The sequence below is a fragment of the Pelecanus crispus genome, chromosome 4 (assembly GCF_030463565.1).
Source record: "Pelecanus crispus isolate bPelCri1 chromosome 4, bPelCri1.pri, whole genome shotgun sequence".
NCBI lineage: Eukaryota > Metazoa > Chordata > Aves > Pelecaniformes > Pelecanidae > Pelecanus > Pelecanus crispus.
This window is the reverse complement of record NC_134646.1, coordinates 36,851,652-36,916,304: the sequence shown is the minus strand read 5'-3', so window position 1 is coordinate 36,916,304 and position 64,653 is coordinate 36,851,652. Positions and strand designations below refer to the sequence as shown.

The following is a 64,653-nucleotide window of genomic DNA, read 5'->3' as shown; positions in this document are numbered from 1 at the left end:
GCAGCAACATTAATGTACTGTGCCAGAGCTATCTGAGTTAAAACGAAAGAAAGAGGAAAACCCTGGTATTCTACTCATAACTGCAGATGCAGTTTAAATGTTACAAATGTAACAGGAGCCGTCATAACAACTGCAGGCATGACATAGCAATTTCAGTAAATACAGCACAGTAAATGGCTTATTAAATCAAGCTGCCCTCAAAACAGGAGCTGTGGCGACAAATTCAAATGATACAATGACATAATTTAACTGCACCGCATCACACCGTTCCCATACTTCTCTTCCCAACCCTGAGATTTTAGAGCTTCTTAGAGGAGCTAAAAAAGCCTTCCTGAAGCACGAAACCTTCTGTGAGGCATAAGCAGAGTGCACAAAAGGGTAGTGAGTGCGTACACGCTGTGCTAGATGGTATACTTCTCTCAGTAAATAGAACTTAACCTCTTGAACTTAAACCCTTGGACTCTGCGGGATGCAGTAAGTTTGTTTGCAAATGTTCTTCTCTGAAGGAGTGAACAGACCACTTCGGCATTGTGCCCGGGCCAAAGAGCAATTAGAGTGGCGCTGGCGGCAGAAACACTGTTCAGGCTTACTGTCTATCCAGTCCTGTTCCCATTCCAAAGCACGGCCCCTGCCAATGTCCGAGGTCCACCCCAATCACACGACATTTTCTCCCATTCTAGGAAATTTACCCATCTTACTAAAAAGATCCAGTTGCATCCAAAAGGCAAATGCACTAAGCGGGAACAGCACCATGACACCACTGAATTCATCAGACTTTTTACAAAGTGACCAACCCCAGTGAAAGAGGAAATCAGGAGTTTATGAACTGGGTGCCCTGAAGGATGTATCTGGGTGTGCTGGTGGGAGGGACAGCCCATGCCCGCTACTGGGAATTCCCTCATTTCCATGGAATACAGCTGAGAATGGAAGCTCTCATTTCTGTTCTTCCAAACCAAGGTCAGAAGTTAGCAGGACAAAAAACGCAGTGCATCCTTCACATCCGAAATTGCAACACCAACAACTTGATCTCATTTGAAATCCTGTATTTTTCTTTAGGGCACACATGGAAAAGATCAAATTTAAGAAAAATGCCTAGAATACAATAATAAAAAGGCAGTAAGTAGGGCCAACAACACAGCACATGAATTGCACCTGACTACATGTCTGAAGATCAGAACGTGCAAAGGGTGATGCTGTTTTGAATGAAAGTTGCGTTTGCCCAATTAATACAAACCACGTGTGTGCGTGTGCACTGAGACTAACCCACAGGGCATCCAAAAATGGTCAAAGGTAAAAGAGAATGACTACAACTGTTTCGAGACAAAGCATTCACTTTATAGGTAGGTTGCAAAAAAAAAAAAAAAAAATAAAAAATAGCAGGTTGAAATTGCCGGAAAGATTCCTTGCTGTAGCAGAACAGCTTAAAAACACACTCAAAGGCTACATCATTGGAAGTGTGGCATTCACAGTTTGAAACATCTAGCAGGAGACTGGAAATTAACTTTGGTATCGCTGAGCCACCACCTGCAGGCTTTGGAATAGATCTGCCAACCCCAAGACACTTCATTCGTGACCGATGCCGAGACAACACGCCGAAGAGGGACTGCTCCAGTCACACAGGCACGTGAGGGCGGGGAAATCCAGACCACAGAGCACTTCCTTGCTCTTGGAAAGAGCAGCCTAACGCCGTGTCCTCCGGGGGCCTACCGGCTGGCCCACAGCTTGGACCGCAGGCATATGGGGGTTTTTGGAAAAGATGAATCATTGGTGAGAGGCGGGATAACACATTATCTAACTGGAGGGAAGCAGCTTATTAAACAAGCATTTGGCTGAAGAACTTATGCACACAGAGGTGATTAATCTCAGAAGATCAACATTTTCAAGCTAAATCACAGGTTCTGCATTTTAAAGACAGGAAGGTGCAATTCTTGCCAATTTTTTTTTTTTTTTTTGGCTAGGTGCTGGACATTATGCTTCTATCACGACTAAGACATAGCTGCAAGTCTGATGCCACTCAGGAACCCAGTAATATAAAGTTACACATATGATCACCATTTTTACAGACCCTGAGCCTGGGTCACTGCACTCATCCACCTCTTCCTTTTGGGGAGCTGACAGACAGATTTCCCATTTGCAAGGGGACCCTGCACACACAGTTGTGACCTTTCAGCAAGAAGTCTTCCCCACGACTCCAGATTTCAAAGGCTGAATTTATCCTACTGGATGTAGAGCATAAGCTACATCTACTACAGCTTATGAGGTAAATCCTCCCCTTCCTTAAATTTAGAGATGCTTTTTTGAGCAGTCCGCATTTGAAAATCCCCATATAGCTTAATAGACCTGCTGAGATGAGACTGCCGTGACTTTGTACATTTGTTGAAAACATCAGTTAAAGTTAACAATCTCAAAAGAAATCCCTTCTACCCAGCAAATAAAGATTCTTATTTTAGAATGAAAACAAGGGAAGGGAGCATTCACACAGTAACCTTACTGCCTTGAGCACTGGCCTGCAGAATTATTTAAAAAAAAAAAAAATTCATTCCTTTTTAAAAAAGTCCTTCAGAAAAAGGATTGGATTGCTTCTGCAATTTAGCATTTGTTTCTGAACCGCTAAAAGGTAGCTGATCACACTCATTTGGTACTTTTTCTTTTGCTCACAAAAAGTTCCTAGCAGGAGAGGTGACGAGCAGAGCAAGCACTGACCCTGCATCCACAATGCTAAACCACCTTCCACACACAACACTACTGAGCCCCTTCAGGCCAGGCCTGCAAGTACAGCATGAAAGTGCGAGTGGGAACGGGGCGGGGGGGGTGGGGAAAGAACCCACCATGTCCTAGGACAAGTTGTTAAAAAAAAAAAAAAAAAAAAAAATCTTAATTTGCTCATCTCCATTACAACAACAATGCAGGGGAAAAAAGAAAGCGAGCTCTCTCAAACCTGGATAACTAAGACTTAAGAAAAAACCCACAGCCTTGGCTTCATCTTCCAAGGAAGCTTGTGACGTGAAACAGGGCCATGTGGAGGTCAGTAGGCGATTTACAGGATGACCATGCAATAGTGCCTAAAAAAATAAACAAGTTAGAAGTGAAAGCAACCAGAGAATCAGCTAGGAAGCAACACGACCCCCAGCCATCGTGGAAGTGGAGACTGTACAGCAAACAAGTGAAGATGGACCCAGAGAAGTTCTTGAGGTGATTTTGTTAGAGGTACACTTTGGGATTTTTTTTCCCTTGGAATAGCCTACAGCAGTCTTACACAATGAATGCTTCTTACAGCTTGTAGATTAAAGGTACAATTTTTCCAAAGCATCTAAAGGATTTAGGAGCTTAAATTGCACTGCAAATTCCACAGGAATTTGACCTGTAATTAATTAGACTCTTCTGGAGTGTCTTTGGTTTTTGTTTTTAAAGTGGTGTTCTCCCTTGCAATCTCAGAGAAAGTGTGTTTCAAAAATCAGGATGCAATTAACGGGAACATCCCACATTACAGAATTACAATGAGCGGGAGAACTAATGTATGCAAACATTCTTTCTGATTTCTGTTTCTTCAGATTTCCTGGAGTCACTGTTAGTTTCTTTCCTGGACAAAGGGGTTTAAGGCTTTCTTGAACTAAGCCCCTCTTTATGTAGCCAACTACAGCACACTGGAAGCACAATTATGCTACTAAGATAAGACGAAACGCAGTGGTGATGCACCAATTCATCATGTTTGGGTTCTTCTAATGAAGCCCATTACTCACAGAAAAGAATTTTCTCAAGCAGTTAGTCACCAGCAGACAGCTTTCCCTGTTACTCCTTCCTTTTCTACAGCTGGTGAATAGTCTGGTCCTCCCCTCACCATCCCAAAAGTGCAATATTAGGAAAAGTCAACACCTAAATTAAAAGTAAACAAACAGTATTTAACTTTCCCTTAACCAAAAAAATTAACAATAAAACAGAACAGCTTTCAGGAGCAAGCCAACCTTTTTCATTACAAAACAAAAGACAGACAAAAACAGCCTGCTGTCCTTTTAATACTACTGAAAGATATTGAATACCTTTCTTCAGCTTATTAAAATGAGCATAAAAACAAACTACATGCTAATTACAGCTTGCATAGAAACATTTTGTTTTATACTTTGTGCAAATCTTACTAAATAAGGCTTGCTTGAGAGTTTAGGTAGCAATGCAGTAGTTATCAAAGAATGCTGAGAAACTGCAAGGAAAATTCCAGGCAGTCTGCAATCCACGTCCACTTACACAGTTCATTTGACTTCAAAGACCAACAGCTGATAGCTGCAGATCTGTCTGCAACATAAGGCAATATGGTATGTGTAGGCTCCAGCACCTGCTTTCAGCTAGTCATGGGTTTAATAGACATAAGATCACTTGAATTCAAAAAACCTGAGCCACTAGTTAAAAAGAGGGCTTCAGATGTGGATCCGTAAGAACGCCATTCCAGGGAAAAGGAAGGGAAGGGGGGAATCATAGAAGAGGACAAAGACATGAAGAAGCACAACCCTTCACATAAAGGGGTTTTGTGCAGATTTTGCGTATACTTTTATACCCTGAAATGTCCCCATGGGGCAATGTTTTTCCAAACAAACTGTCTTCTAACAAGTTATCCAGAAGAGTATTTCTGGAACAGAAAAAGCTAAAGCGTTTGCCCCTCTTCGCCAACCTACAAGTGTCTATTGCAGAAATTCAACAGGAATCAGTGACACTAAAGATGGGTGGCTGTGCAAAGAGAAGGAGATGAAGTAGGAAGCTGTAGTAAGAGCAGTATCAGAAACCTCTCAAATAAGTTACATAGCACAGAGGGAAATAATAAGGCCTAATATAAGGTAACGTGGAATAACATTTTGCCTCCTTCTTCCCCCTCCAAATCAAGTGTTTTCAGGAAATATTGAAGTACAACCTTCTTTTGTAAGCAGCTTTGCATTAAAAATCTGTTTAAACTCCAAAAGCTTTTTTAAAACACATTTAAAAAACCCACTAATAATAATCCTCAAAATCCCCCAGTATTTTGTAACATAAAATGGAGTGTTCCTGGGCAAGAGCTGCCAGCTCCTTCAGGAACTCCGGGAAAAGGGCAGCTGCGAGTACAGCATTCCTCACGTGCGTAGGAAGGCCAGGATGAGCCAGGCCTTTCTTTCCTTTCTGTCCCAGGAAAGGCTGGAGTACAGCTGGGTAAACTTCAGAGAGGTTCCTTCCTTTCCCTGCGTTGCTGCTGTGCTGGACATTACCTAAAGCCAGGAAGAGAGAAGAGAGGAAAGAAAAAGGAGGGGGAGAGAAGAAAAAAAAAAAAAAAAAAAAAAAGACTCAGTATATTAAGCACACACAGTATTTGTACAGTGTCCAAACCCAGTATACAAGGGCTGCGTTCAGAGCTGTAGTTTGCAGTACCCAGACCGTGCAGGGAGATACTCCACTAATCCAACATTTTAAAGTTCTGTGTGGCCTGATTCTATTGCATTTTTTATTAGCTATCTTTCCCCAGGTTATATATTATTCAGTTCCAGCTCTGATGAGAGAAATACGTGGGCAGAAGAGGAGTCAAGGGAAAGAGTAATATGGATTTACCTTATGAAATAGCAGATGATATCTACCCATCTAGACCCAGCACGGTTGTCTCAATTTAAATGGTACTGTGCTCTAGCCTTCCCCCAGATCAAAATATCATTTGGACTTTACTGCTCTCCCTCTTCCTCTATCGTCTCCCCATGAATCATCATGTAAACAGGTTTGAGGCTGAGCTATCACATTGCCATGGGAGTTTGAAGCAAGCTAGAAACTAAGGGAAAAATCATTTGAAAATCTGATTTTTTTTATAGCTGTAGGCCCCACTAACTACACTCACCTTCAACTCCCTGTAAAGCAACTAAACATTAGAAAAAGAGCAAGCAAAAACACCATGTGCTCTGCTATGTGATCTCTGCTGCCAGAGTTCAGAGGATCAGGGCTCAAGCATCAGAATACATGGAATTACAGTGACAGCAGCACTTAAAATTTCAATCAATTGCTCCTTGTTTCAACCTGAAGCAGAACTGCACTTTAATTAAATGATAATTAATTTAGTGATAGTAAAAAGGTGACAAAATTTAACACTGATGGAAATAAATACTTCACAAATTAAAATTAACCTGCAGAACTCACTGCCACAAGATGTCATTGAGGCCAGACGTGGAGACAGATAAAATCCTGTCTAACTGACAAGTGGATGTTCTCATGAGCTATATAAGTAAATCATTAAAAAAAAAGAAGACTGTCATATTAACTCACATACTGCAGATAAGCCAAACACTACATTGCTGCATTAAGAAGAGGTTTCCCTTGAAGTGCATGCAGTTTATGTTAAAACAACTCAGTCTCAGGTTACACCACCCTTTTTCTGAAGCCTCTCCAAGTAGCTAATGCGAGCACCCATAGATGAATGCCTCACCTGATGCAGCAGAGCAATCCCTCTGTTCAACAGCTCTGCACTTTTGTTCCTTTCCTGTAGCTCTCCCTAAAGCACTGTGGAATTACTATGCACTTCCAAATACTCAAAAGACATTTTCATCTTAATCATCTAACAGAGTTGTACTTTTCTTGAGTTTCAAAAAACTTTTCCAATCCCAGGCTTACCAAACATTTATATTGTTATTCTACAAATTTTTATCTACTAGAGAGAGTACAGGAATTTCAGTTCTGTGGAAAATTCTGACTGTGGGAAGAAAAACAACTTAAATTATGAATTACAACGAAAAGATAAAGTTTTGAGCTTCCCTTGAAGAGGTTTTTTTTTAGATTTTTCTAAAATCAAAATGTTTCATAATTAATATTTTAAGGCTCCAGAAGGCTAGTATACTGTCAAAGCTTTTCTTTTTTTTTTTTTTTTAAACTCTTCCCTTCAAAAAGTACTGAAATTGATACATTTCCCTAAAAACATTTGGATTTAGATTTAACTGCTTATTGGGGTGGGGGGAAAGCACAGAAAATTGGTCTAGGGACAAGAGATGTGATTTTTTTTCTTCGACCAGGATTGTCCACTTCTTTCTGGGGTCAGGATGCAAACTGAATCATACAGTTGAGAAATTGAGAAAATGAGCACTCCGGAGATATTGTTACCAATACACTGAAAGAAGGGCAGCATTTCATATGGGATCTACATCATGACAGCTCTACATAGCTAACCAGAACCCAAGCTAATTACTGCAAGCAGAAAATAACAAATCGTCCATTTCTGCTCAAACACCTTCAGAGACCATCACTGTCAAGAGAAAGGAAGTGCTCTGGAATATTTCAGTTTTACATTTGTGTTCCCCATTAAGTCTGGCTTCCATTTTTCAGATGTGAGTTCTGTAGGAGGCCAATTATGCTCAAACCTGTAAAGAAAACTTAGGGGTTATTCACCACATTTGGGGAAAAAAACGATCAGAGAACAGCTAATTTGCTTGACCCTCAAAGGTGGCATTCAAGTTAACGCAAAGAAGTCTTTCAGGAGTTCCTAATTTTTTTTTTTTTCATTTACCATTACTGCGGCAGTTCCTACCTTGCACTTCTTAATCAATATAATGAACTACTGTGGGTTGATGGACTACTGAGCCAACTTGCCCCTAGGATTACAGTTTGATTACTTGCACCACCAGTCTTGTTGGGAACGAAGGCTGCAGTTATCTAGGCATTTATTTAAGCTCCATCTATTTGTCAAGAAGTGCCTTCTTTACAGGAGTTGCCACAATGCAGAAGAAAATGTACCAACAGGGTGACTAAGCAGCCTTGTTTCAAACTCCTAAATAATGACCAGCATGAGTCAACCTGGCAAATTCTGAAGCCCACAGAAGAAAACTGACGTAAAATAGGAAGTATAAATAAATGCCATTGGGAATGCATTATATAAAAGTTCTTATTGCCAGCACCTGAAAAAAAGGACACTAAATGTTGCCTCCTAATCTCACCTCCCACACACTAGCTACAATACCATCTAATTGTAAAGCTTTCTAATCTATGGCACCAGAATGTAGAGCCTAAAACCCTACCGACATTTGCAATACACAGCTCCTGTACAGCAGGCACCTTCCACAGACTAATTCTTCGAGAAGCAGCCTTAGTGAGATCATAACTTTACGAACTAGATGTACTGCAAACTTTAGAAATACATACCATGCTGACTAGAAACTAGGTAAATTATTATTCAGAGCCTTGAAAAACAAAACTACAATTAAAATGGCAAATAAGAAGTCCCGCTTTCCACACCTCTGGAAATCCAAGAAACGTTATCAACTTCTTCACAGAGGTATGGGCAGAGTGGGTGATTACTGACTCGCAATGATGAGTCAGCACATACCTGTAAATGCAGCCTCTCTTGAACCCTGTTGCTGAGTCAGCTCTTAGTCTCTGCAGTCACTGCTCTCACCAAATTTGACACCTTCCCATCACGTGGGAAGTTGGCTTTGAAGGGAAACCTGCACCCAACATTGCCTGCTCAGCAGCAAGCTGAGAACAAGCACATCCCCAAGGCACAGCCCCAACTCTACCATTGCCTGGCTGTGTCTGGAAAGTTCTCAGAATGTAACCTTCTTCATTTTGCTTAGTTTTACTGGTAACTGTCAAGACAGGTGTAGCATGCACTGTGCTTGAGACGCAGCAGATGTCACAGAAGTCCCCTGGAAAGCTGGCTTGTTGGAATGATACCTGTTTAACTCCCCGCTGCTCTCAAAGTGTCCTGGCTTTTACACCCACCCACCCCTTTTTTGTTGGTTTGGTTTGGTTTTCATTCAAGAAAGCGCATTCAAAGTTTTCTGGCTAGTATCTATCTCCTTCAGTAGTAGCCCAAACCATGATATGAAGCCTTATTCAATTGTTACAGAAACCAATTCATTCTGGACTTCTGTCCTCCCTAACATTTATCAGAAAAGAACCAATGACTAGCTGAAGGTCAGGCTAAAAATAAAATGAAATCATGCACATATGCCATCTCACCTCATGCTTTGAAAGCAAGTTTGTTTACAGCCAAACTGACAGCGAGCCAAGAGCTGATTTTGTTACTCCTTTAAACAGACATTTTCTGTAGCAAATAAAAGCTTCTAGAGAGCAAAGAATATCCAAATAGATCCATATACTGTGGCCCACTGAGCATCATCAGTTTAAAGTCAGAAGAGTACATCTGGTTAATGATATTCACAAGGCACCACACCTACTTTTAATAGTGCCGTAGAAAACAAGAGCGGTAACTGGTGAGTCATTCCACCCATCCCTCCGAGCGTGGTTAACGTTTACCTTTGGTTAGCAATTCTTCCGCGGCATCAGACATGTCCACACGAAAAAGCAAGTACTGTTGGGCCTCCAGGAGAAGACCTGGGAAGTCTTTTTCAACGGAAGCAAAATGTTCAATTTTATTTTTCACAGATGCCAGCACCTGCCAAAACAACAGTAACAATAACTTCTTCCTCCCTTGCTCCCACTACAGCCACAGACCGAATACTAAAGCCTTCTCTAGCTGCATTAAAATAGAGTTATGACAAAAGTTATGGTCATACAGAATTTCCAGTTCTTTGCACAAATGTAATTAAAACATCGAAATGAGATGAGAGGCTCTCAGACAGGTGGAAAAACAACAGGTGGAACTGAAAAGAGCTAACGTAAGGTTTAACGAGACACCAAAAATACTGTTCCAATAGGTATGACTAACACTTGTGGTCAAATACCTGATAAAGTGACCGCACACTAGGCTGAAACACCATGTTGGTGTTGAGCAGAAAGGAGCGAAGAAGAGGCTGTGGGTAACTTGCCAGCTGAGTAATAATCCCAATAAGCAGCAAATTTACATGCAAGGAATTCTCCAGCATGTTCTCCAGCTTCGACAACACTACGCTGATGAACGGGCCTGCAAGAAAAGAAGAAGGAACCAATGCTTTTGTTTTCACAGAAGAAAAGCCTTAAGATCCAGGAAACAGGCATTTAAAAGGAATTTTGATCATCATAACCAGCCAAATTAGACCTCCCACATGGTAATTAAAGCCAGCAGGGAGAAAAACCAAACTGTATCTGAACAGACAAATTAACTTAACAGAGGTGTTAAAAGCTTTCGTGAGTGGAAGCTTTCACTACTAGCCAATGAGTTTACATTAATGGCATATTTAACATGCATAATTATTCTTCTTTACATGTGCCAATAAGGATTTAGCCTAGTATGTTATGGTCTACTTTTCTATTCCCCTTGAAGTTAAGTGGAATGGTACCACTAGCTTCAATGCAAACAGAATCTGCCCTTTTTACTCTTGTTGTGCTCTACTTCTACATAAGGACTGGACAAAGTAAATTATAGCTAGCTTTCTTGTCCTATCAAAAAACTGCGGTGTTCTAAAGAAAATATGAAAATGCTACCCTAAAAGTAAAAATCAAGACCTGTGGTAGTTCACATCACAAGAAAAGGCATTTTCAATACTGCAAACAGTCACACAAAGCAGGGAAGACATTAAAATAGATTTATAAGCAAAATTATTGGTAGATGTAGGCTTTGTCATATAAATGTCACCAATAAATAATAGCTTTAGTTTGTATGTTCATGCTGCAGGATAACCACTGAAATACAGAAGCATTTACCATGAAAGTACATAAACCTTAGTGCTCAACTAAAGAAATCTTCACAAGGCTGAGCATGGCTTAAACCAAATTCTACATATCGTTAGACAATACAGCCGGTGAGATGCTTGAAGCAGCCTGTAAGAGTGACCTAATCACAAGTAAAGTCTTAGAAACATCCCTCATCCCCCACCCAGTGCCACCACACTATTCTGGCTGTGTAAAAGCCAGGGAAACCACACAGAAGAATCCCTGGGTGACACAGTTACAGCATTGCTAACTTTGAATATCCACCCTAGTCCCTGGCACAAGACACACGTCACGAGCATTTCTAGAATCAAGAAGGGGGCCATAATCCGACCCCATTCCAGCTCCCCTCAGCTAGCAAACGGCTGCCATTCGAGCTACCTGGGCATAGTTTAGACCAGTTCAATACACCTGCTGTAAACTATGGCAGAGGCTAAAGCAATTCTGGGCCAGCACAACAGTAAGGATCAACTCGTAAGTGCCTACGTTGCCACTTCACCTAATGGAGCATCGCTAGAGGTTGAAGCCTATCATATTTTACAGCAACCGTGAGTACAAAGCAAGGACTTCCTTGAGACTCATCTATCATGGCTAAAGCCAGCACAGCTCCACTCACAAGAGGAAAGGCAGGAGGGCTGGTGTTAACAAGGCTTCATGTGGCTCCTACCTCTCACCCGCCATGTCAGCCATCAGAGTGAAGGTTGGTACCACATCCTGCTGGAATCCCCCCTGCCTGGGTACCCAGTGGAGCAGCCCCAAAACCTTTTATTGAGATAGAGTTTTTCCTGTCCTGACACATCCTACTGCTTCCCCTCTCATGTTCATGGAGAAATTTTCATAGAGCTCCCGAGGACCACAGTGCAGTGGGAGCTTTACTGTATCAAGAGGGGCTGCAGGAGAAGGAGTTGAGATATATCACCGTTTCCTCTGTCTAGGTCAGGCTTCAGAGCTGAGTAGATAAAGCTGAAGCTAGTACTTACTAGCTGTATGCCACTGCAAGAGAGGTTACCAAGATATATTTAAACATTTCTCAGTGGTAGAGTGACTTTTTCCCCCAATAAATTATTGGAATGAGAATCAGAGGAACTAAGCACAGTTTGCAAACCTTGTAAGACACAGGGTAAACAGATGAGAAGTCAACAAGTTATTCCTTTCCAGACTGTGCATGTCTATGTGGCCATGAAGTCAAGCACTGATTTGGGGGGGGTGGGGGGGGGCAGAATATAAATTCCTGTTCCTGAACACCACATTCTTTCTTGCTCAGGGGAAAATAGGGATGATAGTGTTGAATGCTTTTAAATTGGACATAGACACCGATAGCACATTTTCTTCATAGATCTGTAGGCCTGAAGAGAGCATCTTTGCACTGCTGACACTTACTGGGTGTGGGAACCTCTGTCTGGTTACTTGATTCTGCAGAGAGAAGCTCCATCCCTTGACAGCACCCCAAAACAGTGAAAGCAACAAAAAATCCTTATCACACATATCTACAAACATAATATAACATTCCAAATTAAATGCATTATCATATTTGAAAGACACTGCAATCTCAACATTTCTGAGATACTGTTATGAGTACCTCCTTACTTGCAATCACTAAGATCTCCATTAAAGCAAGGTAAACAGCCTAAAAGTAAAACATGATGTGGATGGTGAGCAAAGAGTAAGGCTTCCCCCCACCACCTTTGTTTTGCTGGGATGTGGGGGTTTTGTGGGTTTTTTTGAAAGGAACAAATGGAGGGAGGGACTAGATGAAGAATGAGAGACAGGGACAACATTTTTGAGCTACACGTGACAGCAGATAATGGGAAACAGAAACATTTGAATGTGATTAGCTTCTGGTACAAGGAAATTGCCACCACAGCAAAAATAGAAAATTGATTGAAAAACAGACTGAATTTTTCAATTAAGAAACAGTGCCAGGCATGCTGGCCACAGCTGACCAGAAAGGGCTGCATTTCAATGGACACGAACATTTTCTCCCTCCTTTCAAATGAACAAGAAGCCATCTTCTAGAGTTTTTGTTTCAGATGAGGAAACCTAGATACATTATTATTTTTTATTATTTGCATTACTGTAGTATCTAGGAGACCTAATTAAAGATCAGGAGCCGGCAGTGCAAGGAGATGTACAAATACAGATCAAAAGCCCACTCTAACCTCCGGTAGCACTGTCATTCCTGAGTGGCTTGGACAGTCTGCGGAGACCAAGCTTAAATTGCTGCCTGGCACAAGACAGAAAAGCATGCCAAGAGCGAGGGCGGACCGACATCGGAGGAACAGGATGCCGGGGCAGAGCATGGAAACGGGCACGTACAGACATGGCACCAGTGCTGCCACCTCGTGCTAAAATGTGAAATAGCAGAGAGGAAAAAGAATGGCAACGTGATACCACATCCATAGCATCAGAGATGAAAGCCACCAGAAAAGCAATTTACCTGGACTCTACATATAAGAACAGTTGCTCCAATCCCCTTTCAACTGCAAAAACTTTCTCTAGAATGATGGAGCTCTCACATGCAAACAACATAACCCCTGCTCAAGATTTTAAACAATTAGAAAAATGGCAGCCAAAAAAACCCCTGAGCAACCACCATTTGCCATCACCACGCTGACTGCTCTGCTCTACTTTCAGGTTGGATCTCTCACTCTCCTTGGACCAGTCTCAGCTATCTGGGCTATACCCTCTTTAGTGCCAGGACTGTTCCTTGCTCTATGCTTGTGCTGTGTGCCACACAGTGTGATCTCATTTGGCCACCTTTAACCACCATGCCTTCCTGTATTTGTTATGTATGTAATGAACAGAACATTCCACCTGTAAATGGAGCACTCTGGCTCCTCGCAATGCGCTTGGGAGAGACATCCTCCTTTGGTCCAAAGGGAGATGACATGCTCTCCACAGAAGGGGTGTCTACTGAGAAATTCTCAAAGTCCTCCTCTTCTTCTGCAGGGGAGACCGGGTCAGGAGTATCCAACTTCTGCTCTTCCAAGCTTGCACTGCTTGGATCCAGTTCCTTAATAATTTTGTCATACTGTGCAATGAAATCCTCACCATATGTGCTCAGCAGTCTTACACTTAAGTTACAATCTGCCTCCTGAGGAGAAATCCTCAACTCTAAGTCTGGCTGTGGATCAATCTCAATCATTTTCTGGTTTATTTGTTCTTTCATTACACCATGAGTCAAGCTTGAATTTCTCTTACTGTGCTCATCCAAGTCCATTTCCAGCTGGCTTTTTGCAAGAGGCCCATTGACTACAGTCTGGCTTTGGACCTCACATTCTCTGGCTACATTTAGAGTTTTCTCCCTGAAGCTGTCATCATCTTGAGTATCCTTCTGGGCACATAACCTGTAAACCATAACATCATCCTGAAAGTCTGATTCCTCTATGTAAGATCCTTTGATGAGCATGATAGCATTTTTTTTCATTTCTTGAATGTGTTTTGGTGGCTCTGCAGGTGGCTGCATATCTGTGCTTCCCAGATCATCATACGGTTGCGGTGAGCTCACATCAGAACCAGGAGAAATCCCTGTGTCATAGCTATCATCCCATTCTAGCTCCAGCTGCATCTTCTCACCGAATGGAGTTATTTGAGAGGAGCTACACATGCTAGGTGTCCTTTGCTGGAGCTGAAACATGGGGTGTTCGACATCTGTACTGTTCTCCTCAGCAAGCGTTTGGATGAAGGTGTCTGGATCAGGGTTTACTCCATCGTACAAGGCAGACCAAACCTTACAATCTCTCAGACACTGCAGGATAGCTTCTTGAGCTTCCCCCAAGTACTGCAAGTAGCTGATGTCCACAGCTCTTCCATATTCCACAATGCAAGTAGATTCAGAAGAGCGTCTACCAGAATCTGAAAGTAAAGACGACTACTCATACCGTGACATAATAAAACAACCCACAAGTTCCCTAGCAAGGCAGCCACTAAGACATGGCAGGTAGAATCTTTAGTCCCAACCATCCAATAAGGCAGGAAGATCAAAGCATAAAGATTAAGACATTTGCTCATAAGCATACATGACTTGTACCTATTGGTAAGACAGAGCTGTAACTCAAGATTTCTGAGAGAACAGCCCTCGTTCAAACTTTAAAATAACAGCGACCACTCTGAAGCAGCAAGACTTGCAGTCATGTATCTGCACATTACTTTCATGAATGCATATTCAAGTTGGATAGGTGTTAAAATAAGGTTTCAATAGATCTGGACACTGGAAGGAATTAAATAAGCTTTCCAGTCCAGGCTTGCCCAGTTTATTTTTGCCCACCACATTTCCTCCTCCTCCCATGAGCTGCTACCAAATCAAACTCAGTTCATGATCTGGTCTTCCCCTGAGCACCAATTACCTTTAGTTTGTGCTGCTTTTGTCCATAGAATATAATCTTTTCCTTGGCTTTCAAGTGTCAAGGTGATCCCAGTGGAGCAGCAGACTGGCGTCAGGGCAAGCAGTTTTGCAGCAGACACAGAGTAACAGTCTCTCTCTTTCACAGCCCACCGCTGGCTCAACATCATGTGGTTACATGGAATCAGATACCTGAAACAGCAGTGCCTAGCATTACTTCATTGACCTTTCATGTTAGAGAAAGCAACAACATACAAAATTCCCTTCCCACCTTCCCGCCCTCTCCAAATTGGAACAAACAGTAATAATAATCTTGACAGTGATCCATATTCTAAACCTCTCAAGAGCATGAAACCCTGACTCTTTATATTGTGAAGCTACAGTTTGATAAGGAACTGTCAAGACGAGTAGAGATAGATCAGTTGCATCAGAACGGGGAAGTGAACAATCCTTTGCAGGTCAGAGCAAACTTGCTGTAAGAAGGGATGGAGGAAGTGTGGGATGGGCAGGTGTCAGAGACCAGTAGGGTGGTTTGGTCCCACTATGAATGAGTTCTGTCTCAGAATCCTTAATTTATTTGTTTTCCGGGGAAATCCAGTTTACATGTACCTGGGTAAGCAGCTAGCAAAAAGGAGAGAAGGGTGATCAAGGTGTTTTACTGCACTGGATCAAGACAGAGCTCTCAGGCAGAGAAGGGAATAAGCTATGGGGAGTACAAGGAATAGAGGAAGCGCAGTCGTCTTTAGAGCACTTTCGTTCCACTTTTTAAGAGCACTTTATTAAAAGCCTTAGTGTTAACTGGACTGATGTTTTGCCATTTAAAATGCAAACAAATTCTAAAGGATTCCCTAAATAAACAAAAAGAAGATTAAATACAGCACTCTACTGCTGTTAGAGTGGCAACATACTTGAGTGCACAGAGGTCCTAACAGCATTCCCAGGCGCAACACCCAGAGCTATAAGGAATTTCACCTTAATGCCCGTGGGTGGAGGGACAGACAGTATCTGAAATGTTCATGTGATCTATGGTGCTAAAAGCCCAATTTAGGTACACCAATATTTCCAAATAAACAATCAATTCTCTTCTAATACACACACTAAAATTTTAAGTGAGCATTCTGAAACAACATCTAGAACCATCAGTTAAAAGCAAAAATAATCAATGCATTTAGTACATTATATAACAATCTACCTACAACAGTTCAGGAACCTGCAGTATTCTTGGTGAGGAATTGAAGAGGTGGAAAACAACAAGAAAGAACTTGCAAACAAGTATATAGCTCTGTATCACAGTGTATAATACACTAGAGAAAACATGCAGGAGAGAAGAATTATACATTTAGAAGCAGGGAATAAGCAGTTTGGAGGTGATAAATGTATTCTTAGCTTCTCTTCTCTCACTTTTATAGAAATAAATCACAAGAAAAATCTCTCGCTCCTGAAGATCACAGGACGTAAATCACACTTCTTCAGGTCTGGTAGACTTTTGTCAGGATCATAAATATTCTTATCTCTGTAGTTGCTTGGATTTCTGCTCTCTTGGAGAACTCTCATCCAGCTCTGCATCCACAGGCAGAGACTGTATGTCCCAGAATTAGGATGAAGAGTGGAAAAAGGAGTTTGGTCTTTACCTTAAAACTAGCTGTAGCATCACATCTTCACAATGCAAGCCAATGAGGGTTCTGAACAATGCCAAGGAGACCACACAGAGCTGGAAAATAATAAATGTTGTCAGTTTTTCATCTAGAAATTGTACCTTTCCAATCTTCCCTGTATACTACATTACAACATCATGGTTTATAAGACACCGTTAGTATATTTCATTTTGTCAGCAGCCCTATGGGATTTTTTTTAAAGTTGTCTAGAGCCATACACATAATATGTTACATTTTAACAAAATACAATCCAGAATTTTCTTTCAAATAAGCTATTAAAAAAAGCAGTAATTTACCAGTCTTTAATATTATTCAAATTTATTTGCATGAAGTGAACCCTGTAACTTCCAAGATAGTGTGTTAGTTTTTACCTCTGACATAGAATTTGAGCCAACTAAAGGTCGTTTCTGAAAGAAAAGTTATAAACCACCTCAAGTATCTGTTGCTTTAAGTATAAGGAATGATTAGTGTTCTACACATTAAGCAGCTGAATGCTTCGATACATACAGCTTAATGTACTGACACAGACCAGGACTCAACAAGTCATTTTTATCAGAATCTACTCCATATGGAGTGTTCACAATCCCACTACTACAGGTCACTTGAACGGCTGGGAACCATAGCAAGGCCTGAAGGATCCTTTCTGTGAGACCAGGAGAAAGGAAAGAAAACCAGGATTCTTCATTGGAATTGCACGCTTGCCTTTTTGGCAAAGGTCTGATCAAATATACCCATAACTAGGTATTTCAGTAGTCACACTCAGCAGAGACAAAAATCATACCCATTCTGTGATAGGCATCCCACTTTCACACTGTCTTTAGGACAGACTAGAAACATGGATTTCTACAGGCTTTTTTGGTCACTAATTAGACATACAACACTTTCAAAGCTATCATACAGTACATTTCTACCTGCCAGATGCTTGCTAGCCACACAGTTGTGTCCAACATGGTAGAAGCATGTAAGCTTTCACTGGTTTTCATGGACCACAGCACCATCATCTCTCTGCCTCTTAATGCATATTTCCTTGGGCACATTCTCCTGCACTGCTCTTTCCTAGAAACAGTATTTCACAGCTGGCTTAGACTTCAGGACCAGGCTGACTTTTATGAGAATTATTTAGCCTAATCTCACCCTTTGCTAGAGTTTCTAGTTGGTGTTTAAATCTTGTCTCTCCCTATATTAATTACATAAACTCAAATAATTCATATATGAAATTAATTGCACTTTTCAGTAGCTAACAAAAGAAACAGATTAGGACAAAATAAGGAAAAAGCTACAGATAGTTCTCTACCTCATTTTTTCAGTCACTGAACATCCTTTGTAATTCATTCAGGATTAAATCCAGCATCCTGCCTGGGCATGGCTTCTCCTCCACACTATGGAATTTCCTCCTCTTCTCTGCAGTCATTTCCCTTACTCCCACTGTTAAAATGCTCTATTCTAGCTCTGTAGCAGCACATTGTTATGTTCCTCTCTCCAGCTCATGCTTTTCTCAAGAATGTCAACTTAAAGACTATTTCACCATTTCCAGTTCTTTTTCAGACGAGTAACTCAGCTCCCCTACAATATGATTGGCTGCCCATGGTGACCAAGATGGGATGAACACATATATTTCCTGAAAAATATATATACATACGTGTATTTTCCCTTACTTGGTAGCTATATCTGTGGAACAGCTAAACAGCAAAGTTTAAGCAAACCTCACTTGATGGCCTCTGAAAAGCAAAATTGCCTTCCCTAGTTTGGTCATTGAACTAACACCCAGAGAAGAACAAGAAAAAGGTAAAAAGCAGAGAGAAGAGAACCAGGGAACGCTCATGAGCTGGCTTGCAGTGAAGCAAAGTGGAGCTCAAACTTGTTGCCCTGCCACCACTGTCCACTGCTTGTACTAGGAGCCAATGGGAAGGTGCTAGTTAGTCCAAGACCTCGTGTCTACAGAAACAGATGGAGAAAGTAAAAAGGGCAAGAGAAAAAGAAATAACCAGAACTGGAGTTCTTAACAGGAATAGGAGTTGAAGAGCTTCCCAATAAGCTTTTGCATGAAAGGTGTGTTTTAGCCAGGGGACTGAAGGAAATTCTCATTTCCTCTGTGAAGTTTACTGAGAGCCAAGTCTAACTTTTCTTCATACTGTGAAAGTTCAAAAAAACCTGCTACGGCCTTCGATTTTGCTGTGTTTAGGAAAGTTCAGTTTATAGGGAAACACTTCTCATTTGTCTTTGCAACCATACTGCAAATCAGGAAATCAACTGAATAAGTAAACCTAGTCTATTTTTTTATTTTGTAAAAATAAAAGATTTAATATATGCTCAGGAGACAGGATAGTATTTTTACAAGGCCACCTGTCTGTACATAAGTTTAACCCTGTGAATTATTAATAAGTATTTTCATCAATACTAACGTATGCAGCTTTTGTGCTATGGAAACACAGAAGGCTGCAGTTCTGGCTTTTGCTCTTGGCCAAGCTATACTGCAGAAAACTCATTTAGCATCACAGAACATTTTGGCTGAGATCCCAAGTTGCTCAGGGCTGCAGAATTCTTTACAATTCCCATCTCGTTTGCCTATGGAACAGTAATTAATGATTAGCAGAGACAACAGCATTTGCATTTTTGTCGACAGAAGCTGTTTCAGTTTTCAGAGTTAATCCATCTTAGAGATGCAGTAACAGCAGCATATATCTGCATTTGCATGCACTCACATTTTGAAACAAATTTCGGATGAAGCTACTATCCCTAATACACAAATTTAATGCACATGCTGGTGTTTTGGCTTCTCTTGTACCTGCACTAAAACAATATTCTTTATTTCATCCACGAAGCTGTGCATCACACAAGATTCAGCCAAGACTGCCAGCGAAGCAAGGCTCAGAAGGGTAGTCCAGTGCAACAAGTAGTCATTTTCTCTGCCAGAAGATCCAACTGTTAGCAAAGGTAACTGCTATCTCTGTCACCTAGCTCTCCAGCCACCGTGGTACATTGTGCCTCGGCAGAGAAGGGGCTCACTGCAAATTTGAGATAAACCTTACTACACAGGGGAGTGAAGGCAAAGAAAAGGAAGCACCAATCTGATCACTTCAGCAAGAAAATGCATTCTTTTAATCAAAGAAGCAAGCAGGCAACATCACAGTTAAGCAAATATGCTACAACAATACAGACTTGATTCCTGAGAAATATATTGGCAGTACCGCAGTTCACAACTTGGATCAATTTGGAGACATCCTTACGAGGCCCCCATCATCTCCCACAAGGGCTATTTGAAAATGCTTGTTGCTTGGCAAAACTCCAAAGATCAAAAATGCTCTTCGCCACAAGTATATTTGTAAGTCCCAGGATGAGTTATCTACAGCAGCACTAATTCAGCAGTATCCAGCATAAAAATGCTTCCAAATTTACCTTTAATCTTCTAACAGAATCCAGACTTCCAGAAGCCCTCATCTCCCTCTATCGCATTTCCTGTATGTGTGAAACCATCTCACATATTTATCAGCTTAATATAGTGATAGCTAAATATCATCACACACACAAAAAAAATGAGGGGGTTGGAGAAATTACATATTTGGGTGGGAGAAAATTCCTAGTTAAAAGATACCCACTGAATATAGGGAATCTCCCATTTAAATATTTAACCTACATCCATGCTGAGGACCTGAACTTCCTTCCTGCTTGTCTTACCCGGAATGGTGTGTTGATTCGGCTAGTAAGTGTATCTAGGATATGCACATTCTCATGTCGGTGCAGCAAAATAAAACGGAGGAAAACCTTGAGGAGCGCTGGCTCTGAAACACTACGCAAAAAGAGATCCAGGTATGCAGTAGTGGTCATCACTTCTTCCACAGTCACCTACAAGCAAAAATAATGTAAATGCAAACATACTGCACACACAAAATATCCATCCATCCTCTGCAACTGTATACCTGGTAAACACTCTAAGCTCTCCATATGTAACACTGCCACAAAAACACTGAGGTCTTTGCTTTTAAATTTGCAAAGACCGTACTTCTGAATGACTCACAAGCATTTTGAACCCATTTCTTATCTGTCTTCCTTCCCCAGGAAAAAAAATCCTCCCTCAAACTGACACCCCAAATCTCACACACACTGAAATACACAGAGCCAAATCATGCTAGAAGCTTCCCACCACCTTTCTGCCCATGTCAGCTCTTTTGCATCATGTTTCTGTCATCCTTCAGAAGCATCTTCAGACATTGTGAATACCTGCATCTACCACTTTATTAAAAATAAATGACAGAGCACAATCAAAGCACAGTACAAACTCATGGTTCTAAAGCTTTAAAGAAAATATCCCCATAGCTATCCAGAATTTTCCCACAGCACAACTCCTCATCTCACTCAATTTTTAAATGGAGTTATGTATATACATACATACACACACAAACCAAACCCCAAAATTTTCACTACTGACTATTTGTATATCAAAATACAATTCAAATATCCATGCGATATTTGCGTACCATAACCCACACTGCTCTGCTTATGGCAATCCTTTGGAGCTTATCTATTCACAGTATGCACTGGCAAAGCACAGAAAATTCCAAAGGCCACCTCTGCACCATGCACTGCTGTTGCAAAGTCAGCTTTTTAAAAATAGTTACCCAGGAACCTAATAAGCTTAAGTGCATAAAGATAAACCCTTAAATACAAGAATCTGCCTATATGAAAGGAAGTATTAAACTTCTTTTGTTTACCAAACTTAGCTGGATAAATGAAAAGACTGATTTTATTAAAAAAAAAAGAATCAGAGCTGTCACTTAAGAGCTAAGAGGATTTAGAAAATACTCAGAAGGGCAGCATTTACGTAACATGCTGTAAATATTAAAATCCCTGTTCCATTGTGCTGCATGTTAGCCACGTACACAGTAATGTCATGCTGCAAATGTTCCTTTTAAAGCATTTAAGATCACAAGCTTCTTCTGGCTGGTTACACAGAACATAGGAATGCTGTATGCAGCCTGCAGACCTTATGGAGAGCGAGCACCAATAAGGAGAGCAGAGGGAAGCCCTAAAGTTAAGGTCATTGATTCACTCTCATTCTGAGGCTTTAATCTAATACTCAGCTACATCGTCCTTAATACAGTGGGCTACTAGCTCCTTTTGACATTAGAAATAAAGCACCAGTGAAGTAGCAATAGCTGAATTTTTCACTGGGATGGGAAATAAGCTCACTCTCTTGGTTTATTGCAGTAAGGTTGGTCAAAATCAAGCATTAAAATACAACAGTGAAAGGAAAGGAATGAGGCAGCACACTTTCACAGGATCTGTGAACTTTGTAATGCTAAGTAAGCAACAGCTAGACGTATTTTCTAGATCTGTAGTTGTATGTTCAGTGCTACCAAAACCAGAAATAAGAATATAGTTCTTTCACAAAATAATATTTATTAACATATACTCCAAGTCAGAATATAGTTTATGAATTCATTCATTCTCCTTCCCCCACAAGCATCAAATGAAACAAAAAAAATTAAAGTTACTAGGTTAAGCACCCCAAAGTTACAAATTGCCAGAATTAGCACTGTGGCTACAGTCCTAACTCAAATGTTGTATTACTGTAAACGTGATAAAACAAACATGCTTATGCACATACACACACTTTTCCATAGGACTACTGCCACATTTCAACCACCAAAAATCCTGCTCAGGAAATAAGCCACGGTTGTGAAACAAAGGAAACTCTTTCTTGTTGCAGCCAAGATCTTTTTTTCTTTTTTTTTTTTCCCCTGCAATAGCTGAAAAGTGTGGGGACTTGTGGGGTAAAAAAAAATGGCTTTCTGGTGAAAGCTGTTGACTGTTGCCCTGAGAACTGGCTTTTTTTATTTTGTTTTTTTATAGCAGCAAACTGTAAAAAGCAAAGCCCAAGAAATCCATCAAGTGACATCATTATGATAGCATACAGTTCATCGAAGAGTTTAAACCCTCTGCCAAGGAAAGGCCAGACAGAAGTAATACATTGTCATGTCTCTGTGTCACTTCTTCATCCTTTTTGGGGAAAAGGAAGCACATTCTTGGCCTGCAGGTTTCACAGATGTTCGCTGACAGCAGAGGAACAGGGCTATGTATAAAATACTGAAGCTGTAAATGAAAGCAAGCAAAGCCAGCAGATTCACAAGGGCAGTGACCCCTTTCTGAAACTGATGCTCTTTGGACAACTCATCCTACATTTGTATCAGTGAGAGAAACCCATATGCTTTTCAGAGTGCGTATCATGAATGAAACAAAGAGCAGAAGAAAGCCAGCTAGAGACTACTTTAGAAAAGAAATGTCCAATTCTGTGACCATGTTCAGTGCTCCTAACAGCCTGGGGACTAGACAAAAAAGGAGATCATGTTTATCATAGCCACCACTTACTTCACTGATACCACTAAACAGAGCTAGAAGCACCAACCAATGGTTAATGAAGCCCAAACAGTTCACAAAGGAGTTACTTATAACCTTGTTAAATCTTAATTGTTTGAACTGAGGTTTTCTGTGCAGGGTGCCACATTACACTTCATTTTTAGTTCTTCTTGGGAAAGAAGTTGCTGAATCTGCTTAACCATTTTCTGAGAAAGAGGGAAGATGACTAAGTTTTGTCAAGATTTAAATGGATTTTTAAGAACCTTTTTTCATTTTTCAGTGAAAACGCACTGCCTTATCCACAACACTCCTTCAAACTTTCACAATAAATGAAGCTAGGATCTATTTCACAGCTCACTGTGCAACACTCAAAGCAGGCAAGTTAACGCTGTACAAGTGATTTTAATGCTGTCGTGTTCTAGAAGTTCCAGTGCCCTGCCAGTGCGCCTTTGTGCACGACTTGTCCATATGAACCAGCACAGAGACCATCCTTCTGCTTCCTTACAAGAGCAAATCAAACAAAAATACTGCTTTTCAGCATTTCAAATGAAAGCTATGTAGCAGCTTCAGAAAAAGATCAATTAACCTGGCAAGCAGACATCTGTGCTTTTACAATTATACCTTATTTTGCCACTGTGCATTCTGGGTTTGCTTCTCCCTTTACCATATCTGACAGTAAGCGTAACTTCTGAAGATTTGAGGCACCTAGAGAAGTATTCAAAAAGGCTAATTTTAGCTCCGTGAGGCTAATTTTCCTTTTACTCAATGGGATACATTAGCCTGCTCTGAATGAGCCTCTAGAGAACTCACTTTTTTTGCAATTAACTAGAGAAGGATGTTGGAGAAAGCAGTTATACTAGGCAAAATCCAGCCTTGGCAAAAACCCTTTTAACTCTGTAAACCTTTTCTACAGATCGCCCTATACATAATACATCGGGTGTTGAAAGTGAGACTCGTTCAATTTGTGCAGTTGTTATTGAAGATCTCTATTTTCTAAGATACCAAAGCCACACTATTAAGCTTCATTCACACTTCCTGCTGGTTGTCTCTCCTTAAACTAATGTCTCGTGAGACAGATTTGGGGAAAGTAGGGAAATCCTTTCTAGTAAATTCAAATCAGTAGTTAAGTAAACAACAAAAGAACAAATGCTCCTAGAGAACAAAACATTTACTACCCTTGTCAAGTATGTCCACTACAGTCAAATCCTGAGGCAGCTTACAAAAACATTGTCATTGTAAACGTTGATTACAGTATAATTTTTCCAAGTAAGCTTTTAGCTAGCCCTCAGAATTGAAGTGAATGTCTTTGAAAGGATGATAAAAAACAAGCCAAAACTTTCACACATCCACAAACCTGATATTTAATTTGAAAATTCTTCACCTCTGATAATTCAAGTATCAAGAAAAACACCATAAGAAAGGGAGATGAATAAAATTAAGACATGGTAGTTTTCTAGAAAAGCCCTTTGCTAAGTGAGTAAATTTCAAGCTATGTTTTTATAAAGATATTTCAGCAATATTAAAATCCACCACTGCCACAACAGCAAAAATAAAAACCCACCAGCAGCATCCCTTGCATTAGATCTTTTCTACTAACGGTAAAGCTAGAGATATCTCTGCTCCTAAGATAAAACTGTAGGATTGAAAATTAAAAATGAGAAAAATCCATATCCACTGCATTAATGGACCAGTATTCTACCATTTCTATTTTCATTGTCCATAGCTGTAACAATTAAAATTTGTTGGAATTTTTTTCAATACACATATAAATTTAAAGTGTCTATCTAAAGATAACATTTAAAACCTCATCCACATGTTTTTCTTTACAACAATCAGTTGTTATAAATATTTTTGAAGATGTAGTCTGCTACTAAAGGGACTACCTGTGATTCTTCAGAGCCAGACAGATATTTGATTAGAGATTATTGAAAACAGAAAGCTACTTTTAGCCTTGTAATACCCTTCTCTAATTACGTAATAATTTTTAGCAAATCTTTTCTCGCCTCCTCTGATGACTGATTAGATGGTGAGGCAGAACACTGTAAAGAGATCCAGCTTTTACAAGTCACTATGCCAAGTAATAGCAAAGAGCCAGAAATTACTGTCATTGCGAGTTCAGTTTAATATATTACACTCACTGTGTTAGACCAATTGCACTGATTCTTTATTACTGGCTATTTTCCCTTGGGATCCACACAATATATTTTCTAATTTACAGCTTCATGCCCTCTTACAGGAATAGGGCTATCATGATTCCTCCTTTCCTTCACGTTTCCCTTCCTTCCAAGGTTTTCACATTGCCTATGAAGAGACCATGAATGTTCCTATTAGAACTTATCCTCTAGATCCACAAGCAGTTTAAACCTGAATAAGCCCACCTCACTGATAAAAAATTCCAACCATTCCCACTCTTTTCTCATTTCTATTCATTTTCAGCTTCTTGCCCCCTGCTTATACTGGCAGAAGGGTTCATGCTCCACTTCACTGCACAGTGAATTGGCTCAGGGAATTGATTCAGGTTAAAACTATCCGGGAAATAAAGGTGAGTTTTAACCTCAATCAGTTTCCCACATGGACAGTTGTCCTGGCAAAAGAGAGAGGGGGACAAGCAGGATCAGGGACAGAGGAAATTTGCACACTGGGGGAACCAGAAAACCAGAACTGCTTCAACTTCCCTTGGCTTACCTTTATAAACTCGGTCAGTTTATACCAGGTTAAAATTCAACTCAACTGCAGTGTTTGATGCAAAATTGAAAGGCACCTTTAACACGGATTCACTCCATAGCTGGTAAAATTAAGTTTTGCAGCTATTGATGGGCTTCTCCAATGCATGAGACTATTCAAAGTTTTCCAGTAACACCTGGTTTACACCTTGTTACAGCAGCTGTCCAAATGCTTTTCAGCAAGGTGAAAGATGGTATTATTTCTAAATGGGAGATGACAGTCTTGTAGGATATTTATAAAGATGCTCCTTCTAATCTGTACAGTATAATTTCCAGGTCATTTCCCCCTAGCTGAGCTGTGTAATCATCAAGCAAGTATTACTGAATTAACACAGTAGCATACCATGTTAGAGGTTTTCATTCAGATGGGGTAGTGTGCAACAGAATTGAGGTGCATTTGACAGAGCTTATTTGACAGGACCATGCCACCGCTTCCGCAGAGCAGTTCTGTTCACTTGGCCCACAGCAATGTTTTACACTAAAAAGCTGGTACAATTTTCCGTTATTTAGATTAAAACAAGCCTTCCAAACAGAAAAGTAATTGCATCATAGTTAGCAATTAAATGCCATGTAGTAAACCAGTAAATGCTAAGACATTTAAAGTTTGCTTTTGTCATATAATTTGTCAAATTTTTAGCACTATCTTCAATAAATTGAAATAACACAAATTACATAAACACTCAAGATGTTCTAAATAGGTACGTTTGTCACCCAAATTCTCTGAATGCCAAATTAATATCAAATCATATGCACTTACAGTAGAGAGATGTATATAACCAATCTGAGTTGTATCAAAGACAGCATAATATTTATATATACCACAGTGTGGCTCCTAATTACCTAGCACATTGTTTTGACTGCAAAATATACACATATTAAAGACCTCCTGAAAAAGATTTCACTTGGATTTCTACAATAGTGCTGCAACTACCTAAAAGAATAAGGTAAATCAGCACTTTCTACTACCATATATATGAAGACTAAAACAAGGCAATACGGCCTCTAGCAGAACCAGTAAAACAGACTTCAATAGGGTTATTCTGGATTCACTTTGGGATTTCAATTAAATTTTAACTGAAGAGAAAATTAGTCTTATTTAATTACTTGGATCCTTGGATCCTTATTGGATTACTTGGATTTGATTATTTGGCTGCAGAAGACCTTATATTTTTTTGATAGAGCTCCAAAATGTTAGTTTTAAAAATGAAACAAGAAATAGCCAATGAAATAAGTCACAGAAATTTAATGGTATGGCTCTGTACCGTAAGAAGGTATAACTCTGCTCAAAGCGTTTTTTTCCTAAGTACTGAAACCTAGGGAAGAATGTACAGAACTGCATAATTTCAAGTTGTAAGTGACATGCCATCAAAAAATACTAGTCTTAAATTAAGAACATATTCTGCCACATAGTCTTAATTTTCTTAAGTCCCAGACACTTACACTAGAAAGAATAAAAGATGGTTTGGGCAAAAATTTAAATTATGGATTGTTACTACAAAAAGAAAACCACCGAATTAACCTTTTCTTTAGCTCTGTATCTTTATGGACAAAATATTTTATTCCTTTTGTTTTTAACTGAATTTGTACAGAAATAAAGAATTTGTGACCTTGCATAAAGACAAACCGCCTTGAACAATGGCATTGAATCACTTTTTTTGAAGTCTCAAGAAACTCAGATGTCAGAAGTAAGGGAGGTAACTCATAAAAAGTACAATAAAATCCAGACAACCAAAGGTCAAGACAGGGCTATCCAGCACAGCCAGTGAATGCATATCCCTAGCTACATACTACAAATCTGGCCTCTGTCTACCCATTCAGTGATGTGCAGCCTCTGAGTTATGAACATATTTGTCAATCGCTCATTACACATGTAGGTGGGATAACCCACACAAAGTGACAAGACTACTACAGACCAGGTATAAATTAGGCTACAAGAACATGACATGTTTAGGATACTTACCTTTGAGAAATGAAGTTAGGAACTCATAAACTTGAGAATGTTTGGGTTATTTAAGCACATTGCAGTTAATCGGCTATGTAAATAACCTTCACAGAGCTCACTGTGAAAACCAGGTTATTTCAAGCTAGCTAGCTAGCTAGCCCAATCAATTTGAAACTTCCTGAACTGGAAAAAAAAAAAAAAAAAAAACCCACCAGGCTGAACTAGCAAATGCTTTTTTCAACTCCATACTAGCTTCTTGAGATAAAACCATAAAAATCCCAACAAGCAAAATATGTTCGTCTCCCCACCGCCTGACTTATTCACAGAAACCCATCTCTATCCTCAACCCTCTTGTACTGGTTCATTCACACAGTGAACTGTGTACATAGTAAGTACATATAGGGAGACAATCTGCAAAAATTTAAAAAAGGCAGAGCTTACTACATAGTTCCATAAATGTTACAGGCATTTCAAGATAACACATATACATATCTCAAAGCTTTGGAGCACTTACTGAAATTCTGAACTACTTTCACTGAAATTCTACTTAGTGAAATTCTGCTGCTACTTTTACCAAAAGTCTTATTTGATAGTCCAATGTTTTAAGGTGGGAGACGTAAAGGAAGTTAAGCCAAGGAGACAGAAGGTCTGTATAGATGAACAAGGAGCTCCTAACAAAACTGAAACATAAAAAGGAAGAGATGGAAGCAGGGACAGGTGACCCAGGAGGAATATGAAAAAAGTGCTTGAGTGTGCAGGGAAAGGATTAGGAAAGCCAAAGCCCAGGTGGAGCTGAAGAAGGGCTTCAACAGCAAAATAAAAAATGCGTGCCTGCTGCTGAACGGGGAAGGGGACCTGGTGACAAAATACATGGAAAAAGCCACAGTACTCAATGTCTTCCTCACCTTGCTCTTTACTGGCAAGATTTGCCTTTGGTAATCCCAGGTCCCCAAGATGAGACTGGAATTCTGGAGCAAGGAATTACCTGAGAGGAGGGGGATCAGGTTAGGGAACATTTAAACAAACTGGATGTACATGAGTCCATGGGGCCTGATAGGTTGCATCCCTGACTGTTGAGGCCACTCTTGGTTTTTGAAAGGTTGTGGCTACCAGAAGAAGCTCCTGAGTACCAGAAGTAAGCACATGTCACTCCAGTCTTCAAGAAGGATGATCCAGGGAATTACAGGCTGGCCCGCCTCACATCGATCCCTGGGAAGGGGATGGAGTAAAGCCTCCTGGATGCCATTTCCAAACATACTAAGGAGAAGGTGGTGACTGGGAATAGTCAGCATGGACTTATGAAGGGGAAATCAAGCCTGACCAACCTGATAGCCTTCTACAATGAGATGACTGGCTCGACAGCTAAATGGAGAGCAGTTATTATTTATCTTGCAAGACTTTCAACACTGGATCTTGTACAATCATCCTCATAGACAAAATTATGAAGAACGCACTGGATAAGTAGACAGGGAGGTGGATCAAAAACTAGTTGAACTGCTGGGCTTAAAGGATTGTGAATAGCAATACAAAGTCCAGCTAGAGGCCAGTGATGTGTGGTCTACACTGGGGCCAATACTGTTTAATATCTTCATTAATGACCTAGATGATGAGATGGAGTGCACCCTCATGCAAGTTCGTAGATATTATGAAACTGGGAGGAGCAGGTGACAGACTGGGGGGCTGTGCTGCCATTCAGAGGGATCTTGACTGATCCTGAACCTCTGAAGGAAAAGGCAAACAGGAACCTCATGAAGTTCAGTAACAAATGCAAAGCTCTGCACCTGGGGCAGGATAACCCCAGGCACAAGTGCACACTGGGGACCGAGTGGCCGGAGAGCAGCTTTGCAAAAAATACCCTGCAGGTCCTTGTGAACAAAAAATTGGCCATGAGCCAGCAACGCACCCTTGTGACAAAGTTGACCCATGGCCTCCTGCGCTACATTAAGAAGAGTATTGCTAGAAGGTTGGTGGGGGGCATCCTTCCCCTTTACTCAGTACTGGTAAGATGCATCTAGAGTCCTGGGCTCCCTAGTAGAAGAAATGCACTGACATACTGCAGCAAGTCCAGCAAAGGCCCACAAAGATGATTAAGGGATGGGAGCACCTATCATCCAAGGAGAGGCTGAGAGAGCTGGGACTGTTCAACCTGGAGAAGACTCAGGCAGGATCTTATCCATATGTGCAAACAGCTGCTGGGAAGAAGCAAAGAAGATGGAGCCAAACTCTTCTCAGTGGTGCCCAGTGAAAGGACAAGAAGCAATGGGCCACAAACTGAAATCCAGGAAATTCCAACTGGACATTGGAATGGGGGGGGCGGGGGGGGGGAGTGGGGGTGGTGCGCAAACAAAGACCACACACTTTTCTACTGTACAGTGGTCAAACACTGGAACGGTGTTGCCCAGAGGAGGTGCACGGTCTTCAGCTTTGGAGATATTCAACACCCAGCTGGACATGTCCCTGACAGGACAATCCAGAGGTGCCTGCCAGCCTCGGCCATTCTGTGATTCTGTGAAGAAACAGGAGGAGAAGAGACTGGCCAGCACCTATCATCTACAATATAGGCTTAGCTTTAATCCAAAAGCAAGTACCCTCCTCGTACCAGACATTTTGCTCATATCTGAATACATCAGTTGCAAAGTCAAACGGATGTTGTTGTTACTCCAACAACAGGGAGGGATTAAAAGCTAATAAGACTATTAGCTACACAATTTATCTAACACTGCTTGTACAGCTGTTTGGCTTATTTTATTTTATATACTTGAATCAACTAAATTTGATTTGGTGATCAGACAGGAAGTCACATTAACATGATTTGTTTATGTTGCTGCTGTTGTTTTAAAACAGAAATCAAGTTTGATCACATTGAGAACAGAAAAGATTGAAGACTTCTTTCCTAGATGTCTACATTCTTAACTGGAGCTGCCTTTGCAAAAACAATAAATGCAAGTCTGTGTCTTGCTGCAGAGCAATTTTTTCCTCAAAACGTTCCTTCTTGAAGAAAAACTAGAATATAGTACAGAGAGAACAGGTCTGAAGTAGTATGCCTACCCAGTAGTCATTCAAGAGCGGAGCCAGAAGCTCATCTCCCTTACAATTTTTACATTAAGGTAGAACCATGGGTGCCAGATTGGATGTGGGATGTTAAGGCTTGAATGTCACATGAGGTCTGGACTCCATTCCTTCCTTCCTTCCGTGTCTATCACCAAGAGTTATCAGAAACAGCTGTTCCATACCACTTAAATTCTAGAAATAAGATTCATAGGAACACCTTAGGAATATGTACCAATAATTACAATCTCTTCTTACCATCCCTCCTGTTAACCTTCCACAGATCTGTCTTCCTAATCAGGTATTTATACCATGCTCCATTACTCATTGCATTTGAACTCATAAGCCAGAATAAGTCAGAACAACTTAAACTGAATGACTGGATAAAAACTAAAGGCTTCAGCCACAAGTAGACTTTGGGATACCAAACCAACTTCATTGAGTTTCAAAGAAAAATCAAGATCCATTTAGTATTGTGTTCAATGAAAGAACTTCTGTTTTAAAAACCACCATGGTGCATCTGGCCTTTCTCTCATTTTGGCCCTTCACAATTTTTTCTTAACCCAAAGGATAATTACAACACTTACGTCCCCAAATGGGTGATACAGTTTTCAAAGCCTACTCCTCAACTTAGCATGAATCTTCTCAATGGCAACTAGAAATTATTTTATGTACGAAAGAGCTGTTACAGATAATTACCTGTCTTAGTGCATAGACAACTGTCCCAAAAGCAAAGATGTAAAATATTTATTTTCTGTTAAATTAATGCGGGGCACAGCACAGAAAGACTGAAGAAGTCAAATGTGCCTCTAATTGTTTCCTTTTGCTATGGAGTTTTGGTCTCACGTGAGAGCCTTGTATCAGATCCACTAGATGGTGCAATCCATCTTCTTCATTAAATGCATTTGAAGTTTATACACCTAAGTAGTTAATTTTTTAGAGAGAATAAAGTCAAACTTAATGCTAATCAAGGAAAGGTTTATTACTGGAACAACAAGGCACCAAACAGAAATAGGAGTTCAGGAAAGATCTAGGCTTAAAAATCACATATGTTAGCAGCCAACATCTCCATTTTCAAGAGAAATACTATTTTACCTGATTTCAGACTATATACATGAGGTTCAACAAAATTTCCATCACATGAAAAAAACCTAATCAGAACAGCATGCCTTAAATGATTTAAGTAACATCAACAGGTAAATAATCAACCCAATAGGGGGCTAAGAGATTTACTGACCAGTAAGATGGCACTCAGCAGCACAGTAATATTCAAAACAACCTAAAATTTGTCTTAACTATTTCAGAGATAAAAACTGTAGCCACTAAGACCAGAATCCCACAGCTACATTCTGATATCTCCCTTGTTATTCATAACCTTGACCTAAAGCTGGTTAGCTTTTAACTTCTGATTCTAATTCCCAGTCTTGGTAAGGGATTAAGTCAAGATACAGAAATGGAAAAAATTACTGCCAGGTAAGGAAGTGAACTATCTCTATGACAGACTACACCTGTGATCTGGATCACAGCCAAATTTTATTTCAGCCCTCACCAAGTTCCCAAATGTTTGAGGTCTGTTGAATCATTGAAGAAAATTCTATACTGCCTATTACTTTCTTGGTAAGTGACTACGTACCACAAAGAATTATGTGCACTGACAAGACTAGAAAGCATGGTACAGTGTTTCACTGGCCTCTCAGAAAATGGAACAGGTGCTTTCTGCATGGCAGGCTTAGCAAAAATTAATAGACCTTCAAAAAGTAATTTGTTAGTCCTCTCCTGGCAGTTTTTGGTGGATTTTTACTCTCAGCAATTCATACTTTTTCTCCTCAAACATGTTCTTTTTACAGGGCAATGAAGACTGTTAATTGATATATTCTGCAACAGTGGGAAATGTAGTTTCCTGCAGCCTAACAAAAAAAAAAAAAAAAAAAATTAAGCAATTTTCCAACATCAGTGACATATTTTGCAAAGGACAATGCCTAAAATTCAAAGAAAAATGATTTTTTTTCTTCTTCAAAGCAACATAAATTGCACCCTAAAACATTAGAAAATTGATACCAAACTCCATTCTTCTCCGCTTTATGAAAACAGCTCTACCAACCATGATAAGGAAGTACAAAACAATACCAATTTTACTAAAATTAGCATAATATTTCTTGACTGAACATTTTGCTTGTGGGCGTTTTCCTTTTAGAAACTGTTAATTTGGAAAAAAGAAGTCCTCATAGAAACATGTCTGCCATGATGAAATGTTGTCTGAAAGGTCGCTGTTTTTTTGATGATATGTCAGCCTAGCGCAACAAAAATATTTTGGTTCTTCATTTCACTTAAGAATTTTAAACACTTTCAGAAATACCTACATCTTGCTTAATAATCTGTACAGTGTAAATAGAACATATATGGAATGAAAAGATAGAAAGTTAGCCTAGAAACTTACTCAATTAAATAGGAAGTCACTACTGACATTACATTTAATAGTATCTTTACACAGAGATAATCCATAATGCTTTTGCCCGCTATTATTTCGTGTCATACTAGCATACACCACTGACCTTATGGAGTGCAGGAGCCAGTACCGGCACCAGAAATCCATTGTAAATGTAATTCACAAGCTGGTTACGTATCAGGGGATGTGCCACCTGAGAGGAAAGACACAGAACAGTTCCAGTGAGATTTAAAACAAGACACAGCCCAGACTACTATTATCCACTACCAAAACCCTTTCCCATATAACAAGACATGTTCATGTGTCATTCTCACCAGCATTTGCTATGATTCAGGTTCTTAAAGATTTTTCCTTCTTCAAAAGAAATACACAAACTATGTTTAATTACAGTAAGCCTGCCAAATTTAGAGAACAGGGCTTTTTAATCTTCCTGCGTGCTGACAAAGATGAATGGATGGACAGAAAAGTGTGTATACCCATGCATCAAAGGAAGATTTGAGATTCTAAATTTAGCTCCTGCAACCTCGTCAGGGTCACTTGAAGGTGGATTTGCCATTGTTAACTTGTCCTCTTACAAGATGAAAAAGCAGAACAGCTGCTTTCCTATGGTTCAAGAGTAGGTAAACCAGAGCACTCTCTAGCTATGGGGTAAGAACATACTGTTCATATGCCGTTCTCCCAACCACTGTAAAGCAAACAGAAATGAAAACAAAACCTACATTATTCATTCAATAGGTTGGTTAGGAGCTTTAAAAAATGAACTGTTATTAGAAGCCAAAAATTTACTTTTATAATGAAGCATTCATTTTGTTTTCACAAAGAAAGCATATTATCAATTCATGCATTTAAAAGAACTTTGATAAAAGCAAAAAAAATTCCATTCAGAAGCATTCTAAGTTAATATATTCTGTTTGAAGTTCACATAGAGACTGGAACGTCACAGCCTACATGTGGCCACAAATACATTCTCCCACTTGCAGTTCTTCCCAGACTTCCTTTAATTTGTAACCCTTACTTTGGAAAGAGGAAGAAAAAGGGTTGCCCTTCCTATGCTGTGATACAGGGAAGTAGTAGTAAATGACAAGAGGTCTTGGCTACGCTGTCCCTTTTTAATCTCTGGCCAAAGTTTTTGGGTCAATGCAGAACAAGCCACACCACAAAAACCACTCCATGCACAGAGCAAAAATTCCTGCAGTAATTGAGCTTTCAATTCAGCTGAAGAAAGACTATAAAGACACAATCAAGCAGCACTCAGAAACTGCTCTTTCTGCATGTCAGCTGAAGATCCTTAACCATTCTGAGTTTATTTGAAAAGCAGTTTTAAAATAATATGCTCTTCTTCAATTTGTCTGCAGTAACCTTTATATCAATTTTTTTTAAAAAAAGGTATCAAATATGAACTCCTGCAAATGTAAATATGTAGAAAAATTCCACTTAGACACCAAAATGAGTATTTTCTCCTCTTCACATTTAAACATGCATGTTAAAAATCTTGTATATTGCATTTAAAGAATGACAGCTACTATTATTTTTGCTTATTCAATGCTTTAATAATCAATCAGTTGCTTTACTGTATTTTGCACATGTCTCACTAAAACGTATCTTTTATTTAACAGTAAATGTGACTAAATTTTCAATCTATTCAGCACATTTCTGCAGGTAACACATAAATCCACAGTTTCTGTAGAATTTATATCATGTTTTAATAAAATACTGGACAATGGTTCTATAGGGTTTTCTAGCCTTAAAAACAATATAAAAAGACAAAAATATCATTTTACATTTAGATCAGAGAAAAAAAATAGTAAGGGATCAAAGCCAGAAAAAAAAAAAAAATTGTAATCAAGAAATAATCAAAGAACAGAGAGTGGATGCAAAACAGACCAATCTAAAATGAATTTATATTTCTAAGAAGATACCTAAATTCTGCTTGGCCAATATGCAGTACTCACCAACAGGCAAAACAGACTATTTTCTTTTGTATGCTATTATGAGAGCTTAGACAAACACAGAATGTTTTTTCGTGCTTAAATATACAAAGACTACACTTTCCCCACATGTAAAGGCATTCAATTTACTTTTAGTATCAACAATGGTATTAAAATGGAATAAACTTTTTTTTTGTTTTTTAAAAAACAGAAAATCCTCTCAATTACATAATGAAATACCAAGCCGCCACACAAATCTACTGCTTTCATTTGAAACATTCGTCGCCTGAAAACCAAAAACACATTAATTCATCCTTATAACCAGGACAAACAGCACAAAGCATTCATTTCATAAGCAACTTATTTTAGCGTAACTTAAAAAGTCCATGCCATTATAGAAGTAAATAAACTCTATAATTTACAAACTTCTGCAGAATATATAAAAAACTACTACTTCAAAAGGACAGGCCAACTTTGCTCAATTACCTGTATCACAGCATTGCAAAATTCAAGGGAATTCATGAATTGTACAAGGGCTGGTGACAAGAGCCAGTCATCTTTCAGCAGACAGTGCCACTCTTCTCCTTTTTCTTCCAGCTTTGTAGGCAAAGATGAATAGAGGCCACTTAGTCCTGTTGCAAGCACCTGTATTTCAAAACCAGAAGAGAAATACGTTGACTTTCCAACTGTCCATCTGCTTGAATGGCAATGCCACAAATCATTTCCCTTACTGGTTTTAGTAACATAAGAGAGTGTTGAGATTAACTTCATTTCCTTTTGAAAGAGTCCTATGGCAGAAAGACATGAGTATTTTAAAGAGCCTTCCATATCATATCCTTCTTCCAAGAGCTGGTATTTAGGAGAAAGTGATGGGGAAAAGCAGGTTGCCTTGTATTTTTTTTTTTTAATCTGCAGTTATAATTTCTTTTAAAATACTTGTAAAAATCATTTTACACTTCCCTTCAGTCCCTTCCACAAGAAGCCATCACTGTCATATATCTACAGCTTGTCTGTCTTTGGTGATCTGAATGTTACAGCTTACACATGCCTATATGAAGTGATTTCACTCGGAAATATGAAACATTAGAAATGGAGGGGGGAAGCGCCCCTATCAACAAAAATGAAGTTCAGCCTCATGTAGACCACAGACATATGTTGACTTTCATTCCTAGGCACTTGAACTCAGCTGAATCCACTTTAAAAAAAAAGAAATTTCTGTTTGTAATTTCTTACTTCCCTTTCTTATTTATTTGGAAGGGGGAAGGGAAGAGATAAACAAGCCTGAAATAAATTACTGTATAGACATTGTTTCCAGTGATATTAATGGTTGCAGATGATTTATGTAGAATATATCACTGAAGCAAAGATTGTATTTCTAGTTACAATTTTAAAAGCGTATTTCCAAAGTTTTTTTTTTTTTTAATTTTACAGAATATATCTGGAGTATTGGTAGTTTCAGACCAAGTTTTTAATTATTAAAGTTATTTGATGCTGGGAACTTTCTAAATGTTATTTACAAGTCTTAGCCTTCTGACATAATTTTATACAACTTCAGGATAATTCTTAAGATTATTCTCATTTTAATGGGATCATTAAGACTCAGCCTGATGGAAACTTTCTTAGTTTTCATTCAACAGACTTTTGTAAGAATTTTTCCTCTTTCTGCAAAGGGCTACTTGGCATCTACAGGGCTAGACAGTCAAAGCTCAGATGAAACACAGTGTTTTATGTATTAGAAAACAAACGGTCAACAATGTGCAGGTCAAAGACCAAGAGTTCATGGAAGGGGATTCAGGTTTTGATCATATGCAAGCATAACCAATTATAATTGCTAATCCATCCAGTCAGACAAACACTGTCTTTCTGAATGCTTAGGATGGATTTATTCTGGCATACATAATTAAGCCAAATATTTAAGGTGGGGGGGGAATACTGTGGAAAATTCACTGTTTTCGCACACTGTGCTACTTTTTTTATACACATATACAAAGAAAGATGCTGGTGATATGTTAAAAAACTAAGAATCTAAAGCCATTGAGCAAAGCTTTATTTGTACAATCACATATCTTTTTTGCTTTTTCTCTCTCTAACGGTAGAAGAGCTCAAAGCAAAAAGTTAAGAAGATCTTACTAGGCCTATAGAACTACCTATATGTAACACACATACACACTCTCACTCACAATCCCAGGCTTCAGACGATTCTAGGAAGGAGAAAATTCTGAAGAGAGAACTTGAGTTTCTTTTGTGTTGCAACCTGTTAATTAATGCACACTTGATTTTCCATTGTCTGCTTAAAATTTAATTGCTCATAAATGCATACTTACCCTCTCAGTAAGCAATCTGATTTTCAGAGTTGTGTACTATCCACATTTCTCTTTCACATGGAAGTTTAGTTCTTAAGCACAAGAAACCAACCTTGAGCAAAACATACTACTCTCCACTAAAAGGAGCAGTGAACTCACAATCAGTCAATGTCTTGAAGTGAAGAATTCTTTAGTTTTTCTGACTTACTGAAGTAACAAATGACAGATGTAGCTGCTAAAATCTGTAAAAGTTTAAACAGCTCTTATTTTTGCTATGAAGTGCACAAATGTCTCTATGTGAGATTACATTTCTAAAGCACTGAAACAGAGAGTAGCCACTGGAAGCGATTTCATCTCTTTAGGTAAAAAACATTTGAAAGTTTTCATAGAAGTATATGGTATAAACAGGATTACCATTTGAAATTACCAACAGAACTCTTCACATTCTATAAGCAGGCATATAAAATAATGCACATATATAGACTACATTATGGAGTTTTAATCAGTAAATTTACAAACATCAATGAAAAAGAAATCTGAAGAGGAAAGGAATTAATGAGTTCACAACGTGGAAGGGCAAGATTGGGTTTATTTTTTGTTTCATCCAGAGCAGTATCCTTTTAAACCTCTCCCAACATTTGTCAAGTCAACCCTACATGCTCATCTACTTTTACAAGCATGTCCAGCAGTTTCTTTCTCACCGAGTCATGAGTCTCCATGTAAACCAGGCTCCTTGATTTATTTACTTTCTCTTGACTCACAGAAGACATTGACTACGTGATTTGTAATCCCAGGCGCATTATATGATTAAAATGTGTTGTTAATCTATAATCAATTGTTATCCAGCCAATTCCATCCCTTTAATAATTCCCTTTCCTCCCACATCCATAGCCTTTCTATCTCTGTGCAGCCTCAACTTTCCAGGGACATTGCAGCGCCATACCTCCTCCTGCTTTAACACCTACTTTCCTAAGCTGTGAGGTATTTACAAATGCAAACTTTTATGGAGACACTTTGAGATGCTATCCTGCTCCAAATTTTTTAGAAACATTGTTTTCTTATTATAACACTGAACAGACAATATCTTCAATCAGATTCAGAAACCTTTCAGGTCAAAACATGATAAAAATCATATGGCAGAAAAATCCCTGTAAAATCAGAAAACTTTGCCCAATAGTTTGTCTACACATTCTATGTTAAAAACATTTGTTAGTGATGTATCTTACTGCAGCCTCTCCCCTTCCTTCTTTATAGTTTCCTCACCTACAGTTTCAAATACCATGGACAATCTAGTTTTAAAAAGCTGCTAACCAAAGTTAGCTCAAAAAAAAAAAAAAAAAGTATCAAGAAAGCTTTCAGGTTCACTTTGGCACAGATCTAACAGTGATTCGGTTATATGAGGCAGCAGAGATTTATGGCCAGAACCCATCCCAGGGCATGCCTATACTATGCAATAAGGCATAGTAAAGAAAACCCTACATGCTACCAACCAACTCAGCCCCAGAAACAGAGATAGCATCAACATGGTGCCACTCAAATGCCACTTCTATCAGCACAGAACTGTGCTAGCTGTTTTGCAGAGTGGCTGAGGCCCCATCTGCACTGATATGAGTGATATACAGCAATGCCACTGACACCTACAGAGTCTTCCACCAGAACAAAGCCTGTGCCTTTAGCTCATCGTACTCAAATTCAAAAAAGATTTTGTGCTAGTGAGCTAATTCTATGTCATTGCATTAAAGTTTTATCATAGACTTAGGCCAGTCTCATTACTGTTCAGAAAAGTCCGATTTTAGCACATTTTGACAAGAAGCCTTCCTAATTAGAATGATTGTCAATCACGGCTCCCTGCTGTTAGAAGGTTAATATAGCTGGCTTTTATCTTCAGTGTAAAAAGGCTGTTTTTTTTTTTTTTAATTAATTGGAAGATCTAATTATGGAAGTTATAGCATGGATCCAATAACGGTATCTGTCTCATGGACAGTTTGAGAATCAAGTTCATATTCTTTAGCAGCATCTATTAAACAAGGTCAACTGGAATCTCTCAGCACAAGAAATTCAATCCAGTATTTACAACTGACAAAGGAAATAATTTAGAAGTTTTATTCTGGAACTTCTAGGCCCCCTCCAGCCTGCAAACCTGACTCTGCCCTACTGCTCAAAGGATGTAGCAATCTCAGAGTAAACGGAAACCTATGGCTGGAATAGCTGTCATGCACTAATACTTAAGGCAGGGATTCTAGTGTTCTCTGCTCTAAAGTTCACTCTCTGCTTTAGTATTTGTGTAAGGCTCCCCTCCACTTCAGTTTTTCTGGCATTTATTAAACTAAAATGCAAGCAATGCAGAAGATAAAAGAATCAGTCCAAAAACTGGCACACAAGAGCAACTTTTCTACAGAATGGTATTTGGTTTTGAACCCATCCATTGCAGATCTCAAACAGTTTTTTGTGATAAGGCATGAAGGAGCAGGTGGTGGTGTGTCCGTACTGCTTTAGCTTTAAAACTGCAGTAGGGCAGCTTTGTTTGTTAAATTAGATTATTTACTTGTTTAACAGCAAAGGTTTTCTATTCATGTAGTAAAATTGATTTGCCAGATCTAACAATGCAAAACTACTACCAAGTTTTGTAACAGAGTACAACACAGCAAGATGGTGGTTTGCCTGAGACAGCCATAGAAACATCCAATTCTGTGACAAAGAGCAAGTCTCCCTTTTACCTTGCAAAGTATTACATTTCTGTAACACACTATTTTCACACTTATTTTTTGAACTGTGGAACCGATGTTGTAGTGTGTCAAGCACAGCCCGCCTAAGCTAGCGCGCCGCCACCAGTAACAACTGCCTTAGAACACCTTGTTCCCATTTCTCACTCCCTTCACCCCCAGAATCTCACAGGGGCCTCACAGTGAGATAGATCAGGTTTCCCTCCCACCAAGTTCTGCTATATCTTCTATCAGTTTCCCAATTCAATTCACTGTGTGACTGCAAACACACTTGTGCTGGCCCAAAAGCACAAGACACTCGTATGGAAATAAGGAGCAAGACTGCATTTGCCAGTAGGGCTGGTTTAAACAGCATTATAGTTTGTGAAACAGCTGTTAGCAGAAACAAATGTGTTACAACACATCTTTATCAAAAATGACAGAAAAGGATGAGAAGAATACAGGGGACAAAGGTAGTTTAGCATTGAAGATCAAGCGAACCAAGAACAACTTACTGGGCAAAAATAGGTGTTTTCTGCTATGTGGTTTGCAACAACGTTGTTTTCTGCAGACAGAGACATTATGAAAAGCAGCGCATCACGGGCCTGTAGGCCTACTGTTCCTTCTCGATGGATGAAGGGAATCAGCAGGGAAAAGATGAGGAAATTGGCAGCTCCTTGGTCCTCGCTGGTATGGAAAAACAGTTCTAAAATGGAGGGATCTTTGGCTATTATAGAGCAGAGCTGGTTCAAGAGGATGACCAACTCTGTTTCCACTGTTGGAGTGGCTGTTCCTGAGCAGGAGCTCAGCAACATCATCAAAGGCTTCAGGATGGGCTTGTGATGCAGCAAAGGCTGATGAGACTGGGTTACTAGCATTTCATACATTTTGAGTTGCTCAATTTTGGTCTCATCGGTGAACTCTCGGCGTAGGCTCCAAAGAAAAAGCTTCTCCATGATGTTTTCTGAGACCACAAACTCCAGAATAGGCCCCATTGAGGCATCCTTTGCTTGCTCCTCAATTAGTAAGAAAAGCATGTGCTCCACATAATTCTGAACAGTGCTGGCCTCATCAGGTGAAATTGCCCCATACTTTGCCTGAGTGTTTTTCAAAGGATCATGCTTCTCTAAGATCTTCAGAACCTAAAGAGAAACAAATGCAGATCAGTTATTTGAAAGTATTTTTGAAGAATATGCACTTACCCTTATAAGGAAAAAATACATCAAAATTCTTAACACAAAAAGCCCAACTTTTTTTATGCTTTTAGTTTTTGTCTGTCAAGCTTTCTAAATTTAAAAGTTTCACATTTGGTATGTATGAGGCCAAAATGTAATGCTTTTGTTCACTTTTATAAGCACCTAAATTTGCCACTTGTCCTGTTGCTGAAAACTTGGTGTTCTCTGAAGTATGGATAAACCGGATTCCCTTTGCCTTCAGAAACTGAGTTTCAATGATGTTTGCAGTAAGTTTCTTCGTCACAGTGGACTGAAATTAAAGGGCCCACTCTTCAGCCAGAGTAACTGTGCTCAGGAGTATCAATGAGATGACATGCAGTAGTAAGAGTGGCAGAAGCCCACAGGCCTGATCTTTCCTTGCCACATCTTTTATGATACCAAATGGCCACTGATACCCACATACTCTTGCAACACTCCATATAGATTTAGGATTGAGTAACAATTGTTGTCCCAGCACTTACACCCCTGGATTAAATTCTGTTCTGCATGCAATCAGTGAGGCTCCTTGTCTGTGAAACAACCACTGTCTAGCGCTTTTGTGGAGGATAATTGCCACAAAACCAGAAAGCAACAGTGGCTCCTGTAACATGACAGCATCACTAGAGTTAAGTGAGAAAAGGTGGCTCTTGAACGATGGCTCCTCTGACACTGGAAACATCTCAGAAACACCAGCATTCATCTGGCTTGCTTCTCAGGATAGCCAAAAAAACAGCAAAAGCAGCAGCACAGAAATCAATTTTACATAAACTGTTAGTTATTCATATTACTGCAGCAAATAAGACCTTATATTATGGTGCTTGGAGCAAAACATCTTTGCCTAAAAGCAATTATAATCCTGATGACATGCAAACAATTTTTAGAATATGCGGAAGTGCATAATCTACATCTATCCGTAATAAACAACACTGCATACAGCTTTGCACCATGTGTCTAATACACTTTACGAAAGCTAAGCAAGCCTTACTCAGCACAAGAGAAGGAAGCACAGAAGTTTGCAACAAGGTCCAAGTCACAGCAAATCACAATGCCAGTAAGAAGATCTAGGCCTTTCATAAGATATTACCATGTCCTACCACTTGTCTTTTAAATGCAAATCTGGAGTTCAAAGTGTGATTAGTAAAGGCTAACAATACCTTAAAAGGTCAATTACCTTTGTGTTTTAAAATGTTTCAATGTCATCTACTACATTCAGCATGAAAGATGTTTGTTCCTGAGCAATTCAGGATTTTCCCAAAAGTAAGAATGAAGCAAATTCCTATTAATGCAGACTACTTCAAATCAATAAAACTAATTAACATTACCTGTGCCCAGTGTGTTCTAAACACTATCATGCATGTTTCTGGGTCAACACCCTGCAGGCTCGGAGCCTGCCGATTTTTGCTGGTACTGGTTCCAGAGGACATTATAAATTTTCCAAAGGTCAAGCCCACTAGGCCATGCTGGATTTCTTTTGAAAATCCTGTAGCTAGCTACAGATGTTCAAGCATCATGGCGAGACTGGTATCCACAGAAATCTGTTTAAAAAAACCAAACCAAAACACAGATATACCTATTCACATCAAAATATAGTATATAACAAAGAGAACATACTTAAAGAGAACACTAAAACCTTTTTTCTTTTAATTCAATTTGAGGATGCAATCTTTTAAAGCATGTTATATAAACTTTTCCTCATGATAATAGTTTCTAATGCTCAAACTTTTGAGATCAGTGACTGAATTAAGGTGCTACTGAAATAACTGAGCATAACAGAAGCTCATGCAGTAAACATTTTATGCATACGTCACTACATTTTTAGTTTTTCATTATGACATTTTTGCCATTTGACCATGTCTCTTTTCAGGTTGCTTAGTAACTAATGTTGCATAGGCTATACAGGTAAAAAAAAGTACAGGTTATTTCTATATTTTTAAAACAATATTTCCATGAATAGATATAATTACAAATACTTAAAGTTTTCTGCCAGAAAGCATATCATGAACAGTTGAAAACATCTGTAGAACACCATATGTAAGTAGAAGGATGCTTCTGTATCAATACCAAAGTAACCAAAACCAAACAACATAAAAGATAAAACCTTCATGTATCCAAGGTCAAATAAATTGAGATGTCATATTAAAGGACTATGAGAATAAGACCAAACATTGAAACATTCTTTTCATCCATTATTTAATATCCTAGATATCTGAGTATTAAAGTAGTTGCACACCTGCAGGGGAAAGTTAAAATGAAACAAAGACAGATATCTTTCAGATATTTGAGAGGCTTAAGAGAACATATTATTCCCTCAAGCACCAATATCTAAGTCACACAGTGCCCCTTCTTTTTTGTTTTTTTTTTTCCTCCATGAGCTTTACATTTTTATTCTCCTTTTTGCAAACCAGCTAGGCTCTTAATTTAATTCAGTTTTGGGCCACAGCAAAAAAAACAACCCTGGGAAAAGAAAAAAAAAAGACACAACCAACAAAAAACCAAAACCCACACCAAAACAAACAAACAACAACAAAAACAACCAAACCTCCACGACACCAATGTAAAAGAGTTTAAGACAACAATAAATGCACTACAAGTTCCAACAGCTCATGTAAATCATAGCAGATTTTTATTTTCATTAGAGACCACATTTTGAAGTGCTCTCCTTTTCTACAGTCTTCATTAGGATCCCAGGGCCCCTGGTCATTCATTGGCTGTATTGGGTTTGCATGGCAAGGTTTTGGTAGCGGTGGGGCTACAGGGGTGGCTTCTGTAAGAAGCTGCCAGTAGTCTCCCCTATGTCTGACAGAGCCAACGCCAGCCGGCTCCAAGATGGACCTGCTGCTGGCCAAGGCCGAGCCCATCAGCAGCGGTGGTAGCGCCTCTGGGATAACATATTTAGGAAGGAGGGGAAAAAAAACCTGCGTAACTGCAGCTAGAGTGAGGAGTGAGAATATGTGAGAGGGACATCTATGCAGACACCAAGGTCAGTGAAGAAGGCGGGGGAGGAGGTGCTCCAGGCACCGGAGCAGAGATTCCCCTGTGGCCCGTGGTGAAGCTCATGGTGAGGCAGCTGTGCCCCTGCAGCCATGGAGGTTAACGGTGGAGCAGATATCCACCTGCAGCCCGGGGAGGCCCATGCTGGAACAGGTGGATGTGCCCAAAGGAGGCTGTGACCCTGTGGGAAGCCCGTGCTGGAGCAGGCTCCTGGCAGGAACTGTGGACCTATGGAGAGAGGAGCCCACGCTGGAGCAGGTTTGGTGGCAGGGCCTGTGACCCCATGGGGGACCCACAATGGAGCCATCTGCTCCTGAAGGACTGCACCCTGGTGGAAGGTGCCCATGCTGGAGTCCGTGGGAAGGACTCATGTTGGAGAAGTTCATGGAGGACTGTCTTCCATGGGTGGGACCCCACGCTGGAGCAGGGGAAGAGTGTGAGGAGTCCTCCCCTGAGGAGGAAGGAGCAGCAGAGACGACATGTGATGAACTGACCGTAACCCCCATTCCCGGTCCCCCTGTGCCACTCAGGGGGAGGAGGTAGAGAAAACTGGGAGTGAAGTTGAGCCCAGGAAGGGGGGAGAGTTGGGAGGAAGGCGCTTTAAGATTTAGTTTTCATTTCTCATTATCCTACTCTGATTTGACTGGTAATAAATTAAACTAATTTCCCCAAGTCAAGTCTGTTTTGCCCATAACGGTAACTGGTGAATGATCTCTCCCTGTCCTTATCTCAATCCACAAGCCTTTCGTTATATTTTCTCTCCCCTGTCCAGTTGAGGAGGGGAGTGATAGAGCAGCTTTGGTGGGCACCTGGTGTCCAGCCAAGGTCAACCCGCTACATTGGATTAGTGAACTACATGAGGAAATTTCTGTACCATAAGTTGCCACAGCCCATACAGCAATTCTTTGCCAGTATGGTAGGTATTTCTCTGCGTATATCTTAAAAGACAAAAATCTTTTCTCTACAGTGGACATCTCTGCTCCCTGCATGTGTGCTCTGCCTGTATTCTTGAAACTGTTAGCACAGCAAACCATAAGCCTGTCTCAAAAGGAGTAGCAATTTTTGCCATTTTCAAAATGTCCAAAAATACACAGGGCACAACTTTAAGATTTCTGAAGCAAGCAAAAAGCAAAAGATGGTTATGCATTCCCCTGTATCTATATATGTATATTCATATGCTCAAGATTCAACAAGCTTCAACTGCATGATCAAGGTCTCCCCACTCCATCCCAACCCTTACTTCTTACAGCACATAAGATGCATTTCCTACGCATTTTCTAAACACTCTCATGCAATACAATTAACATGACCTAGTTCATCCTTTTTGCAGATAAAACATTCCATATGGGGAGAAGCCAACATAAATCCTGGATGGTTTATCTGTTTGGGTGACACTACTTCCAGAACAAAGTTGGCACTCCATACAAGCTACTCCCTGGATAATAAACCACCTGGAACCAGATGTACTGGAGAGCATTGTGCAAAACCAGTGAGAATTAGCTTATGAGAGCCAGCCAGTGCTGGGAACAGAAGTAATTGCTTATAAAATATCATCAAAGTCTCTCTACTGCTTGTCCCCCTACTCCACTCACGCTTCTCTCCTGCTTATCTTTTCCATGCTCACACTGGCTTTACACTTTCAAGCACTCTCATTCGCAGCAGTTTGGTTCATATGCTTATTTACTTGGAGGCACCTACGAGAATACTGCTACTTCATAAGCAGTCCTGGAAAAATGAATAGTACTGTTTCTACATTACTGATGTTCCTGCATGGGGCAGGGGGGAAGGAATTAAAAAAAGAAATAATCAGAGATCAAAGTAGCAACTGGATTTGAGAACCCAACTTCAGAGGCCTAAGATCTGGCTTTTTATCATTACTGACTTAAGTAGATACCACTATATGTTCAATGCACAGCTTCTGGTGACTTCTGCTTGCAGCTCTGAGAGCTCAACATTTCTACCAAAAAACACTCAGAAAACAAGATGCATGCTTAGAGACCATTTAGAAAAAGCCTGCTCTAAGTAGTTTGCCTAATACCATACCTAACAGTCCAAAGGAATATTTAATTGACCTATTCTTCAGATCACCTGTCCACTTCCTGCCAGTTCCCTCTTTGTCAGCCCTCTCCTTCAAACAGAAATCTTCCTGTTTCTGCAAAAGTTCAGCAGACTCCTCCAGGCAAAAGTGTCCTTCACTGCACAGCCCTGATTCACCTTTGAGCAGTTCTGTCCTGTGCATGAAGTGAATGAAGCAAGCAGCTTTGGAAAAACTAATGTGATTGTGTAATTAAAGATGGTATCATAAGGTGCAGCAAGAGAACCTAATTAACAAAGCAGAGGCAAGCTCAATTCTGGAATTTATGAGTTGCTTGACTTTACAACTTAGAGCTTGTTTCAATGTAGACTTTGCATGTTATTTAAGAATTTAAATAAAAGAAACTGATATTACACATCTAGTTATCACATGACAAATGCTATCAGCAGTACAGCAGTATGATACCAAGAGTAGAACCAGAAACTTCAGATCAGCCTCCACTATTTAAGCTGGTAAACAACAATAAGGGAGATTATGGCTTTCTTCAAGAATGCCAATTAAAAAAACAACCAACAACAAAAAAAAAAAACCCAACCCAACAAAGATCAGTGATGTAAGACTCGAGATGCATGCAGAGCTGTAGGATGTACCACACACAGGCAATCCAAAACTATTTAACCTGTCACCCTCTCTTCTCCTCTAATCTGTTCTAATTCTCTGTCTTCCCTAGCCTTTGCAATTTTCTCCTTTCCTCAGGCATCTTTTGTATCCCAGCCTCAGACTCTACTCCACAAATTTCAAGACAGTAAGCATTCCCTTCCCATCAGACCCTCCTTTAAATAACTACTTCTATCTTGTAGCTCTCTAAACATACTTTTTTAGAGTAGACATACCATACTGGTGCTTTGGTCATTACAGACTCCTGAAATATTGCCCTACTTTTCTGCAGAAGGCCTGAAGTGAACAGAAACGGTACACCTCTCACCACACATTCAAAATACAGCAAGATGCCAAGAGATCCAGTGACAGAGCCACTTTTACATTTGTGTGTAATAGGAAAGCTTACTTTCCACAAAAGTGCTACTTATTGACATTTATGTGAGAATTTATAACCACCACTATGTTATTGAACACTCAAGTCCTGCCTCTGTTAACAGCTTACTGCCTAAGCTGGTGACTGCTACAGTCTGCACTTGTATGAACATCTTTTCCTACACAAGGATATCCTAAGTCGAGCCACCCTGTATAAAGAACAGATAGAGCTGCTGTGAAAGAAGCCTCCAAGACAAGCAGGCATGTCCCCTCATCTCCTGCATGAAGTCCCCCAAGGTCTTATTTATCCAAGATAGGACATAGGGACATGGTTTAGTGGTGGACTTGGCAATGTTAGGTTTACGGTTGGATTTGGTGATCTTAAAGGTCTTTTCCAACCTATAATCTATGATTCTATGATATTTAAGAGCTTCCTGCCATTTCCAAATCCTAATTTGGGCACACTCAAGTTATAACACTGGGAGTTCTCAGATACATAGGCCACTAACAAGTGGCAGCATTTTGATTCAAATCAGATCTTTTCCAGAGTTAGATGACACTAGATCAGAACAGCAAGGGCTTTCAGTGTTGCCACTCTAAAAAATGTCTACCAACCATAGGAAATTTTTAGGAAGGTTCCCCTGCGCTGCCTGATCCATTTATTATATTTGTTATTACATGCACAAACGCTACCCCGTTGCTTGAAAAAGATATTTGGGAGTATGTGATTGACAAACACTGCAAAATAGCAAATTCATCTTCAGCATTTATGTATTCTGACTAAAAACTGCACCTAACAGTATACTGCACATACATACAATCACGAGATTAAAGCCATTTACATCTTTAGGAACAAAGAATAATGAAAAAAATCGTTTGTCCCTTGGTGACAAACAATAACATCTCAGTAAAATTCAATCAAACAGTTCATTCTGCATGTTCACTCCTACTGCACAAAGTCATCATAAACAGACTGTACAAAGCATCAAATGAAGAACAAAAATATCAAATTTAAATTATTAGCTGAAAACAACTTGCCTGCAGCAAACATTAAGCTGACGAGGGCTAAGTTCACTTGCATCTAGCCCAGGTATCAGATCAGAAATCTAAGAGCAATGAGAGAACACAGACATTATCCTCACAGCGGCAAATACTATGGCTTTTTAATCATCTTTAATTTAAAAGTAACAAGACAGCAACAAGCAGACTGCGATGTGCAATAATATTTCTAAGATCAAATCAATTCCCTTAAGGAAGCAAATATTTCCAGTTTGGAAAGCATCTTGAGACACTGGGATTTCCTTAGTAATAGAAAACACTAATAGATTGTGTAGGCTTCAAAGACTTTAAACTCTGTAATACTGTTTCAAAAAGCATAGAAAGCTTTTGACAATGTAAGTAGTCACAGAGTAGATCCTAAAAACAGCATACCTATTTAAAAAAAGGAAAGTAATTGAACTGGAACAGATACTATTTTTTAAGATACGTATCAATCTAAAGTTAGTATGCTCTAGTTATAGCAGTAGCAGAAAGAATATATTCATTGTATTTGTGGTAAGCAGATTTTGTTACTAGATTAGTAGGTTTTCTTGATTATTTTGCAAGGCCAAATAATACTGTGGCAAGTGCCACAGTAACTGAAACAGCACATTATTCCCTGTGAAGTAAAACTAACTCCAATTAAACAAGACAAATAACTTGACCATACTGAGTCCGAAGGTGAGAAAATAAATTAATTTATAAAACACCGATTCACAGAGGAAGGGGTAGAAGTGAACTTAGGGGCCACTAAGAACAAAAGCAATTGTTTATTTTAATCAGTTCATGGTTAAAAATTTTACAATAATTTAGCCTTTCCCCTCAGCTAAATCCTGATCAAAGTATTACTCCACCATTTGATAGTCCTGACAAGTGCAAATACATGTCTCCTGCAGTCCATTTGAAATTCTACTTCCAAAAACCACTGCTCAGTTTAATATTTTGACCCTGCCACAGAATTACAAAACCCTCTTAGCAGGCAAATCTTTCTGCAATTCAACCATATCTTATCTATCAGTCATTTAACCCTATTACAAGGCCAAGTCCACTTACGTATGCCTTCTAGAGCCATTTCAGTTGCCTATACTGACAACACTTTTGTCTCTAATCCTTCCTCTCCTACGCGAGGTACCTGCCCCTACCACCGAGGGTTTATATGTTTAACAATCCCCATGTGGAACAAGAAGCACCAGTGTACACATCACATACATGAGGAACTGGTGTTCAAAGAGACAAGTCACTACCTCCCCTAAGATCTTCCTATATTCTTTGTGTAACTCGACAACAGCTCTTGAAATTAGGCAGCTAATTTGCACCTACATAAACTTTGTTGGTTTCACATTAAATACCTTTCAATATGGCCTTGGTTAGTTGGTGGGGGTTTTTCTCCAGTAAATCTGGTTGACTTGCATATACAAACATGCAAACAAGCACCTGTCTTTTCCCTAAGCAGCAGCAGAGAAAGTTATGCAGTCACATACATAGGTCTATAATCGTGTCTGTGCAGTCTCTGGTACGTGAATGAGAACGGGAGGAAGAGAGCAGAAAACTTCAGCACAATTCAACCTATTTCCAGTTTAAAATAAGCAGCAGTCCACAACTGCACTGAGAAGCTTTAGATTAATGATGAGATTGAGACCCAGTCATTGGACTCATGGAGATCTGCTTTCAGTTTTCTTTCAGAAGTCTGTAAATCATCAACCCTTTTTCCACAGCTGATTACAGGGCTGAACTCCCCAATCAACAGAAGTACTTATTTTACTGCAAAGTACACTGGAAGAACAGCCTAGCAGAGAATCCCTTGTGAAGTCCGCTCCCACTGGAGTGTCTGTTTTAAAAAGTTTCACTCCTGAATTCAAAAAAAGTAGCACAGAAGCTTGCAGGACTGGGCCTTCCCAGGCAATGCACAACATACAGCCAAAAGTTACACTGCCTAATACAGTAAGGTAGACACAAAATATGCTGCAAGGCTCTGCAATTTAATTATCAATGTTGTCTTCTGTTGAAATGCTAAGATGCTGTGTTCTCCAACAGTTCTGGAACAAAAGTGTACAGTATCTGTTATCAGGTACTGTATGCTTTTGCTCTACCGGCCAAAGCTTTCTACTCTGTCAGTCCAGATACACAAGAGAGAATGGAGAGATGGATAAGAAGCCTCAATGACAGTGAAAAAAACAGCATATATACATTTTCATGGATCAGTGTGGCATAAACGTGCTTGAAATTAGACAACTTCAAAGAAGCAGCGGGAAATTATATGGTCTTATGCATAGCTATGCAATCATGTCTCTGCAGTCTCTGATAAGTGGATGAGGGAGGGCAGGAGGAAAAATAAGTGGCAAATTTTAGCATGCCTCAACTTAGTTCCAGCTTAAAAGGGACCTTGTTCAGGGTTTGTTTATTTTTGATTTAAAAGAAAGCCTTCTGCATAAATTTGTCAGCTTTTCTTTAGGGACTATGATCAGGGAGAGGGTTTAAATTTTAGAACAAGAGTGTTTCAAAGGAAGACATCAATCCTTTCAAAGGAAAGAATTCATCCCACTTGTGGTAAGTTTTGCTACAAAAGCAAAGCCTTTGAAGAACACTTACATCCCACCCTTAATGATCCTATACATTCACCACCAGAATGCAGAAGGATTACCGCTTGCTCACTAGAGAGCAGTAGGTCTGTGGTAGGCAACTGAGAAAATGTCAGTGGTTAAGAGCCACTGCATCAGAGATCCTCTTTTTGGTTAAGTACTACTCATCTTCAGAAGCTCTACTCGCAAGAAAGCTGCAGCAGATTACTAGAGGAATAGTTTAAACTACATTAACAATTATACTCCTCCTCCATTTGTTCTTTCATATTTCAATGCTGCAGTCCACCTGTTGTCCCGTCCTTTGTCTACCTCAAGCAAACATTTCACATTTAGTCAGCTTTCTTCAATCTTTTCTACCCAGTATCTGCAAAGACACTATGCCTTCCATGTGTGGGTGGGAGAAGATATGTTTTACACTGATAAAGCTATCTGCTTAAAAGCCTAACAGAGAACAAGTCACCACAAATTGTAAAGCAATGCAGTTAATCAAAGTATCAATCTGTTCTCATCAAGCACAATTTAATCCAACCTGCTAACATGAAAGTAAGAATGTCTTGTGACTTGTCCCCACAGAGACTGCCTAACGAGGTCTATCTCATGAGAGAAACTACACGCAGTATATTTTATAATGAGACAAAAATCTTACTGTCCCATCTACAGTCATCCTGCTGCAGTTAAAAACCACAGTTCATCTTTTCTCAAATCTCTGGGGCAGGGGGTGACACTACTTACATGTTTATTGCGGATTCACAGCTCAGACAACTAACTGGGGTACCACTAACCTCTTCATGTGATCTATGTGATCCTATGGTATTATAAGTTAGGGGATCCAGGTTACAGCATTAAATAAATACGTGGTTCTCCAGACACATGAATGGCCAACTCCCCACAGTAACTACAGCAACAGTGACAGGCGAGAGGCCCACCTGACAGCCCCGGTTCAGCAGCACTGCAGTGGTGTAAATGTGCACGCTTCAAGGGCAAGCAATGGGATCAACTCACACTGGCAGCCTATGCACTGGGATGCAGGCTAAGCCAAACTCCAAGCCTTCACAGACTTCTGCTGCATGGGTCAGACAAAATGAAAGAACAGAAAGGCCAGTTAGGCAGAATGGCCCAAAATGCATTGATGGGTTAGGCTAAATTATATACAGTGGGTCTAGGAAGGTATACAGCTAACCAGCACAGATGATTCATCAAAGGGCATATTACCAAAGCTAGAGAGATGGCAGTGATTGCTCAAGAAAACAGTAATTAAACAAAGCAGAATACTTGACAGAGACATTGACCTCCTCAAGGAGGGCTCTATTTACCTGATACACCACAGGGCATGTTCATCCACCACATGCATTTGCACATAGGCAGTTTCACCGTAACTCAAGAGCACACAATCACTGAAGTCACTCTTGCAAAGTCCCAGGAGGAATGAACTACATGTTCATATCCCTAGGTCATAAATCTGAAGCTAGGGAGGGAAAAAATAACGTTGCAAGTGGTATGACTTGTTCCTTTTAGAGAGAGATAAGGAATATAATAAACCTGTTTGTTGTATTTGATCTCCTCACATGTGGCCTACTACAGAAAGGCAACAATTCAGTAACAATTAGTGGTTCAAAACACAGATTATGTTGGTTAAAAACTTAAGAATAAAATAGAAGGTAGGGTTCTTAAAATCCAAGATAGAAATATCTCTATTCTTAGTAGCACTCAGGCACAGAATGACTGAGGTATCTTGTCTGCTACTAGCAGGCAACTGCTGCAAAAGGGATATTAAAACCTTAAACTAAACTGGAAAAAAAAAAATCAAAAATAGCAGCTCAGAAAAGTTGATTTCTAACTATATACTGAAGAAGGCAGATGTCATCGAACTGAAATCAATTCAAAGGCTTTAACTTTGCTGGTTCATTCCCAAATGACCACCAAAATTGCTGACCCAAGAAAGGCATGTTTCCATAGCAAACCAAGTCATTAAAATGTCTGAGGCCCACAGACCAATGTTTGGTGTTGTACTGTGTGAGACAGGCATTACAAGCAAAACAAAACTCAGTTTAAAACTTTGTACTGTGAATATGCTTTCATACCAAGTTTCAAAAAGAAAGAGAACAACCCCAAAGGGCATAGTACTTGTCACTGAATGAAAGCTACCTTCCATTCCTTGATTTACAGAGGAATTGCAGAAATCAGCTGCTGTGTCTACACTAGTAATTTTGTTTTGTCATAATTGAAATGGATTATTGGGAAAAAATAGTTGTTGCCAACCTCCCTGTCTCTACTGAGAATTTGTACAGGGTTTATTTCAAAATTTATCACTATCCAGGAGTGGGAGGGAGCAACACATCAGAAAGCAGACATTTAACAAAACCGGCTTTATGTTCTGGTTATGCTAGTGGAAGAAAGAAATCAAAATGATCCACGCAGTCTGCAACATAGATTTTGCTTTCCAAGATAATTCTGACATCTGTGTGACATACAAACTTGGGCCCAACATGCTTGTAATTTAGGAAAACCACATGCTTCTTGAAGTTGTGATGCTGAAGTGAATGGAACTTCTTTTCTTTTTTAAAGGGTTTTTTGGGTTTGGTTTTTTTTGGGGGGGAAAGGTAAAACAGTTCCTATAGCTAAAAGCATAAAATAAATTCATAGGAAATGATTAAGTTGTCTATCTAGAAAACCTTCCTGACAGGAAGATGAATGAGACCAGCAAAGCAGTAGAAGACTCTACACTCTGAAGATTTAAAACTATTTTCAGAACACTAGCATGCAGAATAGGAAATACGACCTTCCCAAGAGAAAGATGGTCTAGAAAAAAGTTATCAATATACCTGTAATTATCATATGTAGATTACAGAAAACAAGATTAAGCTATATATTTTATGGCTACAGCAATAATATCCAAGACAATTTTTCAAGTGATTTGTATAACATGTCAAACTACTCATTATAATAAGCATAAGAAGCCCAAGAATAATGTTCTTAAGTCTACAAAGTGACATTAAAGAAGACGTGTATGCTTTCAGTACTAATCCACAATAAAATGCAAATACACATATATTCTAAACATTCCGCGTTTCATAATAAAGAAGCCATAAACATATTTTTTTTATTTCCAAACTCTTAGATGATTCTGTGCATTCTAAATATAGTTTATGCACAAGAATCAGTAGTAAAACCCAGTAAGATTATCATGATTACTTGATCAACAAACAAACCAACAAGCTTCCCCAGAGGAATGTCACCAAGTTTTCACTGAGTAAAGAACTTCCACTTCGCAGATGGAATTCTTCTCTTGTCCACATACACATGTTACTTCTCTTTATCTCTCTTTCAAATTAAAAGCTCAGGAAAAGGACAGAATATGCCATAAAATCAAAACTGGTAGGTATAGAATGGATACTGCATAGTTGTTAACATAATACTTACTCTAGATGTATATTTATTTCTCCTCCCAGGGCTTCATTCGTAACACAAAGTTGGTTTTTTTCCTGAAAAAACAACGGGTTTATAACTGTGTATAAATTTAGGTAGCTATCTATCACACAATAAAACCCTCTTCTCAATATGTTCATGATAGTACATGGACTATAATAATTGACTAGATGACTTGAATCTGTCATTTACCTTTCTGTACATGATTAACTGAGACTACTCATTTTAGAGGGAATTACCACCCCAAGATACTTATCCACCACGTCAACATTATTTCCTACACTCTGAAGTGATAACCTGTTAGCGACATGATGAACTAATGAATGAAGGGACTGAGCAAAAGCATATTGTTACACAGCTTCAGGACAACTGTTTCACTGCACTGTAGGATGGCAGAAGCCCATCACAAATTACTTCTCAAACCTAGTAAACTTAATGAGCTACTAAAACCTGAAAGGTCATTTTCATATCTCACCCTATGTACTATATATCATCTGACATTAGGTAGGGGGTTGTGATAAAATGTTATTTAGTGGATTGACACTTTTGAATGTAAATGTACTTTTGTGGGTTTTTTTCCTTCTTTTAAAAAATAAAAAGAAGAACAGAAGGAACAGAACACTGTGTGAACCAACATTGTTTGCATCAGACATTTGCAATTTAGCTTGGAGAAAGCTCCAGAAGCTAGTAAACTCCCTTTGTCCTAAATTATGTTCCAGGCTTGGCAAAGAGAAAAGCACTTGCAAAATCTTTTCTTTTCATTTCCTTTTTATGACTATCAATTGCCAAATCTGGGGGAAACCACTGAATAAACATTACTGTTTAAGATGAGACACACAAATCACTATAGCACACTGTTCACTGAAGAACAAGGATGAGGAAGAAGAAGAAAAGGAAAAAAAAGGCGAAACAGGCACTCCTTACAAAATCCTATCCCATCCCTCCAGCTCCCCATTCCCACAATGCACAAAACTCCACATATTTGGTCTCATAGGAAACTGCAGAAACACTGCTCTCCCTCTGTCTTTCTACTCCAACTCAGAGCAGACAAGTGGAAGTTGAAGATTCATTTTATATTAATTCCTATTGCAAAGTCAAGAACCTCAATAAAATAACACTTCCCCCATTTGTGAGCACAGCTCCATGAAAAACCAACCTCTCCTCCCGCAGTGACACCTCTATTTAAAAACATTAGTAGAGATTTGCAAGTTGAATTGACTTTGACAGATTATGGCTTTCTATTTGTATGCTGAATTTTTTGCTTTTAATACACATGGTAGTAAACAGGAAAATCCACAGTGGATTGCTGGCATTTTTATTATGTTTAGTGCATAAAAAGCCAAATCAAAGAAAAATCCCCATGTTATTGAATTTATATTTCCATTTCTATTTAGTTTCATTGCATTTTATACAGGTGGTAGATGTTTTTCCCTCTAAGGTTCTGCAGCCTTCCTAGGAATAAAATTGTTTGTGTCATGTAAACAGTGGTAAGTTGTCCATTATGCAGAGTAGAAATTAATTCTTCATCTCTGATCTCACTCCACTATGAAAATATGTTACACTCTTACACCACCTAGTCTTCTGCAACTGGAAACTGAAGGACATTACAACATCTTCCATTCTTGTGACTACCTTTGCTTGGATAATAAGACATAAGAATGCACTGGCAAAAAAGAAACTTACATAGTCTATACAACACTTGTATCGGACATGTTGCCAGCATGCAAAAAAGAAACTGCTAAATAATCAAGGGAACAATTAAAAAAAAAGATCCAGGCAATCTGACACTTTCATAACAATTTTGTATAATTTTTTTTCAGTCTGGCTTTTGAACCTTTGGGAAAACATGAATAGAAATACAGGTGTCTTTCTAGTCCAGGGAGGAATGAAGGGAAACTAGCAACTTTCATGCCCTGGAAGGTAAAAGAAGGTAAATAATAGCCCTTTCCGAATTGCAAATGAAGACTATACATCTTATAAAGGGAGTGCTCTGAAAAACACAGAACCTCACAAATTTTGCAGGACAACAATATCTACTAAAAGGCAGGGTAAATATCAGAAGCTAGTAAAAATAAAATTTATTACTATTTAAACTTTTTAATACTTGAAATGATCAATACTGAAAGCCTAGTAAAGAAGACAGTTGGATATCAGCCCTAGCAGGAATGCTTCTCAGTAGAGATAACCAAAAGTCAAACCACAACCTCTCCCATCTAATTTTGTAACACCTAAGGAGACTTCCACAGGCATGGGAAAGCACAGGTTCCACCCATCAACAGGCTGTTCTTACTCCTGCCTGAACACCTCCAAAAGTGGGGAGTGTCTGTGTATGTCTCTGGGAACCCTGCTGCTTCTCACTTCTACTACCATCCTTCTGTCTGAGGCTGTTGGAGCTGCAGAAGCTACAGTACACCAATGCTCTTTTTTTTTTTTTTTTTTTTAAACAGTAGTTGGGGTATACTCTTATCTCCCATGCATGAAATCCAGCACCTGTCCCATTTCCCCTCATCCCAAATTTTTCAATTCACTTTTACCATCTTCTTGAAAATTGGCAATAGATGTGCTATACAAAATTGCAAACTGAGCCTTATGCAGAGTTACCTACGACATACCAATCCTCACAGAGCTCCAAAGAAGCAGCACAAGCTGAAGGCAGGAACAGTTTGAAGAGGCATAAGAAGATCTGTCTGTATGCAGAGGCCTTGAACGTTAGTCAGTTGAAACCACAGCATGTTTGGAAGTAAGACCTCCAACTTTATTCCTGAGGACATGGTTCATGACACTGAATTAGTGTCAAGATAATAATAAAATTTATGATAATAAAATAATAAAAAGTTTATGATTTTTTAATAACCTCTCATTTAAAAGGGGAAATAGGCTATGAGAATTAGAAAGCATACGTCGAATCAACTTCTTTTGTTTTGATACATCAGTTATGAAAGTACTTTAGTACATGCAAAACTATTACATCGTTTACCAGTTATCCCCTCTACTGAAACAAAACTTATAGTATTTCTACTGTCACCACAAGTATTGTCATCTCTGTACTCTGTTTTATGTTTTTCCACATTTCACTCTGGTTTCTTTTCAAGTCCACCTCTCCCCACAGACACCATTTTACTTGCATTGTAATTCATGCCATGGGCACTCCAATAATAAAGCACTTCAACACTGTTTTCGGAATATACCGTATACCATCTCTCCGCTAGTCAGCATTCAGATATCCCTGCTGTTCTCAAGCATACTTGTACCCTGAAGGACATTAACCTCCAGTGCTGAGTGTCACAGAATGTCCCAGGAGGACCTTCATTGACTTTATGGGAGAATTTGCATACAATCAAGCATCTGCACTGAAAAATGAATGGAAAATAAATGGTGGTATTAGTAAGTTACCACTAAACCAAACATATATGACTAATGACAAATTAATGATGGATGGTAGAAAACCTCTCTTCAGGAGTGCCAGTACCAAAACTGCATCCACCTGCTGTTATGCATACCACAACAACCAACCTAATTGGAAAGGCCCAGTCCCCAAATTTGCCAACACATTAGAATTCAAACCCACTAGATTCAACATGTACAGATGGGGTTGTGGCAATGCCTCTCCATCCTCTAACTCAGCAGGACTGGGAGCCAAGATCGGAGGTTTTCTCCGACAAGGGAAAAACAAGAGTTTTCCCTGTGACAGTGTATCTACCTACCAACTTGACCATCAATAAGACCAATGCAATAAATAAAACACAGTACTGTGATGGATGACTACTAACATAATAAACCTACCACCAGAAGCAGTCAATGGGCTCTGTGAACCCATGAGACCTGTAGCTACTGCTATTAAAATACAGGGCTACAGCAGCTGTCCCATCTCACATCCCTTAGAGTACTACAAAGGGTTTTAAGTATCAATTTAACATGGCATAGTAAGAAAAGAGATTCATCTTGCACCTCTAGCAACCATTTAAACAGCGGATTCCCTCATCATAGACCCTTTCAGAGATATCTGAAATATTATTTTAATGTTGCTCTGGAAACAGATGCAATCATTAAGGAACTCAACCTGAGAAGTTTAGTGTAAATTTTTCAAAATAAAGACCACATGGAAGCAAACCTGAATCAAAACAGCCTAAAAGTGGAGTGATTGAGTTTTGTTGGCTCAGACACCAGAACCAACTGCATTCACTCACGATCACTGAATCTTATGAAACCTTCAAAGCTTGAAAGTTTCTTGATGGATTGAGTGAGTTTCTTTGGACTTAGACAAGATTGTATGAGCAATTTGGTGGGAAAAAGTACTAACTGGACTTGCCAGAAGAATTCCCTCAAGTCTGTTAAATTCCCTCTTACTTGCTCTGAATAGCATGCTGGGGACACAATCATCATCATGAGCCACAGTGGTAACTGCCTACATGGAAGAGTTCAAGCCAGGAGATTTTACATTTTCCTCCAATTCGCTTCCCTTTTATGTGAGCCTAAGGCAAACCACTCAGCTCACTTTCTCCTGTAAGATGAGCGCAACAGACTTTTGGAGAGCTCTGATTATTATTAAAGCAGCAAGTCATCATTATTCAGTTGACAGTCTGACTGTTTTAACTGCCCAGAAAACTCTGAGTCCCTACACACCACACCCAGACAACACGCCTAGACTTACAGCCCCCATCAGAACCTCCTACTTGGCAAAATGTTTCTAAGCCCAGGGCCTACAAGTAATGAATTCTCATCTTACCTTCATTTCTATATTTTGGCATTGCGCAGAAAAGATAAAACACAATCAAGGCCCTCTAAATAAAGAAAATAAATACATTAAGTGTTTCAGAACACCAGTGGGAGGATTTCATGCAATGTATGTCTATTATTAGAGTGCTATTTTGCTTAGCAGATCAGAGGATATAATCAGCAGATGATGCAGCCATGATTTACGAAGCACAGACTTATTAAAGACTAATGAGATAAACGAGTTAAAAATTTACATTTTGCTCCACTGATAAGGTTCATTGGCATGCTTACCTCCAACACCATGGTTTGAATATTAAACCCACTTATTAATGTCTAATAAAGCTAATTATAATGCTGAGTGGCATTAAAACATAATAACCAAGCAGCATGTTAGAATCACATCCTTTAGCATTACTGTAGCTCTGAAGTTAAGTGTTCTGCATCTGGAAATAAACACCTGTCAAGCTCATGCTGTGAGAAATCACTAGCCTTCTGTGCCTTTTTCCTGACCCTTCCGAAAGCCCAAAGCCATGTTCTAACAATGCAACAGGCAGGTAAACATTGCTCGTTACTATGATTTCAATGGTGACTGTCTGTCTTATTGCAGTAACAGTAAGGATTAAGTGACAAGTATTTTTGTATCTACAATATATTACATTACACTTGGCATATACTCTCTAATCCCTAACAGAAAAAGCACTAAGGTACCGACAAAATTAACCACAAAAGCCTGGAGACCACATTTGTTTGGTTTTGCTCACCTTTTTTACCATTTTCTGTCAAAACTACACATATTACTATAAAACACCCACCACTTACTGAAAAGGATACTGAAAATACAATTTAGGCCTTACACTATCCCATATATTTTTACGCCACATCTATCCAATGTGAGCACTTAAATGGACAACAATCATTTTTAAGGAGAACATAAGAGCACAAAGGGCCATAACATTCTTTCCATTTTAATCTCCGCAATGTATCTGTCCTGTGACAGCAATGGAAAGAAGGCAAGACAGGGGATAATTAAGTGCTAGCTATCCGTGGATCAACAGTAACCCGCGTCAGGACTCACGTGTGCCAGTCTGAAAAGAATTTCTGGTAAGCACAAGCTTAGAGACACAGTTCCTCTGGGAGTTCCCCATCCCAACATAAGAGCGGCACCAGCTCTCCTTCCATCAGGAGAACCAGGGAAGGTACAAGACTGCACAACAGCCATCATTACTTTTTCAAAGTAAAATATACAAAAAGAATGGCAACAAAAAGCATAAAACCACTATAGATAAAACAACTCCACTTCTTATTTGTAAGGTAATACTCAAAAGCGCATATTCATTACACACATTAAAAAAAGGCATCGCAGAACTACCAGAATTTTTTCTTCTGTGGGGAAAAGTGAAAAGGCACTTACAGTGTGACAATAAAAGAAACTAGCTGAGCAAATCATGTGTGAAGCATTAAATGCAACTGCTTTTTGGAACACGCTTTTGTTCCTTTCAATTTATCACCCGATTTAAACATTCAGCTCGTAATACAATCCATTCCACTTTCTTCAGCCCAGCTTTAAAATACAGGCATGCCATATTTCAGCAGTACAAGCAAAGAAATGCAGTGGAGCTCAGAAACAGAAGATTGGGTATATGGCTTGATGTGAAGCATTCCACTGCACCTCTGGTTATAGGAATCCATGGCTATACACTGGTATTCACAAGTCCATGCTGTAGCCAGGCAAAAGAAAAGAAAGGGCAGTCCACTTTAGTGTCAGGTTTTAGTGCCACAAAACCACCAAGCCAGATAAGCTCTACCAGCCCCTTTCAGCTACTGGTAGCGTGAGTCACGTCAACAGAACCCCCTGTGCTCTTCACACAGTTCCTACGCCACACTTCAGGTCCTGAAACCAAACCTGGAAAGGAGTGTGTGTTGAGCGCTCAGAGGATCCCTCCCAACAGTCTATCTTGAAAATGGATACTTGTGACTTTGGAATAGCAGAACCATCAAGCCTCTTTCCCTAAGGGAAAATCCTGCCAGTCTGATCCCACAGGAGCTCCTCTCTCTACACAGGTTCTTCCCACAGAGGAGAAAGTGGCTCTGCAGTCTTTCCTTCAATACATTGCAGTAGATGTAGCTTTTCCCAAGCTGTTTTATGAGTATGGTTTGTTTGCTAAAAGAATAATCAGAGAAGCTGCTCCAATTACTCTTTCAACTATGCTAATACCTGGTAGGTATTCTGAATCTAAATGTTTCAATACTTTCCTGCATCTATAAACAACAGATGCATCTAAAGCATATTATATTTTTAAAAGAGAGACAGCCTGCAGCACAGTATTCCCACAGGCAGCCTTGTCAGGAAAAGATATAAGTGGTAAATAATTAATTTTCCTAGGTTAACTTGAATTCCAGACTAGCATTTGTGAGCAACAGTGCCATGGAAAGGTAACTAACAACTCTAGTTTGTATTCCTGTCCAGTAAGGAGCTTTACCTTACATGCAAGCACTGACAGCTGAAGCCTTATCATCTCAGAGGTAGGAAAAATAAAGAACACTTACACAAGTCCAGCAAAGAGTCTTCTGTGAAATACAAAGAACTTGGAAGTCTGTGCTTGACTACTACTGTGGTTTTTTATTATTTCCTTTTTTGACAGTTAATGGGCCAAACACAGATAGGTGCTGAGCACTGATGGCAGACTGCAGCACACAGAACCCTCCAGTATCATCTACCCTACAAATAATTAAAGACGTTGTTCACTGCTTACTATGCTTTTTTTCTCCTGCATTACAGATGTTTGGGAGGAAGACTGGGGACAATTCTAAACAGGGTGGGAGGGGAAACACATTCCAGCCAAATCTTCTTTTCAATACTGATCTTAAGTTTAGCAGTTTAACAAGTAAAGGCTTAAAACAGTACATAAAATGTTACTAATAGTACTGGTGTACATTCAGTATTTGTGGTTTGAAGTGACTGAAGTTTTATACAGACTATCAGCTGATGAATTGTGATGCCATATCACACTTAGAAAAGGTGAATGATCTAATTCTTTTACCACTTCTATTTGTTGCCTCAAAAGTGCTGGCAGATCATAACAGACAAAGAATAGTTCACACAATCAGGAATAAGCTGGCCTTTGAGACAAGGCTTTATAGAAGGTAGTTCCTTTTTCCTGGAAATGGTCCACAAAATGGACCAGACTAGAAAAAAATGGACTAGAAAACCATCTACATAAACATTTAAGAAACAAATGTCATTAGCATATTGCTTATGCATTAATTTTCTGACAAATTAATTTTCTGACAAATTAAGTAATTCTATACCTGGTGGTACCCATAAAGGGAACAGAAGAGCCTTTCACACTTAGCTTCACTTTCAAGCCATGGAACTAGGTATAATATCCCAGGAATTTTTCTTCCAAGTCTGATGTTATTTCTTGTGCTCCTAAAATGGCCTTGACTCTGTGACCAAGAGCAAAGTTGATGGACCTCAAGATCCTATTTCCTTTCATCTCAGCTGGCTGAATTTTTAGAGGATCAGAATGCAGTTATATATTTCTTTATAATAGAGCTTCATTACAACTGTGATAAAGAAATGGGAGAAATGTTCTGCTCTGTTCATTACAATCAATAGATTATGTAGCTCAGTCAGAAAGCAGAAGGAATTATGAAAAAAAGAAAGTAATCTTTAAACTATTAATATTTCCAGAACAACTTTTCTTTCAGATACACAGATTCCCACCTCCCAAACACAGCTAATAATGTCAGAAGCCCTGAGATTCATATGGTCGGAATGACTAATATTTACATTAAGCAAATGTATTGCCATAGTAACATAGACACCACAGAGCTATCTACCTGCCACAGCTCACTAAATTATTTAGCATGCCAATACTACAGTGACACCGTGTAAATGATCACATTCATTAAGAGCAGAGTATGTGCTGAAAAACTGAATGTTAGACAGCTATATTTATTGCCATGAAAAAAAAACCAACGGCACCAGTATTGGGGGAAAAAAAAAACACCAACCAAAAAAACCCCAGCAGAGAAGCATACAGGAAGGATACAGCCTGTAGCAGAACAACACACCTTGAAAAGTTTCATTTAAAAAAACATGTCCACATCCCCATCCCTGGGCAAAACAGCACGAAATATAATCCCACTTATGGGACATAAGGCTGACCTGCTGTGGCCAGAACAAACTGAGATATTAGTTACTTCCTGCATTACATTTTTGGGATAATCATCAAATTCGTTTAACATACATCTTACGTTCCCAAAATAGTATTCTACATCGTGGGATTGTAAGAGCTAGTGCACATGAAATATTCAGAAGTAACTATGACACACTCTCAGAAATCTTTAGTTCTTTAACAGTCAACACATTTACAGCTAGGAGAGAGGTGCAATATTCTAGGTGACGGTCTGCTACATCCTCCAAGTGGTAGATAATGGCAGGGATCTGAGTGGTGTGTGCAAGCCACTATCCTCAACCTGAGTTAAAGCAGTTTGGAAACATCAAGCACTTCCTGCACTATGGATACTTTCCCTTCATCATGGGCAATGGCAGAATCAATGACAGGTCAAGAAAACAAAGGGACAGCTCAGGTCAGCTCCTGCAACCAGATGGATTTCTTCCTAATTTTTGGTAGCTGTAGCCCCTTCTTTTATTGGACACAAATCATGTTTTTCCACATCTCTCTCTGAACTCACAACAACCAAGAGGAAACCTAAGAGTCATAGCACAAAGGTCCAGGCACAAAACAAATCCAGCCCAGCTCTAACCAACCTCTGTTCTCTCTGATCTTTTTAATTCTTCATAGGCTCAATTTACAGAATTTCAATGCCAGAGAAAGCTTTAAATAATTTTTTCTACTAAATTTTTATGGAAACTAAGTCTGGCATACACCCTTCTCCACCCTCATGCTTGTATTATTATTGACCTACATGGAAATGCCACACAGTCTTACTTAAAGACATTTTTGTAGTACTAGCAATAATCAAATCTAACCTCAAAACAATAGATTACCATAATAGAGACTCATGTAGAATTTGATCTTGAGAGACAGCTTTGTAAAATATTGCAGTGTTTGGGCCACGCTGCTCTCCAGAGAGACTAATGCTTAACTAACAAGGGTCTGCTTTTCTTAAGTGTCCTGGTTTCGGCTGGGATAGAGTTAATTTTCTTCCTAGTAGCAGGCATAGTGCTGTGTTTTGGATTTAGGATGAGAATAATGCTGATAACACACTGATGTTTTAGTTGTTGCTAAGTAGTGCTTACAATAGTCAAGGACTTTTCAGCTTCCCATGCTCTGCCAGGTACACAAGAAACTGGGAGGGGGCACAGCCAGAATAGTTGATCCAAACTGATCAAAGGGCTATTCCATACCATATGACATCATGCTCAGTATAGAAACTGGGGGGGGTTGTCCGGGGAGCAGCGATTGCTGCTCGGGAACTGTCTGGATATCGGTCGGCAGGTGGTGAGCAATTGCATTGTGCATCCCTTGCTTTGTATATCATTATTATCATTATTATACTGTTACTATTAGCATTACTATTTTACTTTATTTCAATTATTAAACTGTTCTTATCTCAACCCAGGAGTGTTTCTCACTC

The 64,653-nt window shown here is 39.4% G+C and overlaps 1 protein-coding gene across 1 annotated transcript; it reads right to left on the bottom strand.

Moving 5' to 3' along the window:
- Nucleotides 1–4,974: 4,974 nt before the first annotated feature.
- On the bottom strand, nt 4,975–42,653 carry FHIP1A (FHF complex subunit HOOK interacting protein 1A). Its single transcript, XM_075709608.1, has 11 exons — nt 42,552–42,653; nt 40,531–41,157; nt 35,497–35,655; nt 33,189–33,275; nt 20,245–20,412; nt 16,546–16,625; nt 14,919–15,106; nt 13,387–14,427; nt 9,669–9,847; nt 9,241–9,379; nt 4,975–5,225 (listed from the first exon to the last, which is right to left on the bottom strand). The coding sequence occupies exons 1-11, from the start codon at nt 42,651–42,653 to the stop codon at nt 4,975–4,977; spliced, it is 3,021 nt and encodes a 1,006-aa protein (XP_075565723.1).
- Between the last annotated feature and the right edge of the window lie 22,000 nt (nt 42,654–64,653).

Excerpts from the sequence above, each read along its gene's own strand:
- FHIP1A (XM_075709608.1), bottom strand. The coding sequence starts at position 42,653 with ATGTCCTCTGGAACCAGTACCAGCAAAAATCGGCAGGCTCCGAGCCTG. Across the intron at positions 33,276-35,496 it reads TTTGCAATGCTGTGATACAG|GTGGCACATCCCCTGATACG; the intron begins GTAATTGAGCAA and ends CTTTCCTCTCAG. Across the intron at positions 9,380-9,668 it reads GTGTGCGGTCACTTTATCAG|GTGCTGGCATCTGTGAAAAA; the intron begins GTATTTGACCAC and ends TTGTTTTGGCAG.